We start from the raw sequence: 69274 nt of genomic DNA, 5'->3' as shown, positions 1-69274 counted from the left end.
TTTAATACATATTGCCAAAACTATATACATAATTGTGCTTACTTCTCATCCTCCAACGCAATACAAAATTGAACCCGTTTTGTTATAATATTTACTTGCTTCTGGTCTGCTGCCACTTAATTTCGGGTGAAAACTAGCAACACAATAAAAAATAGTCTAGATGAACAACGTTGAGTCAAATAAATGGTTACCTTCCAACATCGCGAAAAAGTTAAATATACTATCAACGTAATCCAATAATTTATTGTGACGATTCATTTTCAAATATTTCGATGAAATCAGGCATCCCTGCAAGCAGCTGATCGGTGTTGACAAACGAGGGGAAACCAACTAGTAAAAAAAACTAATACATACACTCAAAAAAATCCACACGTTAACCTTATGTGAAAAAACACATAGATTACAAAAATGGCTTTGTCATCGGAGTTTACGTGATCTTCTTAACAACCAGCGGATCATGATTGAATATGAAATGAACCATATGTCAGAATTATTGCTGTTGTCACATATATTTTATGTGTCACGCACATACTTGAATTCATTTTGTCATGTTCATTTTGTGCTCGCAATATGGCGTCAGTTGAAAAACCTAGAACAAACAACATAGGCCAAATTCCTTCTACCCTTCTACGGTATTTATCACAGTGATTTTAGGGTAAATAATTGCTCATTGATTTTATCGACAGTTATGAAGTCTAGCTAATTTTTATTATACTTTCAGATCTAATATTAGTACCAAGCAGAAGTATAATTTATAAGCGAATGTACTATTTAGTGAGTTTAGTACAACTTATTTGCATGACCAATTGGCATTACGCGAATTCTGTGCTCTAGAAATACGGAACTGAAATACAATTCAGTTTTGTTTTTTTTTCTACAGCGGAGTTCAAAAGGCAAAACCTCTAGATTATGTTCCAGCACATCAATCACATTTAGAACTACTAGTTCTAGCTGAATGCATTCCTCAAAGGGAACAATGTTCGCTTCAGTTTAGCTGCTCCGGAGAAAGGATTTATAACAATGCATTCTGTATTTTTGATATTTTTCGCAAGTGATTCAACAGAAACGAATTTAAAAGTAAAATTTTCAGAATATCTGCATGCGAACAAAATTTATCGCAATGTTATGTCCAACAGACTATGTAATCTATTAGTTTTTAATACCAATATACCAATATTAAGATTCAATATAGAACTTTATAGTAACAATTACATGAAAATAATGTGATTATTAAGTAAAATTCTGGTAAAAAGTAAGTTCAAATGAAATAAATTTTACAGCACAATTTAAATGAACTTTTTATAAATTTCACAAAAGTATTCTATAGAATCTACGAAAAAAGTGACGTAGATATTACGTGATACAAATGTGGACTAAGAGTTCATGAGTTCATTCTGTGCTATTTATACTTCACATAAGTATTACATGAAAAGTTCTATGGATAAAAATCACATACGTTTTCACGTAGCATTGAAGTGAGGATTTTTCTGAGTGTAACACAAGGGCTGTACAGATAGTAAATAGTTCGCGCAGTACAATTAAGGTGGAACTAGTGCATCACGAAAAAATATTTTTATAAGAATTTACTCATACTGTCATGTCTCTTGTTTTACATACTAATGTTTAATCATAATTTTTTTTAATTATTAATAAAATATCTATCTACTTAACCTAATACGTACAAATTTTGTATTATTTGTATTTCAGAGATTGAGCACCTCTCTTCAAATTTCGTGCAGTATTGTTCGAATTTTTGTTCTAGTATATCCAGGGAGGCCATCTCATGTACTTCACTAGTCCTTGTCCAAGGGGGTAGATTTAGAATCATCTTTAAGATCTTACTTTGAATGCGCTGAAGCCTAAGTTTGTGTGTTCGTGCACAACTCCGCCAAACAGGGACTGCGTATTCAAATGCGAGGTAGATGATTTGTTTATATTTATAGCCATCTGATTCTTCAGGTACAGTTTAGATGTTCTACAAATCAGCGGATACAGAGACCTAATGAGTATGCTGCATTTTTGAACGATTATAAGATACATGGGAAAATTATATCGATGCAGTTTAAACACCAGACCATCGTGCCACACATTATCGAATGCCCTTTCAACATCCAATATTGCCATGCAGTCGTTTTGGAGACTGATTTGTTTTGCTGGATGACGTTAACCCTTGTGAGTTGGTGGATGGTGGATCCAAATACAAATAATAATACCCCTCAGTCCCATACAAACGAACCGCCAATGTTTGGTTCACAGCCTGAACAAGTAAGCCTAGCAAATTACTCCCTTTCATTGCGATAGTTTGAAAATGTGGAAGGAGATAGTTTCTGGCAACGCTTTATGCTAGTTGCTACGGTGCAAAACAAACTTGTTTGTTTATGTTTATCGTTGCTGTATTAAACTGCAACAATCAGTCTAAATATCACCGGCACTAGCACAAAAGATGAAAAATGAACACAAACGCCCACGAAACTACAAATATCAATTACTAGCTGTATTGATATTTGTAGTTTCGTGGGCGTTTGTGTTCATTTTTCATATAGTATATTCGTATATTCATGGTGGCTTAACCATTCTAGATTATTGTTAACCTTACATTTCGCTTGTGATCTTGATTATCAGATAAAAACGGTTTGTTTATTTATTTTTCACTATTATAAACAGTAACTATGGTGAACTTGTTCTTACCCTTCAGTGTTGCTAGTTTTATAGAAAACTCGTTAAAGTACATTGTCACTCTGACAGTGTATCATGACAGTGTACCGCACGATGCAAAATGTGTCCTTGAAAATTTGTATTTGAAGTATTCCGTATTATAATTTGTATTTGGTGGATCTTCCTGTAATATATCCTGTTCATCTGCGAAAGCAAGTATTCGCCTTTGTAGTGACTTTTCAAACAGCTTGGATAGGGCAGAGAGTAAGCCGATGGGCCGATAGCTCTTGGAAAAGAAAGGATCTTTCCCCGGTTTCAAAACTGGGATACCTTTAGCTAACTTTTACTTTGAAGGGACTCACAAATAATAATACCCCAAAGTCCCATACAAACGAACCGCCAATGTTTGGTTCACAGGCTGAACAAATAAGCCTAGCAAATTACTCCCTTTCGTTGCGATAGTTTGAAAATGTGGAAGGAGATCGTTTCTGGCAACGCTTTATGCTAGTTGCTACGGTGCAAAACAAGTTTGTTGTTTATGTTTTCCGTTGCTGTATTGCAACTAGGGATGTCGGAAATTTCGAATTACTCGATTATTCAATAATCGAGTATAATTTTGAAACTAATCGATTGAAATTTATTCGATTATCTGGGTTATTAATCGATTACTTGATTATTCGTTCGATTATTACTATGGGATTTTTTTAATTATTCGATTAGCTCAATAATCGAATATTAGTTTTAAGCTATTCGATTAAATATTACTCGATTATCTGGGTTATTAATCGATTACTCGATTAATCGATCGATATTACGACATCCCTAATTGCAACAAATTCAAAGGTACACTCCAGCTAATCGATGGATGAAGAATTGCGATATATTTTGGCAGTGATGGGACTTTATTTCATAAACGGGTCTTGCGTGGAACATGGGTACGATTCGTATACGTACCACGGAAACAGCGATTAGCGCTCTACACGATAAAATAAAAGTTAAAAGAGAAACAAATGCAAGCTGTGTATGCGTTTTCCCAATAGTCACTCATCTATGCGTGACCCAGACAAGCTGATCATAGCCCGAACGGTGGCAGACACAGCAGTTTTTCTCACGATGGATAAACTTATTAATTGAATTATTTTCTATTAGTATTATGGCGTAAAGGTTCCCCGCATTTAGCAGATGTTGGAAAAATTCCTACTCTGACGGGAGTGATTTGCAATGAGAACAACGGATGGCTACCATAACGATTCGGTGAACAGTGCCGAAACATTCTAACATATAATACTGAGCAATTTCCGAAAAGCCAAGGAGCAAATTTCTGAAAAGCCAAGGAGGACAAAAAACAAAATCCGATATGGAATAACCATATCTCATACACAACAACATAGTTCAAGTTTATTTTTCACTACAATAAACAGTAACTATGGTGAATTTGTTCTTACCCTTCAGTGTTGCTAGTTTTATAGAAAACTCGTTAAAGTACATTGTCACTCTGACAGTGTATCATGACAGTGTACCGCACGATGCAAAATGTGTCCTTGAAAATTTGTATTTGAAGTATTCCGTATTATAATTTGTATTTGGTGGATCTTCCTGTAATATATCCTGTTCATCTGCGAAAGCAAGTATTCGCCTTTGTAGTGACTTTTCAAACAGCTTGGATAGGGCAGAGAGTAAGCCGATGGGCCGATAGCTCTTGGAAAAGAAAAGATCTTTCCCCGGTTTCAAAACTGGGATACCTTTAGCTAACTTTTACTTTGAAGGGACTCACAAATAATAATACCCCTAAGTCCCATACAAACGAACCGCCAATGTTTGGTTCACAGCCTGAACAAATAAGCCTAGTAAATTACTCCCTTTCGTTGCGATAGTTTGAAAATGTGGAAGGAGATCGTTTCTGGCAACGCTTTATGCTAGTTGCTACGGTGCAAAACAAGTTTGTTGTTTATGTTTTCCGTTGCTGTATTGCAACAAATTCAAAGGTACACTCCAGCTAATCGATGGATGAAGAATTGCGATATATTTTGGCAGTGATGGGACTTTATTTCATAAACGGGTCTTGCGTGGAACATGGGTACGATTCGTATACGTACCACGGAAACAGCGATTAGCGCTCTACACGATAAAATAAAAGTTAAAAGAGAAACAAATGCAAGCTGTGTATGCGTTTTCCCAATAGTCACTCATCTATGCGTGACCCAGACAAGCTGATTATAGCCCGAACGGTGGCAGACACAGCAGTTTTTCTCTCACGATGGATAAACTTATTAATTGAATTATTTTCTATTAGTATTATGGCGTAAAGGTTCCCCGCATTTAGCAGATGTTGGAAAAATTCCTACTCTGACGGGAGTGATTTGCAATGAGAACAACGGATGGCTACCATAACGATTCGGTGAACAGTGCCGAAACATTCTAACATATAATACTGAGCAATTTCCGAAAAGCCAAGGAGCAAATTTCTGAAAAGCCAAGGAGGACATAAAACAAAATCCGATATGGAATAACCATATCTCATACACAACAACATAGTTCAAGTTTATTTTTCACTACAATAAACAGTAACTATGGTGAATTTGTTCTTACCCTTCAGTGTTGCTAGTTTTATAGAAAACTCGTTAAAGTACATTGTCACTCTGACAGTGTATCATGACAGTGTACCGCACGATGCAAAATGTGTCCTTGAAAATTTGTCGAAGTATTCCGTATTATAATTTGTATTAGCTCATACTGTCATGTCTGTTAGCTCTCAGCACCTGTTGAAAATTTTAGCTAAGAAAACAAATGAGCGAATAGTTGTTATAAGAAGTCTTCTTATCTAGGATGCCAGTTCGTTGATACTGCCTCCGGTAGATATTTCGAAGTCGGATGAGTTTCTTGGTGATACTGTCAATTTGAAGAGAGGAACTCTGCATATGTTGTACTGGAACCGTCCTACCACAAGCGACTGTGATTGAATGCTGAATGGAAGATAGGGCCGCATCGATTTCCATCGGGGAATCTAGTGGCAAATCGATATTAATAAGTTGGTCGGCGATTTGTTGAAACTAGACCCAGTCGGTGCGATAATAGTTCCTCCGAGGTTGAATAGGCACTGTTTCTGGTGAAGATCCTAACGTCAATAATACTAGAAAGTGGTCGGAAGAGAGCTCGTTGAAGAAAACCGGAGAGCTGTCTATGGCAATGTTGCTGATGAATATATCCAAAATGGAATGAACTCCCGATCTGGAAAGTCGCGTTGGTTGATCCGGAGCGAGGATGTTGTACTGTCCAGCTTCGTAATCTTCGGCAAGTACGAATCCGTTTCGATTCTGTCTTTTGTTTCCCCACAGCTCATGCCGTGCGTTCAAGTCCCCAGCAATGATGAATTTGTTCTGTCGTCGAGTGAGCATAGCCAGATCTCGCTTTAACGATGCACACGTACCATCTCGAAGATTGGTTTGTTTGGGGCAGTACGCTGCAATGATGATGATGATGGGTCCCATCGTCGTTGTAATCTCAATTCCGATTCCTTCTATAAGTTGCAATTTAAAGGCTGACAGAAGCCTGTGCTGAATGGATCGTTTAATGGCAATGGCAACTCCCACTCCTCTGGTACACTGAGCTAAATTTTCTTTTTCACATTATATGATATTCTAATGATGTTGCACTATTAGCATTTCCAATAATAGTTACAAGATGTGTTCAACATCATGTCAAATATATGAGATAATCTTTTGAAACATAAAACTCTTCTTAACGTTATTTTTACAATATTTCCATATAACGAATGAAATTTCCAGTCTGAGTCAAATTGATTGGCGCGTCTTATAACCATTACTAGATATCCGCACAACATACATTGGAACAATTTATGAAGCGCATATAATATTCACTTCGATTTTATTTAGATAGGTTCATATATACCATATGACTAGTTTTAAAAAAATTTATATATATATATATATATATATATATATATATATATATATATATATATATATATATATATATATATATATATATATATATATATATATATATATATATATATATATATATATATATATAACTTTCAATAGAGCTCATACGACGACACGACCTGCCACTCGTCTATCGAAACTGTATCGAAAATTTAAGTACCCCTCAGTAACTGGTAATGTCAAAACGAAATCACCTGAAAAATTATTGAAACTGGCAACACAAGTTGATGAATTATTGATTTTAAATAACAATTAACGAAACCTTGGTAACCGCTTATTGAAGACTCGAGGAATGTAAACAAAACTAACTGCCTCGAGCGGAAAATCCTTATTTCGCGGCAAGTTGCAAGTTCTGCACCATCATTAGACGTCAGGGTAGTGGATCGATTAGTTCAGCTGGGGCTCGAACATATGAAAAATTTCCTGTAAGACTAGCCCAATCAGGTTGCTGTATGTGACCAAGATCTTTTGTATGGAGTACCTCTGTTCCGAAACTTTTTATCAGTCCAATCATCGAAATTCAGTATCGAAGTATGAACGATCAAACTGAGTCGATCCGGTATATTCGTACTATTCTACGAGATGCATGATATTCGAGTGCAGCAAATCAAAGATACTTTAATATTTGAGCTTTATTTTTTAATCCATTCCAGAATCGTACTTCGTTAACAGGTACGAATACACATATAAACCGAATTCATATTCGCTCTTTCTAACGACTTTTGAAGGTAAAACTGTTTCAATTGTTGCACAAATCTTTGTATATTTGCACTTTTGAGTTTGTTCCAAATCGTTCAACTCTCGTTGCTGATCAGCGTACATGTTGTAAAACAATACGCTGTCATATTTTAGACATTCGAGAAACTCCACTACTTCTGCTCTGTTATTTGGAGACCTTCGCAAAACATATGTAAAATTTGATGAACATGAAAGACACTTGAAAAGTGCGGGAATCAAGCTTCTTGGGATCTGATCAAAATTATAGGTTCTTAAGTGCACATTGTAAACCACCCATAAAGACAAGTTTCCTTCAAATAATTTGATAATTTATTCTCAAGCTGAAAATAGTCAGTAACTACGATTTCCCGCAAGGCGTCTGGAACCTGTTGAAGTAGTCAAACGTCATTTCAGATACATTCAAACAATAAATTTCTTCGTTTATTCCGTGCAGACTGGCACGAAATTTCTAGTTTGATGACAATATATTAAGCTATAGTGATGTTTCGGAAACTCGATTGGATATTCCTGAAAAGAATGACCAGCATCATAAATGAGTTTGATAACACTACATTACTGGATAGCAATGATGATGATATAAGATGACGCATGTTTGTCATGTCAGATTTGAATATTGGGCACCCAGTTCCAGTCCCAGTTCGGTTGGTGCAAATCCAAAAAGTTAAACTTGTAGAATGTGAGAGTTTCTGAATTAGTCACTAGTTACGTTGAACGTCCCAGAGGGACGAGTCCCCGGCCGATGGCTCGCGGCACCTTGTACATTGTCGATTTCTTTTGAATAATCTTTCTTTTTTATTAATTTGGCACTAATGGCACACAGTTTAAAATAGTATAACTTTATTAAATGGTTTGTTTATTTATTATGGGGCTTCTTGGTAACAAGTTCGTATCAACTTAAACAGTGTTGCTCAAGAAAATTATTTTTATCATTATCAAGGGGTCGCTATATTTTTGGTAACTGGCGGTAAATCGCTCACAAACACTTTTTATTCAGATTTTCCTTCGGAGTGCCTGGTCGTGTCGTCGGCTCATACGAATAGCAGATAATCGCCAACTACTACTTTTCTTTGAGGATTCAAGCTTTACTAGTATTCCGTTCGGTAAGGGAGCACCTCATGATATTTGCGAAAAAGAAGTGAGATCCCGAGACTGAAAATAAAAATGAATCTTACTAGACAGATAGAGTAATGAAATGTACCGGATATATATTTCATGGTCCGTTAACGCATATCCTTGAACGAAGTTGGATGAGCTGTCTTGTCAGCGATTTAAAATTACATTGAGATGCGGAACTTCCTGAAAAAAAAATGGTCTGGAGCAGTTGATGAATATCGGAGACACAACTATTTCTTCAGCTTCAAGCAGTACGATTCACGACTTCCATCGGATTTCCATATAAATTATATGGGATATTTTTATAACTTTCATTATGATAACGTCCATTTAGATTTGACGTACACATTAAATAAAGATTATAAGTTTCCATATAATTTCTATGAATTATATTCTGCATATGATTCATATGACAAATCTAATGAATATAAATAAGATTTTCATTTCAGTGTAGTTGTCCTGTCGAGCCTGTGAATCCTGAAATTCGAAATAAAAATAGAAATTTCAGGTTTAAGATGGGTTTCAGTTAAAATAGCAATATCGGCATTCTTCTCTTGAAGAAAGTCGGATAATTCAGCAGTTTTGCTCCTGAGTGAACTGACATTCCAATTGACTACAACCAACTCATTACATTGCATATTCGATGATGAATTTGCCTAAGGCGTTGATTTGATCTAACCGCGTTCTGCAGTTTCGTAGTTTTGTTGTCATTGTTTCAAAAATGACGATCAGTTGTTCAGCAGAGAATAAATCACCAGAGTCATCCTTTGCTTGTGATTGATTATTGCCCCATCCAGGAGGGATTTTGGAGGAAGAATCTTTTTGTGATCCAGCGGCTGAATCTTGTGGATTGCTGTGAGAAAATGTCGGCAAATTTGGAATATCCCTCTTTGGTGGGAGCCGTGGGAAATTAATTTCATCCTTCTGTGAAACATTCTTGTGCGTTGATTATTTACGGGACGCCTGTTGTCGAATTTTTGTGAACTTAGCACGTTTGGGATACGATTTGCTAGTAGATGGATAATCGCCATCACAGTTAAAACATTTTACAGCGATGTCATCTAGTAGCAATCGTTGGTATTGTGTCATTCGGCACATTTCCCGCACCGACTTTTCATGTGGCAATTCCTCGCTCCATTGCTGTACTTCAAACAGTTCGTGTACTGTGTGACATCCCGATGTACCCGTTTGTACTTTTGCCATTTGATGATTATATGGAATAACGATTTCATCGTTTTCAGGTGAATCATGGTGATGGAGCCCTTCTCCAGATGAACCAGGTACAGTTGATCTCGATACTTTTTGTCCTTGTTTGTCGTCTCATTTTAAACACCATCACAGGCTTTAGTCCAGCCTCCGACAGTGCCTGCTTTAGTTCGGTTTCCATCATGTCGGGTAGTCCTCGAAGTACAACCTTCATAGGTTTGTTGGCGGCAATATCGTGTGTGAAGTATTCCGCTTTTGTCTGCTTCAGGTACAATTCCACTGCTTTGTAGTGGTTCAAAGCCGGAACAGTTATTTTGTAGCCTTCAGTACATAAACGGATTGTTGCCTGTAGTCCTTTGTTGATCATCGTGTTGATATCCGAGCGTAGAGTTGGTGGGAAGCCCTTCAGGTAGAAATGCGGCATTTTTTCCTTCTTCTGCAGTTCCTCTTCGACATCAACTGGCAGATCAGCGTATTGGTTGTTACTCAGAAAACGGTCGTTTTCCTGTACATCACTTGGTTTCAGACGCTTAGCATCCTTTGGATCCTTCTCGGATCTATGGCGCGTTTTACCCATAGCTTGGGTAGGTAGACAGTTGCGAATAAAAGATAATACAAAATCGAAATTAGTCGTAGTAGGTCTAGTAGTTCGTCTATCCACATAGAGTGTAAGATGACGAATGACCAGAGAACCAAAGTTTTTATTTATATGACGGATGTATTGAAGCCGTCAAGTTGTCCACGTGTTGCATATCACCAGAGATGCCAGGTAATATAATAAGTTTAGTTAGAAAAAAGAAAAGTCTGTAATTTCTGACGAATTTCTGCAAACAATCGAATTTTTAAAAGTCTGTAAAAAGCCTTTGAACGAAAAAAGGTTCCCATGTTAACTAAGAAATTTGATTATTTACAGACAAATTTGCAGCCTTGGCATCACTGCATATCACTGACAGTTTTTCGCGACACCTTGGGGTGCCGGTAACAGAAATCGGCAGACATTTTGAAAGCGACTAAAAAAACTTTGGTTGCGAAAATTTTGATAGCATCTGGTATTAAATCACGAAATAGATCGATTTCACCTCATATTCAATCCACTCACCTTTTCGATTGATGCTTTTCAATTTATGATACTATAAAAAGTCATAAAAAACTTTTGTGCTGATTTTCACGCAATTAAAATTTATTTTAAGCGCAGCAAAAAGTACAAGCGTCTGTTTGCTTTGGTATTCGTCACGAAGAACGTGCTTCTATCACAGACTAACAGACAGGACACTCAAATTTGATTCTTCAATCATTTTAACGGTCATTTCGAATATTCCATTATTTGGGACAGTACTCACATGTGTCATGATGGCGCCACGTTACCCTATCAAAAACATCATGTCTGTCATCTAGACTGTCTTTATTTTTTTCATTTACCAACAGAGTTGCCATTCATACAGAATTACCTGTAATGTATTGTTTTGTATACGTCCATGCGAATTTCATGCAGGATACAGATTTAATACATATTGCCAAAGATAAACTGAAGATTACAATGTTCCATACGTTTCATTGAAAAATGTTGGGTCAGTAATCGTGAACCAGTTGGTTCAGTAATAATGTAATTTTATTGACCCTCCGTTAACAAGCGTCGACTAGTTCCGACAAAATGCCATGGAAACAATACAAGTTAGAAAGGAAGCACACATATGTTTACATTCAGCATATAATGATTTCTTGCCACAACTGATGCTTCATGGGATGAGGCTATAACAAACTAAATAAATTCTAGACAATGGTTCTAAGTAGTTTTCACTTTCTTATTCTAAGAATCACTGATATAAAGCGAAATTTCTCAATATCGTTCATACTGTAACTTGATATTTTTCCAAACATAAACAATCATTGTCATAGTTACGACGCATCTAGTGATCAGACACTTGTTGTTTTGCTTCAAAATACTCAAATTGACAGTGAACCGAGCTCATCGAGGGGTCCTATTCAAATGATACCTAAGAAATCGCAGACTACTCTATCTTGAGTTTATCTTTGATATTGCCTAAACTATATACATAATTGCGCCTACTTCTCATCCTCCAACTCAATAAAAAATCGAACCCGTTTTGTTACAATATTTACTTGCTTCTGGTCTGCCGCCACTTAATTTCGGGTGAAAACTACCAACACAATAAAAAATAGTCTAGATGAACAAATTTGAGTCGAATAAATGGTTACCCTCCAACATCAAGAAAAAGTTAAATATATTATCAACGTAATCCAATAAATCATTGTGACGATTCATTTTCAAATATTTTGATGAAATCAGGCATCCCTGCAAGCAGCTGATCGGTGTTGACAAACGAGGGGAAACCAACTAGTAAAAAAACTTTTACATAACACAAGGGGTGTACAGATAGTAAATAGTTCGCGCAGTACAATATAGGTGGAACTAGTGCATCACGAAAAATAATTTTTATTAGAATTTACTCATACTGTCATGTCTGTTAGTCTGTGCTTCTATTGCACACACACATGACATTTGTCGGAATGACCCTTTCTGCTTTCTGTCAAAAGTTACGGTGGGATGCCGGCAATGTTCGGTTCCCTTATTCATTAAGTTAACGGTGTCTGTTTGAAATACCATATCAACAATTGACAGACTCTTTTTGTTTATTTTCACCTCTTTCACCATGCATGAAACTAAACATGAAAACATAAACTATCAGTTAGTACTTGAACTTGAAGGAGAAAATAAACAAAGAAAAACTATCATTTACTGATGCACCTTTTGAAAGTTCACCACAAATTGTTTTACTTTTATTTGCATGACTCATGAAATGTTTGTATTTTCAGGTAATGAAATGGTGGATTGCTGAACAGAATCTTTCAATTTTTTCAAGCCAATCGTGTACGCCGGCTAAAACGAAAATTAGAAAATATAAAAATTTACAACATATATTATTATATAGTATAAACTGTAATCAGCTAATTATTAAGAACCTAATATCTAATTGGTGACATTTCAATTTCAAATTAATGTGCACCTTATATGAAAATGCATTCTACATGAGTCTTGGGTATACATCTGTTAAAAATTAAGCTTCTTCATGAGTTCATATGCATTTGTATGAAAATTCGACTGTAAGTGTTAAGCGAATCGAATACTAAATGTCTTACATTTGGAATTTATCTGCTGTTTTGTGGGTAGAATTGAAGTGTATTCAACATGATTTCATACGGCGAAATAAACATGTCGATTTTTACCAGTTTAGTATATGATATTTTAAAGCAACATGAAATAGCTTATTAACCACCCCTGGGATGTCAGGTTCACAGATTAACCTGTGTTTTAGAGGTGTGCAAAACAGCTCATTTTGGTGAACAGCTCCGAACCGATCAGCTCACCAAAGTGAATCGATTCGATGTATCAGCTCATCAGCTCTTTTAGTTTAAACTTAAGGTTCATTTTGTGTGCCGTTTTTCTTATGCACCGGTTTTCTTTCATATGCATGATCGAAATTGAATCATTGATTTGCAATGATGCAATGAATGCAATGCGAATTAACTTATCTTTAATTGATGTCGACTAAATTGAATCTCTTAAAGAACCGAAGATCCGATCAGCTCGTAGCGTGTTCCCTTCGTCATAATGCAGTGAACTGGGTAGCAAATGAGTGAGCTGGTGAGCTGCGGTTCTTTTGAAAAGAGCTGTGAGCTGTCAGCTCACTTCAATGATTCGATTCACTGGAACAGCTCAGGAGCGAATTGCCCATCTCTACTGTGTTTCACAGATTTTCAATTTTCTGCACAGATTTTCACAGATTTCTAAAAATGATCACAAAATTTTTGATTACCAAATAGATTCCGATCTGCTATTATGGTTCTGGAAACGTGCACAGATTTTCAGACAGGTTTTTTGCTTGATCACAGATTTTTGAAAAAAAGACCTGGTATCCCTGAACCGCCCGTGAGTTTGCTGTGATTGATCAGAAACCAGTTAAAATTGCATATTGAACCAAATGAACAATACTTGGGAGTAGTACATCATGCTCAACGTGCAACCTAAACTGACTTAGAGCATGAAATGATCAATAACGTAGATTGCCACGCCTCCGCAGGTCACTTTAGGAAGGGAAGGAATATTAGTTCAACACTTGTTGCTACTAGTAACCGAGAAATTCTCTGCATCACTACAAGGAAATGATCCGAATTTATCTTGGTAGATAATACGATCTAACCATATGCGATGTTCGGAAGCTGAACGCTTATGTGTAGCCGACCTAAAAACGAATAAAATCTATAAATTAGTTATGAAAATACCGATTCACGACTCCGCGCTTATTTAATGATGTAATATTTCCATTCAGTGACATGCAACAAACCGAACCGTACCTCGAAACGCGATATTAATTATTTTACAAGTTCAATCTACAAAAATGGATAAGACAACTTAGCCGAAATGTGTTGGTAAATTTCTAACAAAATGTTGGATTTTAAACTTATGTTTTACCTTTTGTTTCTTGATTGTTAGGAAGAGGTTTACCGAGAGAGAGAAATATGGAGTTAATTTACAGTCAATTGATTCTAAGCTGAAGTGCTATGATAATGATACAAGAAAACGATAGTTAACTTATTTGAATTTATATTCGAATGTTAATTTATTTTCGAATGAATCGAATGATGTTTTGTTGCTTCTCTCATCCTAACAATTCCAAGATCTTAGACAACCATAATGTCTGAACCAGAAAGAATTCAGACTACCCAGCCTATATACAGCTTATTTCTCCCGGGCAGATTTCTAATTGGTCATACAAACACTAAAGCATTAAAACAGCTTATTTAGTAGGAAAAAATGTGTGCTAGATCAATACAATTACGCAAATTATCCCAATGGAACAATCACTATATTCGAAATAGAGACACAGACAAATTGGGCTTACCACCGTCGTTTTAATATATGAATTAGAAAACTAATTTATTTTAAGTTAGTAAAAGAGGTGTGTGGAATAGAGAAAATTACAAATACTTCTTAAGCGGAGCAGTTCTAGTAACTGAAAGTAAGAAAAGTGGCATTTAACAACATGGAAACATGTTTGACATGTTTCATAAAACGTGACTTTTTGTGACAGGGGGAAGGGGGGAGGTTTTTGGAATGTGACGTCCAATATTTTCAATGAGCGCATTTTTGAAATACCTAATTATATTACTGCTTTGCCCTATTTCCTGTAAAAATCTCCACAATAAACGTTCACATTCTATAGGAAAATGTGTATTTGTTGATGTAAAAGCTTCTTCTTGTAAATTCGGAAATGAATAATGCAGGAAATCATTTCTGTTGTTATCAGCAAAAGTGCACGGAGGAGCGAATAAATTAGCGAAATTAATAAATTTGCCTAATATGAGTGTTGATAGCGCTACCTCGAGTTATATGCGTCTTGGAAAGCATACTTCGCGACAACACCGAGATTGTGGTCTAACTAGAGCAACGACTGGAAACAATGACATTAGAAGAATGCAAGGAACAAAAGTAGATGGTAGGAACGTTTACAGAACGCTCGTGTGAGCAAATTTGATTTAATTCAAATAATTGGTAGGTTGCCTAACCGGAAGAGTTACTAGAACGATATATTGTTATAGCTTATCGTCTACCTTTCGGTAAGAGTAAAATGCATTATTTAGCTTAATTATAACTGAATATTTCGAGGTTAGGTTGCTGACCACATTTTCGTGCTATTTCGAGAGCTTACTCCGCTCCAAATCCGTTTTCCCTCTGAATGGGAGCAAATATAGTGAATTATTGTTATTTGAAACGGAGATTACTAAACGTACGTATCATTAATAGAAACATAATTGAACTTTCCTTTAAGAGTTTGTACTTTCTAGGAGTTTTTTAATCTGCCGTAATAAAATCAGATTATTGAATTGGAAATCGCATTCTTCTTCGTTTACTCAAATAACAATTTAAAAAACTCGTTTACATATACGTTATCGTAATGCCTAGCACCAACTCTAAGAGGAAAAACCGGCATATTTCAAGCAGAACTCCCAAAGGAGACGTACTGACCGATCCCGAATACAGTAAGAAGGGTACGAAAAGGTCCGGACGTGTCAATGATTCTATGCGTTTAGAGAAAGATTCCGAAGTACTAATGGGAAGTAATTACGCCTTATGCGATGAGCCGGACAGCAGTAACATGGTCCAATGCGATCGTTGTGATTCCTGGTATCACTTCATTTGTGTGGATGTAACCGGAGGTATATCGGAAAAGGACTGGATTTGTGGGAAGTGCGAAGAAGCCGAACTTCTGGATAAAAAACGTGCCGTAGAAAACTCAGCTGAGCTGTCGCAACCGCAACGTGAAACAAATTCTAAATTATCTAAAAAATCTAATCGAAGACAACTGGAAATACAATTGCTGAGGTTAGAAGAAGATAGGAAGCTGAAAGAAAAGTTCGCCCTGCGCAAACTAGCAATTGAGGAGGAGCTAGAGCAACAGTTCCAAGACAAAAAATTCAATCTACTTCAGGGAGAAGCCAGTGATTCCTCTGAAGACAGTGAAGCAGGATTCGTCATGCCAAATTCCAGAATTGAGAAGTGGATCAATGATGTAGATACCTACCAAGAGCCTAGTTGTAGCAGCAAAGATGACCGCAACGTATCGAAACATGGAATGCAAAGTAATTCGAGGACGGTATTATCGGGGGCGGAACAAGCCAATGGCACAATACAAAGAATGGATCAATTTAATCCTGGTCAGCGTTCTACACCGAATGCAAAAGGAAAACCGGGGACGAATCAGCTCACGAGTGCCGTCGAGCCTAATTCGTTGTTTCTTCATCGTAGTCAACTAGCTGCGAGACAAGCCGTACCCAAAGAACTGCCAGACTTCAACGGCGATCCCGAGGATTGGCCATTATTTTTGTCCATGTTTAACTCCTCGACTCAAATGTGCGGATTCTCTAATGAAGAGAATATGCTACGCTTGAGGAAATGTTTGAAAGGGCAAGCCCTAGAAGCGGTGCGCTGTCGTTTGCTGCATCCCTCCAACGTGAACGGCGTCATGTCAACGTTGAGAATGTTATTTGGTAGACCCGAAGCATTAATTCACGCAATAACTCTCAAAATTCGCTCGTTGCCATCACCGGATATTGACAGACTAGAAACATTAATAAACTTTGCCTTGTCAGTAGAAAATCTCTGTGCCACAATAGAGGCCTGTGAATTGGAAGACTTCATGTACAACGCCGCATTACGCTACGAGCTGATAGCGAAGCTGCCTTCCCATCTTCGGCTTGACTGGGCCAAACACTCTAGACGAATGCCATCGCCTAAGTTATCAGACTACAGTTCATGGTTGTACTCGATGGCAGAAGATGCTAGTTCAGTTTTGGCCACAGCTCCTACTCAGCGTAAACCTCGTTTCGGTAGGAAAGAGGACCGATATCTTAACGTTCATGCTGACAACCAACCGCCTTCTGATATTTCGCCTACGCGCTCTCAGCAACAGCGATCGTACTCCAAACAATGGCAGAGTGACATCACAGGAGAATGCACTCTTTGCCATAACAATTGTTCATCTCTCGCGAATTGTGACACGTTTAAATGTCTCAATTACGAAACAAAATGGTCTATTCTAAAGGACAGAAGGCTGTGCAAAATGTGCTTGCATCGTCACGGTGGAACATGCCGTCAGCGAAAAGAATGCGGTACAGACGGGTGTCAGTACATGCATCATCCGTTCTTGCATAAACCTAATAAAGGCGTCACTCACAATTCAGAGCAAGCGACGACGAAGAAAATACAAATTGAACAAAACTGTCACTTACACCAGTCTCAGTCTAACGAGATACTTTTTCGAATAGTGCCGGTGACGCTGTATCCCAAGTAACAATTTTTGTTACGCTAGCTTGTTTGTGACTAGTTTGCAACCAGATATTTGAGTGATTGTTACTAACATCTAACCACTTGCATGACTCAAAAAGCGCAGTTTCTACTAGTTGTTAATTCAGCTAAAAATAAGTTGTCGTTACGTTGTAATGCCATACTAGAATAACTTATCTTTTCATAACTTGAAAATAACTTGTTTCCAAGTAAACTAGTTGAAACTTAGTCACCATCGACATTATAAACATTGAATGAATCCAGAATACTTTTCTATCTTCAATAAAAAAGCAGGAGAGTGCTTTAAATCACAAACTTGATACAAGGTACAAATTTCACAACGATTTTAAAACTGTCGAGCGGAATTCAATTTTACTTAACTGTTTTTCATGCGCCTTCAATCAGAATCTGTTTATAAAGATATGAAAAATAAACAACAAAATAACGCTATGTTCAGAATGCTCAAATTAGAGTGCTTTCTTATCATTTTAAATTCATATATCATGAGAGTTATAATATTATCACAATCGATGCTCAATCCCTATATTATTTTCTTCGTATTTATGACAGTGCATAGAACAAAAATGATTATTCTGCCTTTCACTATTTTCGGCAAAAAGTAGTTTGGAAAAAAGTAATCTCCTGGTTTTATTTACGTTTCATACACTTCTTGAGACTCCATATTGTATTCGCCATATTCAAGCCAACAAAGGTTGTTTTGTTTGCATTTTCGTTATCATAACGTTGGGAAAACCTACCGATAACTATCTGAATCAATGAAGAATTTTATGTTATAATCTCATAATCTCTAAGTTATTACTACATCAATTCACATAGTAACGATTTACATATACGCTTACGTATTTATAATGGTTTCGCAACCTTTTTTCAACTTGTAGCTAAAACTAAAATTGTGATTAAAGATATGTTAGAATCAAGTAACGATAACTTACTAATGATAGCTAGTTCAATGTTTATGTTATAAAGAAACACTGCCGTCACCTTGTTTTAACCATAACATAAAAAAACATGTTCGTGTTCTTGTTGCAACATAGTTGGGCTAAGTGGTATCAGAACTAGTTACGGGTTGCCAATATTGGAGTCTAATAAACTTATTTTAAACTAGTAGCTAGTAATAAAGTTGCGATTAAAGATATGTTTGGATTAAGTTACGATAGCTTATAATTTATTATTAATTCAATATGACAAAAAGATGTGGTGATTTGAAACCTAAATAACTATTTCGTAACTGGTTAGGTTATGAAGAAACATTGCTGTCACCTTGTTTTAGTCAGTATAACATAAAAAACATATTCGTGCTCTTGTTGCAACATAGTTTGGACTTAGTCGCATCAGAACTAGTTGCGGATTGCTACTTGGGATGGCCCAAGCGTTGAAATTCAGACGTATGCGTTTTTAGACGACGGGTCGGAGTTAACTCTTATAGAGGATAGTCTTGCACACCAGCTGCAGCTTACTGGACAACAAAAGCCGCTTTGCTTGAAATGGACGGGAGGCACACGGCGCGTTGAGGAAAGCTCGCGAATGGTCGATTTGAGCATAGCTGCTACAAACAATAATCAAAGGAAATATCGGCTTTCATGTGTTCGGACTGTCAAAGAGTTACAGCTACCACACCAAACGCTAATAATGGAGGAGTTGAATAAAAAATTTACGCATCTTCAAGGACTACCGATAGGCACCTATTACCATGCCGTTCCCCGCATACTAATTGGGCTTGATCACGCTAGCCTCGGATACGCCCTTAAGGGACGAGAAGGTGCCATAAATGAACCAGTAGCCGTTAAGACAAGGTTAGGGTGGACAGTTTACGGAAGCAGCAACCAAAATCCCTCGACGTATCAATTCGTTAATCACCACTCAACTCGAGTTCGTCAATGTGATTGTAAGACAGACGAAGACCTCCATAATTCTATGAAGGAGTACTTCTCCTTGGATAGTATGGGAGTGGTGAAACCTGCCACATGTTTGTTACCATCAGCAGAACGAAGGGCTCAAGACATCCTGAATAAAACAACGCGACGTATAGATGGACAATACGAAGTGGGGTTATTGTGGAAATACGATAACGTAAGACTCCCGGACAGTCAGGCGATGGCTATGAGACGGTGGAAATGTTTGCAACAACGTCTCACGAAAGATGAGGAGCTGGCATCCGTGCTAGATGAAAAATTTCAAGACTATCTACAAAAACAATACATTAGAAAGCTATCACCCGAAGAGCTTAGCGCGCATCGGCCCCGATCGTGGTATTTACCGATCTTCCCCGTGATGAATCCCAACAAACCAAATAAAGTTCGCCTCGTGTGGGACGCGGCTGCAAAGGCTCACGGAGTCTCCCTGAACTCAGTATTATTAACCGGACCGGATCTACTGACACCTCTTTTTACGGTTCTGAACAAGTTTCGCGAATTTCGAGTTGGCATTACCGGTGACATACGTGAGATGTATCACCAAGTTCTAATTCGCGATGTAGACCAGCACTGTCAGCGTTTCTTGTGGCGGGCCGATAAGAAAGATATCGAACCGAGTGTGTTTGTCTTGCGAGTCATGACATTCGGCGCATGCTGTTCGCCCAGCAGTGCGCAACATGTAAAAAATCTTAATGCGATGCAGTATGAACAGCAATACCCTGTAGCCGTTGACGCTATCGTCCGACGTCACTATGTAGATGACATGCTCACAAGTCTCGAGACAGAAGACGAAGCTATACAACTCGCGCGAGACGTGAAATGGATCCATGATAAAGGCGGTTTTGAGATAAGAAATTGGATCTCGAATTCATCACGAGTGCTTGATGCTCTGCGAGAAGGAGTTACCGAGCAGAAAAGCCTTCGATTAGGTTCCGAAACTGCAACTGAAAAGGTACTAGGAATGTACTGGTGCACCACATCAGACACCTTCACTTATCGGCTCTCGACCCAACACGATTCTGAGTTACTAATGGGCGTACGACCACCAACGAAACGTGAAGCTCTACGAACCTTAATGAGAGTATATGACCCCCTTGGTTTGATTGGACACGTTCTTATCTACTTGAAGGTACTGATGCAGGAGGTGTGGAGATCCCGCACCGGATGGGATGATCCAATCGACGAGAACTCGTACCGAAAGTGGCTTACATGGATAAAGATCTTACCTTTAGTACAGGAAGTCCAAGTCCCTCGATGTTTCAGATCACGTATAGTACTATCATCCTCAACGAATATTCAATTACACACATTCGTCGACGCCAGTGAGTCCGGGTTTGCGGCAACAGTTTTCCTGCGTTTTGAAGAAGCAGACATCGTGGAGTGCTCATTAATTGGTGCCAAAACAAGGGTAGCACCTTTGAAATTTTTATCGATCCCCAAATCAGAATTACAATCAGCGGTACTGGGAGTCAGATGGGCCGCAAGTATGCATAAATCGCTTACTATGAATATATCAAAAAGGTTTTTTTGGACTGACTCGCGAAACTTGCTATGCTGGCTTCACTCGGATCATCGTCGTTATAATCAGTTTGTCGCATTTCGTATCAGTGAGATCCTCGAGGCTACAGACGTTAATGAATGGCGGTGGGTGCCTACAAAACATAACGTGGCCGACGACGGAACTAAGTGTCATCGTGAACCAGACATTTCGACGAACAGCAGATGGTTCAAGGGTCCCAAATTTCTATATCGACCAGCTGCAGAGTGGCCGAAAATGCCCTTCGACCTAGGAACTACTAGTGAGGAACTACGTTTGCATCTCATGCTTCACTGTAAAACCCCAGAACCGATAATTATAATCGAAAATTTCTCCAGTTGGGTGCGTCTATACCGAACAACAGCATTTGTATTACGAGCAATCGATGTATTTAAGGCACTAGGAACCGGAAAGATGGTGTCCAGAAAACAGCGCTCGTATCAGCCACTGCAGCAAGCGGAACTGGAACGGGCACAAAACTATCTATATCGCCAAGCTCAGATGACTGCTTATCCGGATGAGTACACACTACTGAATACCTCTTTGAAACCGCAGATACAACTTCCTAAAACTAGTAAGCTATTTAGAGAGTCACCTTACATGGATGATAATAAGGTCATGAGAATTCACGGGCGCATAAACAGATGTTTACACACTGACTTGCAATCCAGAAATCCGATTATCCTACCACCTGATCACGTTATCACACGTATTATCGCGCAACATTACCATTGTAGTCTCCTTCACCGTAATCACGAAACAGCTCTGAATAAACTACGTCTCATTTATTATATTCCGCGACTACGCGCAATATATCGCAAATTACGTGGAAATTGTCAGCGCTGCAAAATTGATAGTGCCATTCCAAGACCCCCTTCAATGGGCGACCTACCGGAAGCCAGACTAGCAACCTTTACTAGACCGTTTTCTTATGTCGGCGTAGATTATTTTGGTCCAATGTTGACATCTGTCGGACGCCGAACTGAAAAAAGGTGGGGAGTGTTAATAACGTGCCTTACCGTTCGTGCTATCCATATAGAGCTGGCTCATTCTTTGAGCACAGATTCATGTATTATGGCACTGAGATGTTTTATGGCTAGACGAGGGGTGCCAATAACAATTTACAGTGACCAAGGGACTAACTTTCGAGGAGCCTCAAAGGAGCTCTCAAGTGAATTAGAGAAAATGGATCGAAATAAGCTTATTGAAGGAATTGTCTCCCCCCAAACGGCGTGGAAGTTTATCCCCCCCGCCAGTCCGCATATGGGAGGTGCGTGGGAGAGAATGATTTACACAGTAAAAAAAAATCTGCAGCAAATGAGACTCGCACGATTACCTAATGACGAAGTGTTAAGGAACGCTTTAGCGGAAATAGAGAACACCGTAAATTCGAGACCTCTTACACACGTTCCAGTGGACGACGAGATGGCATCCGTCCTAACACCAAATCATTTCTTGTTGGGGTCATCTGACGGAATGAAGCCCCTTGCCGACTTCAACGACAGCGGTCTGGTCTTGAGGAGGAACTGGCAAATGTCCCAGACGCTGGCCAACATATTTTGGCGTCGCTGGCTCAGTGACTATTTGCCCACTTTAACGAGACGAACTAAGTGGTTTAATCCGGTGAAGCCTATAGCAGTGGATGATCTAGTCGTGATTGTCGACCCTCAGGCTCCAAGAAATACATGGCCTAAAGGAAGAGTAGTCGATGTAAGTCATTCCAAAGACGGACAGGTAAGATGGGCATCGATTCAAACGACTGGCGGTATACTCGAACGACCAGCAGTTAAACTAGCTGTGCTCGATGTAGGCGTTCATAATAGTAAGGCTCCGGTTACCCTTCGCCCTACTCCGGGAGGGAGTGTTGATAGCGCTACCTCGAGTTATATGCGTCTTGGAAAGCATACTTCGCGACAACACCGAGATTGTGGTCTAACTAGAGCAACGACTGGAAACAATGACATTAGAAGAATGCAAGGAACAAAAGTAGATGGTAGGAACGTTTACAGAACGCTCGTGTGAGCAAATTTGATTTAATTCAAATAATTGGTAGGTTGCCTAACCGGAAGAGTTACTAGAACGATATATTGTTATAGCTGATCGTCTACCTTTCGGTAAGAGTAAAATGCATTATTTAGCTTAATTATAACTGAATATTTCGAGGTTAGGTTGCTGACCACATTTTCGTGCTATTTCGAGAGCTTACTCCGCTCCAAATCCGTTTTCCCTCTGAATGGGAGCAAATATAGTGAATTATTGTTATTTGAAACGGAGATTACTAAACGTACGTATCATTAATAGAAACATAATTGAACTTTCCTTTAAGAGTTTGTACTTTCTAGGAGTTTTTTAATCTGCCGTAATAAAATCAGATTATTGAATTGGAAATCGCATTCTTCTTCGTTTACTCAAATAACAATGAGTAAAAAAGAAAAAGATGCCTTCAAACGGTTTAACTTAAGTTATGCACTGACAATTTTTCAGTAATTTGTTTTTCTAGCATTGATAATAGTATATCATAAGAATTTCTCTTATCTGATTCTGATGCAGATTATTCAATTGTACTCCATTTGAAAAAGGGCGGGGGATCAACGATTTCAGACGTAGATCATGTCATGTCTTATCTCGATGATATGTGATTTTCCTCCACCAATATCAAAGCTTATCGAATCATCCAATAATTGAACTTACATAAATCAAGAATAATTTTAGCTCAAAATCACTACCCATTGTGTGACGGAAGATCAGTACCGATATTGATCGATGTGATTTAAAATTCACTGATCAACTGATCATGAAAAGATTCTCCGGCAGTGATCTCGTTTTGATGAGGTTTTGGTCTTTATTTTCTCAGCCCTGTATGCGCTACGCTAAGGAAATATTATTCTTTACCTAAAACAATAATATATCTGTGAACCCCTAGCAGGAATAAAACAGATGATTTAAATGTTAAATGGGGGGGTCTTTGCTTCTGTGACAATTTGTGACAAAGGGAGGACGGGGAGTCAAAGATCGTCAAAAAAAAGCGTGACGTCTTTTATGGACAGCCCCTTAGCAAGTGTGCTACTTCACAGCCAAACAAACGCGTCTATATATGTATGAAATCAAAGGAAGTCAGAGTGAAAGCAGATTTCGCGTTTGTATTCTGGCAGGGTTCCTTTGATTTGTTTATAGTATCATTCCCGTTTTTGACATATTCAGTTTGATCAGCACCAAGTTCGACTCAGCTTCTCGCGTCCACTCTGTTTGCAGTCTAATACGGTTTGGGCCTATAATCATACTGCAAGCGCTGTTCTCAATTCTCGGTTGATTTTTCATTAGGGCGTATGAGCAAGTGACGGTTTCTCTTCAATCACTCTCTCTTTCGATTATTGTGATGTAATTAAAAATATTTTCTTTGATATCACTATTCTGTTTGAAAGTCGAAAGTTTCGGGTATCATTTAATGCAAAGAGTTGAGTGATAAACGTGGTAACCGCTTGGTAATTAATAGAAGAGAAAGTAAACAAAGAGAAACTGTCACTTGCTTATACGCCCTTTTGAAAAAATAACCAAGAATTGGTGAAATGTGTCGACGGTGTGCAGTTCTAGTGCGTTATGAGTAGAATCACGGTAATTGAACTTTTTTGTTTCGTTCGTATGTATCGTTTTATTGACATTCGTCTTTATTTCATATTAGTACATTTTAGAAGTGCATTTTATACAGTCGAAAACTATATAACTTTTTATAATATCAGTGCTGTACAATTTCAGATAATATTATTTTTTATCTATTAGTTCTTCACTATCTCACTATTCATTAATATTATTTCACGAGTAGTTTTAACATTTATACTTTCGATTTATTGGTAACATGCTGCGATTATTTGCTACTGAATATAGCTAGTTCATGGTACTTAAAACCTCTCTTTTCGTCTCTATCAGTCAAATATGGTTACAACAAAAGATGACAACGGCACACATAATTCATTGGTGGTATTTTGAACATTCGAGACAACATCGACGGTCACATTGAATGAGTTAACAAGAGCATATTCAGATGGATAATTATAACTGTTAGGACTTATTCGAAATCTGGAACTCATGATTGTTCTGCATTTTATAATTTTATTCACAAGCATTGGCTCCGAAGGTAGAGAGGATTAGTATAGCTTCCGCTGTCTATAAATTCTCCTATTTGCGACCATGAAAAACGTGTTGTAAATATGGTAAATAGTAAATTCTATCATTCAATTTAAATACTTGAACGCTCTTATTTTAAAATTTGTAGTTGAAAACTGATATGCGATATGATTTTCAATAAAGCTATTACTTGCATTGCATTTTAACAAGGATGTTTATTAAAGAATACTCTGGCATCAACTTTTGGTGTTGCAGTAAAAGTTGTATAGAATTAATACCTGAATTAAACTTTCGCGGGGACGACAGACTTCGTTGTGCAAGTGAAAAGAATGTTCCGTGCATACAGACTTAATAAGAATTAGTAGTACTAAGAAATATAATCAACTTGATGACTGTTCTGTACAGTCTTTGACACCAACTTTTTATTGTTGCGAGAAAACAAAATAATAATTTAATGAATCGCGTAATAATAGAAACGTTTACCTGACTAGAAATCCAATGAGTTTTAGAGACGATTTACTAGAGAAACAGGATTGATATATATTAATATTCATAGAGTAACGATAACAGTTTTGCTAGATGGTCGCATTTCTTGGTGCTCAATTTATTTGTTTATTGACGTTTACAATCAAGGTTAAAAAATGATGCAATTAAGTTTAATTTAAAATAACCAGAGTAAACTCATTTTTAATTTTCTGTCTAGAAATTGAATTCAGCGATTTGCGAAATTTACGTCCGGGTTATCAGAAAGGATATTGCACCTTGGTGCAATATTCTGAAAGTGTTACATGAGTAGTGTAAACTTTGCGCCTGCTGAACGGTTTAAATTGAACTGCTAGATGACAATGGCAGTTCAGTTTGAATGAAACTGCCTTGAAAACGATTTGTAATGATCAAGTCGTACATATCGTATTTAAACACGTTTTTTTTAATTTTAGATATGAAATTATAAGCGTCACTATATAGATATTAAAGTACTTGTAAGATGGTTTATATAAATTGATATTTCACTCGATGAACGACCAATCGTAGTTCTCCAACAATTTATCGGAATACAGGTTTGTTCAGATTCCTGTATTTACTCGGTACATCATTACACACTTCAATTTAAATTATAATGAGGACACAGTAAAATCAATATTTATGTTAATATGGATTTTTGGTATGTATGTATGCGTGTTTGTTGCTGAAATGACGTGTTACATGTAGACCTATCCTACCAAGTGACTTAAACGATGTATTCATGTATCATTTAATACTGATTTCCACCTAGACTAACATTTTGGGGAGCAGCGAATGGATTATGTGGCACACCGCCAGGAACATCAAGAGCGCCACCTGTAGTTTGGTAAGTACCGTAGCCATTGTCGGCGTTTTGATTGCCGATTTCGTTTAACCGCGTACTAGATAATGCTCTGGGTATAGGGTTACTTGGAACACCGTGTGGAGCAAGATGAGCCGTTTCCTCAGCGACCTGAGAAGAAAAGTAAAAGTTAAAAGTACCTATATTCTGTTATCTCAATCGCAATTCTTTAGTACCTGATGTGGATCTTCTGTGGCTGGAATTTCTGAAATAAAACCTTGCTCTTTTCTATAGAAATTAATGAACACAAACGCGGCTAGAACTAGAATGCAAATGACTCCATAGCCGCGGAAGGTAGCGGTTGTTCCAAAGTAGTTGACAAACATTCCACCAATAACGGCACCACAACCCCTTCCAAGCCCGTGGTGCAGCCCTTGAAGGACACCTTCAAGAAGAATTTGAGGTAATAATATGATAGTGACACGATTTCAAGATTTACCCTGAGCTGATGATCTTAAATGTTGCGGAGTATTGTGGGCGATGTACGAGCAACAAGCAGCCCATACAGCAGCATGTGTTATTCCTACAAGAAATAAATAGTTAATGTGATGATACTATGAAATGTTTTAAAGTTTCACCTTGCATGAATTCGAATGGAAGGACCCACCATGGGTTTTTAAGATAAGAAATATATAAAAATCGTAAAATATTTCCCACAAGTCCTAGACACAGTACCTGTAAAAAATTATGCAATATATTTAATGTATATTGAATAAAATGAAAGTAATACTAAAATAATATCAAATACTTTCGTTTCGCTTTTTTCTAAAGAAATGGGAAAATTCGTTTTAATTAAGCATTAAAATAACTTTTCATAATTCACATAATGTAATTCCTATCGATTGGAAGTTGAATCTCGTATGTTCTTCGAAATTTGCCCAACCTAGCTGCGTTAATATACGGGTAAAAGCATTAAATTGATTTACGTAAAAATCACGCCTTTTTTATTTTTTGATGATCAATAAACCATCCTTCAACATTCACTTTGAAGAGTAATTTCGAATTACTCGGCACTCGCTGAGAGTAAGTCATAATATGTTAAACGGCAGAAAAAAGTTTTCTTTTTCGTCTGGTGTTAAATTTAATACTCTATCTTTCATAGCTCGCTTGCAATTTCTTTCGAAAGTGGAAGTTGACAGGTTGCTTATTGACCGTTCCCAAAAAAAACGCGTGAAATGCTCATTTACGGGGCTAAAAAATAGACCGAAAAGTTAAGAGATTACTGGGTGTCTGGAGGTGTACATACCGAGCAAAATAAATTGTAACATCCTTTATGTAACTTCCAACCGATTTGATGAAAATTTAGACGAATTGAGCACCCAACAAAATATTTGTTATCTTTTTTTTAGGCATATAGCTGACAAGCCATTTTTTCTAACTATGAAACAACGTATTATGTATTTTACGCAAGCTTGGCTGAATAATGTATACAAATCGGATAAATTATTCATCTTTTCGTACAATACAATGCTTAAAAAGGTATCAACAGTATTGTGTTATTACATAGAAATCGCTGCACATAATATTGAATGGCTAAAATTTTTGTCTTGAAAGTGGCTATACACGAAAATGTTTAAATTCAATGTAATAGTACAATATTATTTAGGAACATGGAGTGGAGTTGTGCGTGATGTTCAATACTTTGATCGACTTGGTGACATGATAGGCCTGTGATGAACAGGTCTGTGATTGACATTTTAATTTCAATAATAGTGAATGTGCAGTAAATAGTTACTTGATGTAATGTAGAGTGACTATAACCAGAGTGACGACAACTGTTCGTTTGGAATGCAGCTTGGTTCCAAACGAGCAAACGACCTGTCGAATACAATAGAAAGCTAACGAAACTGCCAACATTGCGGATTAAACTTTTTGGTTTGTTGCCAACATTACGGATGAGACATCGTCACTCTGGTTATAGGCACTCTAATGTAATGTAAGATAAGGTATTAAGTTCCCGCTTTCATGGTTCAGTTGTAGCAGAGGTTATTTGAACTAGAGTGGATGTAAGAAGAGTGACGACAGCTGTTTGTTTGAAATGAATATTCGCAATCAGTGTCATTCCAAACAAACAGACGACATGTCAAATTAAATATCAGGCATGAGAAAGTGTCTAATGAATGTATGTTATTATTAATATAACGGCTGAGATATCGTCAATCGTCTTACATCCACCCTTGTATAAACCACATCTAGTAAACAAATATTTACCTTGACGTGTCCAATTTGAGTAATCAATCGAAAACTGAAAAAGTAGGCGAATATCTCTGAAATATGATTGATGACCGATGCTACGCCAAACAATGTTGGAGATCCGCCATAGTCTTGAAGATGCCAGAAGAGAAAAGTAAAGATTAACCCGATGCCGAATCCCATGAACCATGCCACAAAAAGGAACGACGCACATTTCAGATCCTTGAATTGTTTTAATACTGTGACCCACTCAGGAATTTCTCGCGTGGTCTGTGCGAATATCTCTGTCTAAAATATTAAAAATTAGCAAAATTGATAAGGTATAATTTTTAGTAACAATTACCTTAGCTCCCAGAGCTTGTGGAACAGGAGCCGCACAACCCATGCCTCCAGCAGAAGCGGCCAATGCAGGAAGTTGAAGCTGTTCTGCTAGCTGGTGTTGCATTCTTTCCTCGTGAGTTGGTTCCTGGGAAACTTTTTGTTCCTGAGGTGCTTGAGGCTCCTGGAAGTTTACGTTATTCATATAGAAAATTATTGAGCATATGTGAACTTACTGAGTAGTCATATTTGAAAGTGATTTGAGTAGCTGAGATGAGTGCAGCCCCCATCAACACTGAAAATGTTGCGAAGCAGATCGAGTAATTTTTCTCCTGTTTCTCGGGTCCACATGGATGATCTGGGAAGGCTGTCGAATGATCCAATGCTATTCCTACGAAGAACATTGCTAATCCCCATCCAAGTGATCCAAACATTCGTTGATGGCCGTAACGATCGGCGTCCTCACCAAGAATGGTTATCACAGCAGAGTCAGCTAATGTAATCGCTGGAGCGCTGAAGAATTCACCGATTATGACAAGCAGCAAAAGCAGAAAAAATGCTTTTTGAATATCCTGAAAATATTAGTTTTTTAAATCATGTCCTTGTCATTAGAATAATAAGTCTTGGAATACCGCGGTTCTGTATACAATAGAGGAGAAAAGAGGCGAAACCCAATCGCTATGCAATCTCTCATTAAAGTTGTTAGCATAACTAACCCCAAGTGGGGATTGTCCAGCTGCTGCTAACGGTCTTGCCGCACGTTCAACTCTGCCAAAAATAAATGAGCTAGAAAAATCAATATCTTAATAATTATTTCATTTTAATACCTCTCGAACTGAGTACCGGATTCAGTATACTTGGCGAAAGATATTTCTTCGAGCATGCTCTGATCAATGGATCGTTTCAATATTCGGGGAACTTGTGGAGTGCGCAGCTCAAAATCAGTTGCATTTTTTCGCTCGATGCAACTGGTTGCCGGGGGCTGAATAAAACCTAGCGGCAAGGTGAAAATAATCCACGCAGCAAGTGAGGCTATTAGTAGCATTTTTCCTTTTTTGCACCTAAAAATTCACGAATTATAATGGTAAACAAATATTTAATTTTATGAACTGCCCTTTACATAGAATTACGTGTGAGGTGGAATAGTTTGGAAAAATCAATCATATTTATAAATTAGAATACCCGTGTTTTTTCATTTTGCCATTAGGGTGACAATTTCTATGTTAGTGTGGATAAAAAAATGTATATTTTTGATTTTTTGAAAAACTGTCTTTTTCAAAATTCGAGAAATTCTATCCACAACCGTGAAAACTGTAAAAAACTTATACAATTAGCGTTTTTAAACACAAAAATCAAACTTTGTTATATGTTTTTATTTTTTCTGAAAAATTTAAGCATTCTTGCAAAACATATCCAAAACATAAAGAAAATCGACTAAGTCGTTAAAAACTTCTGTTTTTTTTTAAATGGTCAAACCAACCCTTTATTGCTCGTCTTACACTTTTCTACCACACTCTCCATCTTTCCAATCCACCAATGAAAAGTATCCAGGAAATATTTTCAGATATTTGAACCTTCTTCATATAAAAATTAAAAAAATGGGAAGTGGGAACAACACAAAATACAAAAGAAATAAATCGTTCTGCATCCAAAAGGATGCTGAATGATCTGCAGGTGCCAAAATGCACATTTAATAAAGCCACGAAATATCGAGAGGATTCAGAAATTTTATAAAAGCGATACTCTTCTGAATTCCAGGAATAATGCAGAACGATGCGCAATATGTATGAACAGAAGTAAATTCGTCACTCCATAAGGGATTCTAATCAATCTGCTAAAACATTTTAGGGTAGAAACAGAAGGTAGTCATGTAATCCAGGAAGAACGATGAACTCCTCTGATTATTGCTCCTTACCACAATTGGTGAGAATCGATAGAATATCCTTAAATTTTAGCTCCACATACACAGCTTCAACCATGTATGAAGAACCAAAAACTCGTAGGATGAAGATGTAATATTTACATCATCCCTCATTTGTAACTCCGATACTTGAGTGGAATACGTAGCCATCTCAACAAGCCTTACCAAAAGTTTGTTTCTTTGCAGAACCAACAAACGATCCGTAATCATCAGTGATCAAGAGAGATAAGAAAGATGATTTAAGATATCACACTTCGCTTGGTAGCATGATGAAGGAACACTTTAAACAACTAAGTATTGTATGAGAGCAAATAAATATAAATGAATTTACTGTTAATGGTTTCAGCTGCACTGGAATTCATATAATATGAAGTCATCGCTCTGAGAAAACCAGTTATGTCTTCAATTAATCAGTCTAACTGTGACATGGAGTCCACAATTCTTCGGATATGTGCAGGGAGATCATGCACTATTCCTAATATCTCACAGAGTCAGTTGGTTAACATGGAAGGACATCCCAAGTATCACACGTATTACACCTCCATGACTGTAACCTATATGAAACAAATTCATAGAATAAGTTGAAGACGTAGCAACGTGCATGATAACTGCTATATAACCTGAAAAGCGTAAGAGGCGGAGCTTGTGCGACTCACCGAGGGTTCCCAAACAAATTGTCGGTAATGAATATTTGATTTGATACGTAGAGTACACATCAGTCACATAGAAACAAAAAATATACGTTTGTGCCAAGTTACAATTTGTTGATGATGTGATTATAATGGCTGCCATTTTCATAATTTTTTCTAACCATGCACTGTCGTGACAAAGCATCAAAATTCTCTCTGGTAGAGAGAAGATATTTTTCAAAAAACAAAATTTGTTTCGCGCAAATACCGTCAAAAATTCTTCAGAATTACTGGTGTTCTTTGTATTAGCACAGGCTCAACTATAAACAATGCTTTTAAATGAAGAAAATTTTCCCTACTTATTGATTTAATATTATTATCCGGAAAAACGTTTTCCTTTGTTGAATCACAACGAACACGTTAAACGATATGAAATCATCTTGTAGTGTGACACATTTTCACTGTCAAATTTTGTTGCGGTGACCAGTTGACGACCAAAAACAGTCAATGCTAACATGTCGTAAGAGTTAGGTTACCGAAAAGCTACGTCGGAACTTATTTTAGTATGATGAGATGTGAATTCGTAACATTATTTTAACTTCATTGCCACCATCATCACCCGACTTGTTTGATTGTGTCTATCATGCAACCATTATTAAGGCGTCATTTGAAATAGAAATGAAATTTGGTTCTTAGACGCTTCCAGCCGACCAGTTCTACACGGTCCATTTAGGAGAAAGTATTGAAGATACCGATAAGTTGATTTTAACAGAAAAATAGGTAAAATGTTAATGGATCAACCAATAATTTGTGAATGAGTTTTTGAACCCATTTGTGACAACAAATATGATGTCCGCAAATGTTTACGTCCGAGAATCCCAGCGAATTCCATTAGAACATTAAAAAAAAAACTGTCAAAAAGTATCCAAAACCGATAGCAAACAGACTGTGTTAAAGCTAATGAGCAGCGTAAGATCAATCGCTCATTGTCGTACAAATAAATGAATCTGAGAAATGTCACTTCTAACTGTAGTAGAGTTTAGTAGAGAATAGAATAATGAAATAAAAATTTAATTTCTCGAAACCAAGGCTCGTATTGCTACTTGCAAATTGCGCTTGGACTTACTGCAGCACCCTATAATTGAATAAATAGGGTTAGAGGACCATTAGTCATATCAGCTCCACCGTTCATCCCAAATTTGTACAGTTAATGCAAGTTAAAATTTGTACATTTGTACAGTTAATGCAAGTTAAAATGGAAAAGGTTCGTTCGTTTCGAATTTTCGCTTCGTTATTTCATAAATATTGTATATTGTTCACACGAATATGGTGACTCGTCTTATGAGATGACTATAGGTAAAATATCTCTATACACGCATTAATTAGCGAAAATCAAAAATAATGATTGGCTACTCAAAAAATTGCAGTGAAGAATTTTGATAGTATTTCTTACTAGTAGTTTTATGTCAAATTTGTAGGAAACCTACTACAATTCTGTGTCAACATATATTTACACTAGACTTCTGTTGTAAAGTGTTCGATATAAAGCGAGCAATGTATGGGATTTGTTAAATTTGTATCGAAGAAGGTTTCCAGACATTTAAAATTGGATTTTTAGTTTCGATTACTTGATATATACTTACCGATCAGCGTAGCTACCCCAGAATGGGGCAGATAAGAATTCCACAAACGGTCTGGTTCCAATAAGTAGACCACATTGACCTGGATTCATTCCCATTTGTTTGAAATAAACTCCCATTAGTGGAAAAAGTGAACCAAAGGCAGCATAGAAGAAGAAGTAGAAGGTTTTTACTGGTAACAATTCTTGGTCTACGGAACCACATAGCATTTCTAGAATATCTGATTTTCCTCTTATTTTATGTGTTGATTCCTTTGCCTGAGGGTAACTATTTGAAAGAACAGAACAGAGTGAGAAATTAATTGAATCAATATTCTTTTCTAACACTGTTGCGACGAATACGTACAGCGTGGGATCAACTTCCCCCATTGCCTCAGGGTCAACCATTGGCCTGGCGCCACCTTGCGGTTGCATCGGAATTTGCTGCTGTTCGTAATTTCCATAATCATTCCCACCGTAGTCATTATTAGAAAACGGCTGCATTTCTAATGGACTCAATCAATAATCACTTGCCACAGAATATTTTTAAACACGGTTTTGGGTTGGAAAATTTGATATCTCGTACTTTTCACTTCACCCACTATTTTTCACTACACTAGCATCATTGTCATTTGCACTACACAACAGCTACTGTAACTACAAATATGATCCTCAATGACATAACACAAGGTTGTAGGTATTTCACAGAAAAAAGCTGCTCGTGTTTTCTCAGTTAAATCTAATAATGTGATTTTGCTTCACTTGAGCGATTTTTGTATTACGGATTTGAAACGATTTTCTGCACGAACGGGGCTGTAGAGGTAAATAGTATTGAGAAAACCTATTTTATTTCACAGAGTGAAGAAGACTAACTTCATTGAAATCGCAAAGGATCAATAAGCACAATACATGAAAAAGCTTTTCGAAATCGATAAAATCCTTCCGAAGTTATCGTTTCTTGTGCGCAAGTTCGCAAGATGATACCATGACATCAACAGTTATCAATGAATGGCGGTATGTCTGGAGAAATCAGTTCTCCAGTCAACATAAATACACATAAATCTCTTCATAGAATTGATATTTAAGAACGCCATAGGACAAAGTTTTCAAATATTGATGCATATCAATTCGGGTAAATCACCTTTGTATTTTGATAAAACGGAATGATGATGCAATGAAATAATTCTGACGCATTTTACCGTGATGTAACAATGGTTCGTCTTGAGTTCGTTCAATTAGATTGTTCAAACTTCTTTCTCATATTTATGTGCATTAAATGTAGAACCAAAAAGTAGATCAATGAGATCTCAATGAATGTTTTCTATGAAGTAGTTAAATTTTCATAAAACTACACATCGGTGATTAACAATTATCCCAAACTCAGCAAATGCGTCTGCCGAAATTTCTAAATATGTGTAAGCTTTTACCAAATTCGGTTAGAGAACTATCATTTACATTTTAAATTTTCGTTTGTATTTCGGAGTATAATTTCCGATGGCCACTAGAAAAGATGGAATTAGTACAGAAAGGAGATGTGAGAATTTACGAACTATCCAGTAAGTTTAATAACCATAATTTTTTTTGAATATTTATAGAAAGCTCTGTCTAGATCCTGCTTTCACAGTAGGGAAGTCATTATAGGATATATCGAAGAACGGTATGTCAACCAACTTATTCGACAATCGGCTTTAAGGAGAGTAGGGTCTAAATGATGAAAAAACATCAGGTTTGCGATTTTTTTCAGAACTATCGTTCAACAAAATAAATTCAAACGTTTTGCATAATATTTTGAATTCTTTGTTTACTTTCACTTGTTGAAGTATTTTGCCAAACATTCGGTAAAGATTATGCCGAACAGACAGTAAACTTTTTGCTGAAAATTTCGGTAATAACTGACGTTTGTCAAATTTGAGACTGAGATTCGGCAATGTTATCTTTTGCCGAGACGATTACTGTGTACTCGGTAGTCCAAATCTCAGCAATTACTTACTTACTACGGCTTACTTCATTTCATCATATATTAAGTTTTTCGCCTTCCTCATTACTATATTACTATTTATATTTCGGGAATAGCGAATAAAAACAACTATTTTCAAATGAAAATTTCTTTATTGTTTTTCAAAGTATTCTCCATGATGATCGATACTCTTTTGCATGGGTTCGAACCAATCAGAAAAGCATCTTTGTCACTGTGAAGATGGTACTTAAAAACATGGTATAATAAACAGAATAAACAGAAATCATTGGGTGCCAAGTCAGGTCTGTACGATGGATGACCCATCAATTCGACGTTTTGGTCGAAAAGGCACTGGTTTAAGCTGATGTGTGAGAGCTCGCATTGTCATGATGGAGGATGATTCGTTTCGTTTTGCGAATTTCTTCAGGCAGAATTGACCGTCTTACGTTACTCCAGCGGCACAGTTTCCCCATGACCCGTTCTTCCGAAGAAACAGGCGACCATTTGCTTCGAAGTGCTTTGTGTGCGTTTGGATTTGGCTCGTCTTGGAACACCCACACAGTTAGTACAGAAAGGAGATGTGAGAATTTACTATTGCTGTTTTGTTTCCAGCTAATATATCCATGATTCGTCACCTGTTACGATCTTACATACGTCGGATGATGCACCGCGATCGTATTTTTTAACATTTTCTTGCACCAATCGACTCGAGCCTCTTTTTGAAGGATTGTCAAATTGTGCAGTGCTCATGCAATATTAAATGCACGCGTGTGGAACTAATCTCCAAGGATGCCTCTATCTCACGGTATGCCACATGACGATCTTGCATTATCAGTTCAAGCACAGCATCAATGGTTTCTGGCAAAACAACTGATTTTGGACGACCTTCACGAAATTCGTCGGCGACCGAACTACGACCACTATACCTGCGATATACAGTGGATTTTGATGGTGCTTCATCACTATACAAAGAACTAAGTTCATCGACACATTCTTGTTGAGATAATCCACGTCGAAGGTTGTGAAAAATAATCCAACGAAATCTTCCTCATCAAATTTCCATTTTTTAGCCAAATTGAAGCCAAACTCACTGTAAACAACACAAATAGCGCTTGCACATCAAAACGTTCTGAGTACGTTTATGTTAAAAAATGCCAAACTTTAGATTTTAGCTGTTGACATTAGTGTGACCAGTTCCCGAAATATAAGTAGCGGGCTACGTATGTAATCACTGTGAAAACCGACTCTTAAATTAAGGACCGGAGGGCCGAGTGTTATATACCATTCGACTCAGTTCGTCGAGTACGCAAAATGTCTGTGTATGTAAAAAAAATGTGCAAATATATTTTTCGTCCGAGACGTCAGTTTAGACATTACGCAAGTGTTTTGCAAGTAGCATGAACTTTATGTTTGTCTACTGGTTTATGTTGAGCCGTCAGGTCACACTAGCAGTTCAACACAAATCATCAGTGGGATTCAAAGACGAAAAAAAAAATCAAAATGAAAATTTCAAATTCAAGAGCGTGTTTTTATACTTGACACGGAAAAATTTAACCAAATACAACCAAATAGCCGTCAAATTCTTCAATCAGGCAGGTATGGTTAGTTGATGATCAAATATTGATTTTGATTTTAAATATACCCAATCATCGTTCCTGGTTCCAGAAGTACCAGGAAAGTGATCGTGTGCTCCAAACCGGAAATCACTTCAATTTCTCAGAAATGGCCATATCGATTTTTGAAAACTCAGATTTAAAAAGAAAGTATTTTTATGTAAGTTCATGTAGAATTTTATTTGGTAAACGACTGGACAATGCGCAATTCAGGCCCCAATGTGGTTCTTAGCCTCTTGTTCAGTAACTCCTATCCCTGACACGATGGCCCTCCGGCGAGACAGGAGGTTGGTGGAGGCCTAACAAGCCGCCCGGAAAAAGGAAGTTACGAACAATCAAGTAAGAAATACGACTCGGAATAATCGGCAAAGACCTACGCGACGAACTAAGGACTACGATTGTTGGACGGGACAGAAGGTGTGGAAAAGTGGGCATCGAGCGGCTACCTTCTACCAGAGCTGTGGCACAACCAACGTTCTAGGAACTGGATTTGTAGTGTTGGGCAAGATGCGCCAGCGCGTGATTGGGTGGCAGCCAAGCAATGATAGAATGTGCGTATTGAAGATCAAGGGCCGTTTCTTCAATTACAACATCATCAACGTGCACTGCCCACATGAGGCGAGACCCGATGACGAGAAGGAAGCATTCTAAGCGCAGCTATAACAAACCTACGACAGCTGTCCACGGCGGGATGTAAAACTCGTCATCGGCGACATGAATGCTCAGGTAGGCCGGGAGGCAATGTACGGGACCGTGATCGGGCTGGAGAGCCTGCACGCGGAAACAAACGACAACGATCAACGATGCGTAAACTTTGCAGCCTCCCGAGGAATGGTAGCTCGAAGCACCTTCTTCCCCCTCAAAGATATCCACAAAGCCACCTGGAGATCACCTGATCAACATACGGAAAATCAAATCGACCACGTTCTCATCGACGGGCGATTATTCTCCGACGTCATCAATGTCCGCACTTACCGCAGTGCCAATATTGATTCTGACCACTACCTTGTCGCGGTTTGTATGCGCTCAAAACTATCGACGGTGCACAATACTCGTCACACAGGAACGCCGGGACTCAATCGAGCAGCTACGTAGCATTCGTACTGCAGAGGAATACGCGCAACAACTGGAGCTATTCTACCAACGGAAGAGCAGCTTGGCGCGGCGACTCTTGAAGACGGCTGGAGGAACATAAGGTCCACCGTGAGTAGCACTGCTGCTACCATTCTAGGTACGAGGTTATCGAATCGAGGAAATGACTGGTTTGACGTCGAATGTCAGCAGTTGGTCGAAGAGAATAATGCAGCAAGGGCGAGGATGCTGCAACACCGCACTAGAGCGAACGAGGAACGTTACAGACAGGCGCGGAACAGACAGAACACGGTTTTCCGGAAGAAAAAGCGCCACCAGGAAGACCAAGATCGCGAAGCGATGGAACAGCTGTAACGCGCAAATAACAGACGGAAATTCTATGAGAAGGTGAACCGCTCACGTAGAGGCTACACGCCACAGGCCGAAATGTGCAGAGATACCAGTGGTAACCTTCTCACGAACGAACGTGAGGTGATCGACAGGTGGAAGCAGTATTACGACGAGCATCTGAATGGCGAAGCACAAGATACAGAGAACGGTATAGAAATCAATCTGGGTGCACGCTCAGCCGACGACAGATTCCCAGCCCCTGATCTGTCGGAGATAAGTGAGGAGATCGGCAAGCTGAGGAACAACAAAGCCCCGGGCAATGACCAGTTGCCAGGCGAGCTGCTCAAACATGAAGGAGAGGCACTGGCTAGAGCGCTGCACTGGATGATTTCTAGGATTTGGGAGGAGGAGATTCTACCGCAGGAATGGATGGATGGAGTGGTATGTCCCGTCTACAAAAAGGGCGATAAGCTCGACTGTTGCAATTACCGCGCAATCACATTGCTGAACGGCGCCTACAAGGTACTCTCCCAAATCCTTTGCCGTCGTCTATCACCAATAGCTAAGGAATTCGTAGGGCCGTACCAAGCGGGATTTACTGGAGCCCGCGCTACTACGGATCACATATTCGCGATAAGATTATAAGATATTCGCTGTACTCCAGAAGTGTCGTGAATACAACGTACCCACGCATCACCTATTCATTGACTTCAAAGCGGCATACGACACAATCGATCGAGAGCAGCTATGGCAGATAATGCACGAATACGGTTTCCCGGATAAACTGACGCGATTGGTCAAAGCAACGATGGATGTGCTACGTCCGAGTATCTGGGACGCTCTCGAGTCCCTTCGAATCTCGTAGAGGGCTACGTCAAGGTAATGGTCTTTCTTGTATCTTGTTCAATATTGCCCTGGAAGGTGTGATTCGAAGAGCGAGGATCGACACGAGTGGCACGATCTTCCGAAAGTCCGTACAACTTTTTGTCTTCGCTGACGATATTGATATTGTGACACGTAACTTTGAGAAGAAACCTACATCGGACTGAAACCTGAAGTTAGGCGTATCGGACTGGCCATAAATGCGTCAAAAACAAATAACATGAGAGGAAGAGGCTCTAGAGAAGAAACACTACGCCTCCCACCACGAATATTTAGAGACGGTGACGATATCGGTGCGGTTGACGAGTTCGTGTATTTGGGCTCACTGGTGACCGCCGATATTGACACCAGCAGAGAAATTCATAGACGTATTTTGGCAGGGAATCGTGCGTACTTTGGACTCAGAAAAACCCTCCGATTGAGAAAAGAACGCCAACGCACGAAATTGATCATCTACAAAACGCTCATTAGACCGGTTGTTCTCTATGGCCACGAGACCTGGACTATGTTGGCAGAGGACCAACACGCCCTCAGTGTTTTCGAAAGAAAGGTACTGAAGACCATCTATGGCGGAGTGCAGATGGAAGACGGAACGTGGAGACGACGTATGAATTACGAATTGCAACAGCTGCTAGGAGAACCACCTATCGTACGGACAACTAAAATCGGACGTCTACAATGGGCTGGGCATGTCATAAGGATGTCGGACGACAGCCCAGTGAAAATGGTTCTTGAATCTAATCCGACTGGTACAAGAAGAACAGGAGCACAGCGAGCAAGGTGGATCGATCAAGTGGAGGGTGATCTCAATGAGTCCGTGCCTTGAGTTGCTGGCGACGAGCAGCCATGGACCGAGTTATATGCAGACGTATGCTTGATACATCAAATGACACCCCAGGTCTATAGCTGTTAGGTAAGGTAAGTATGTAGAATTGGTTTCGGAAATGCAGGGTAGTGTGTATGAGATTTCAACCTGTCATATAGAGCTTTAAAACGTGAAAATTCTTCTAAGTTTGGTTCGAAACTGTTTTAATTTATAAGTTATGCTAGTTGCTGGCCAAACAAATCGATTTCAGCTATACCGGTTCTCAGCTCCTGGTTTCGTAATTACCGGAAATACCGGTCGAAAGCTCAAAACGGCACTTTTCGTTTGCTCTAAAAACAGTGATTCTACTCGTCGATTTCCTAAATAAAAGGGTCAATCTCTATAAAAATATATTGCTTTTGACCTTTGTTTGAATCTTACTTCCGGTTCCGGAACAACAGGATGAAATGCGTTTTAAATTTTATACCATTATTTAGAACGAAAATACAAAATAAGAAGAATTCCTACTGGATCAAAACTTGGAAATTGAAATGGTTATGCTAATGTATGCCCAAACACTCTTTTTTGTTCTTAGTCAACATTCAAAGAAAATTCTTTTGAAGAATCCCTTAGTAATATTAATAAAAACATGAGTTATATACGAAAATCATTATGGACCACTAGGTGGATTAAAGCAGGTTTTATTTGGGTATATTTCGTTTGATTGACAATATAAAGGGCAGCTATGCAGAAGGTATTTTACTAGAGTTTTTAAATTTGTTTTGTGTTCACAAGAGATCTGAATTAGTGTAGGAATATAACTATCGAGCCATAAAAAACCATGCTCTCGAGCAAGGTTATTTTTGTCAACGGATTGAATATTTAAAATTATTCACAATTGGTTCACAACTTGTTTATATATCAATTTGATATAAAAAAGTTATAATATGCGTAATGATAATATGATGCTATAACATATGTGAAGCATGTGCATCTTGATGCTTGCTAATTAATGTATGTAGTGTTTTCAATGTGTGTAAGAAATGTAACGGTTGTTTGACAAAGTGATCAATAAGTAGCAGTTTGCCTAAAGAGGCGCTTCGAGTAGACCAGCAATCGCTTATGGGCTGTTGCCATTGATCATGCATACAATAGTAATTCATGTATGCAAAATCGTACGCAACAGTAATTTTTAGCGTATTTTCACTTGTATGCTTTACACAGCTTTCCAAAAAAGTTTGTACTAGCTTGGATGTCTGTTTTGCCTTGGTAAGAGGTTGATTACGACGTTTTATTCCTTTTTTTATATGATGCACTTTCTAAGGAAATATTGCTATTTTTTAATTGAAGAAAAATAAATGTGAAAGTTTCATGCCTGATTAAGTTCAATCACGGTTATGTGCCCTAGCACAAAATTTGGCTAACCCCTAAATGACCATACCTGCATCGGCCAGAAATAGTCGAAAACACGTTTTCGTTCGGCACGTCAGAAAAGACATTGCACTCCGTTGCAAAACAAAAAGTGTTCTGTAAGTAGCAGAAACTTTACGTCTGCTTAGCGGTTCAAATTGAACTGCTGAGTTTAACACTAAGCAGTTCAATTTGAACTGCTCTGCACTGATGAGTCAAAGACGAAACGTAAAACTAATATTCAATCACAAATTTTTCACACAATTATGAACAAATTCTAGTAGAAAGTAGAATATGTAGTAAAACATAAAAAATCTCTTATTTTTCCCATAAACTTTGAAATATAAGCGGAGCAACACGCCCGATGGAAAAAATTGTGATAAATTTGAATGAATTGTTAGATTGTAAGTAGGTTACTACTGAATTTCATCTGGATCCGACTTCCAGTTCTTGAGCTACGAAGTAAAATGTGCAAAATTAACTAAAAACGTTCAATCAATTTTCTCAGAGACCGTTCATCCAATTTTCACAAACCTGGGAATGGAAAATGGAAGGTCATACAACCCCATACAATCCTATCAAATTTCATCCAGGTACGACTTCTGGTTCCGGAGCTATAGGGTTAAGTGTGTTAAATATTGTACACCATCACTTAAACCGGTGAAACAAACACCACAACAAATTTTCCAAACTGGTCTCAAAACTATACAAATCGATAGCCATTATCACTAGGCAAACCGATTTCGGCTATCCTGGTTCTCGATCTCCGGTTCCGGAATCCAAGAAATTTTCAAGGTTACCCTCCACATTTTTTTGGAGTTGGCATTCCATATACACCACACCGAGTGCAGTGGAATGGTGGGCCACCGGAAACCCGTTACCCCAGCAGATGTCATCTATTTGGCCGGGTAATAGCGTGTATGGGACCGGAATTCCGCATAGCCAGACACAAGAAGGTTACGTAGCCAACATTACGGGACCAGGCCAGAGTGTGGGCCAGAGGATTTGAGTATTTTTTTCAAAGCTATGAATCTTTTGAATATCATTTTCGAGACCAATACTGGGGATCAACAACACAACGTCAAGTTTCCGAAGATATTGTTCGGGGATCCTATATTCAGAAGAAAGGATCAAGGATGGCTTAAAATTTTTTTGGAATCGTTGCCAAAGCAAGATTTTTAACTCCCCCTCCAGCTGAGAGAGAACTGATTCAGCATCTATTCAAGCATTTCCCCCGAAACGTCCAGCATCTGATGGGATCTAGTATTGACATCGGAACAGCATTCAATATTCTACAATCGGAAGATCGATTCATAAATTCTTCAATGCGTTATAACAACTCAAACACTCTTGCAAAGATTTGATGGTTCAAGATAATTTTCATCCATAGACCTTACTTTATCTTATTGGCAAATCCCGGTAGCTCCAGAACACCGGAAGTATACCGGGTTCATGAACAATTCAAAGACGTATGTTTCCAACGTTACCATTTGGGCTGAACACAGCGGTAGCTAGCTTCTCGAGAGCAATGGATTTGATCCTAGGCCCGGAGATATAAGCATTCGTGAAAACGTATGTAGATGACTTATTAGGTCATTCGGACACCTTCAAACAACATCTAGTCCACCTAGGGTGTTTGTTCGTTAGATTGAGAGAGGCAGGTTTTAAAGTGAGTGTAACTAAGTCTCAATTTTTCCGTGAAACAGTACGATTTCTGGGGCACATGATTGGGGCTACCGGTATCACAATCGATCCAGACAAGACTGCGGCTATGAATAATTCTCCTGCTCCCAACTCATTACATGGCTTACGTAGTTTTCTAGGACTAGTAAGTTACGTGTCACGGTTTGTCTCAAGCTTTTCTATCATAGCGCGTCCGCTGTATCATCTCCTCCAGAAGGGAGAACCATGGAAGTGGTAGGAGGCACAAAACAGCTCCTTCTCAGATCTAAAGAAACTGTTCTTGAAACATACTATATTAAATTATCCCGATCCAAACCTGGTTCTCGAGACCCAGACAGATAGCTCTAACCAAGTTATAGCTGCAATACTATTCCAACGTTCCGACTCAAGTAATATCACGGTGATTTCATATTCCAGTCGGACTCTTAAACCAGCAGAAGCCAACAATACAGTAACGGAGTTAGAAGCCTTAGCAATTGTGTGGGCACTTGATAAGTGGAAGGATAGTAGGGAGACACATCGAAATAATCACGGATCATAAAACGTTGGTTTTTCTGAAACAGTGTAAACTACTTAAAGGACGACTCACTAGATGGATATTTTTCTCGCAACAGTATGACTATGACATTGTCCATTGCAAGGGAACCGAAAACACCATCGCAGACGTTTTATCAAGGTTTCCGGAAAACTCAAAAGGAGACAGTAGGTTAAATGATTCAACCTACAACATAGCTTTGACCAGTTATCGGGTGAGTTCAAACGATAACGATTTTCACAGTGTCATTCTAGACATACAAAAGCAACAAGCAACCCGACAATCAGGAAAATAAAACAAGTAATCCTGAATTCCGATGGGGATAAGGAACAGAATATAAACTATCAAGTTTCGGAACCGAAAATTGGCTCCGGAAAAAAGAGTTGAAAGTTGAAGCCTTGTAATTCCGGAACCGAAAATTGGAGCCGGAAAAAGAGTTTTGATTTGACAACAATCCATTGTATTTCAATCAAACTTTTGAATATCCGTTCAGCAATCTCTGAGAACATTAAGTTCACTAAAATGCTACATACATACATACACACATACACATACAAATAGTTGATGATCTCGATAAACGAATTCAAATGGTATATGACACTTGGTCCTCCGGACCTCAGCTCAAACATTGGTTTTCACAGTGATCGTTAGATATATAACGACATTGTTTTTGAGCAACAGTTCGAAAGAAATAAAAGTGATTTAATTCTATACGAAAATGTATGAATAACTGAATTTCTCGAAACGGACGTAGTAAATATTGTTTATATTTAGCGATCGCTGAATAAGTACAAGAAAGTGAACGATTGTTCTTTCTAAATACAGGCAAAAAGTCACTTTATTCACTATTAAAGAGTTCGTTATCAAAAAAATTATTTGCTCTCGTACGGTTTTTGTAGAAACATTCAAAATTTCGGAAGAACGAATGAACGATTCAGGAAAACTCGATCTTTTGGTAGAACTATCAAGTTCTGAATGGTTCTTTGAAATGAACTGTGTTTCTCATCTCTAGTTCACACTAATCCCGTTTTCGTTTAAAAACATAGAGCTGACTGAAGCGGTGCCGAAACCGTTTGCACCCTGAATCGAACACCCAAACGTTTCAAATCCAGACACACAAGCCATAGTTCGAACAAAACTATTCCGGAGTTAAACTGACTAGCCGTCCCAAGCATAATGTGACAATTCCTTGTAGTTCTGGCTGACGATTGTAAACGACTTTTATCTTATTTTTTCGGCAGTCCAAAGATTCGAACGATTTTCTGAAACAGAAACAATTACATTTTCGGTTGAATATTAAACAGGAAACTTTGTTATCTTAGGATTATCTTGACCTATTTGTAAATATGTTTATTAATTAATATTTTATTTTATAATATCATCAAATATATAAACCAATTATCTATGTACATATGCTGACATCACAGAAATGTGGTTCTAAATATGAAGCAGCAGAACGGAAAAATATGTATTTGAAAAGACCAGCTGTTGTGGTGAGAAGAACCGCGTTTTATGAACTGTACTAAAAACCTTATTCCAAAACTAGGAACTGTTCTTGAAAATTTTGAAGCAAAATATAATTGTAGTGCCATACGCATGGCACATTATTATTTATTCGTGAAGATTAGGGTTGACACAGATACTTCAGTATAAGAATACCTTTAGAAGGCAACAAAAGTATTTGTGTAAGCCCCAATGAAAACTATTATTATTAAAGCTATTAAATAAATAGTAAATCTCAAACAAAAATGTTTCAGCACCACAATTGCTGTATATCATCATTAGCTGTGACATATGTTTGAATTAACAATGTTTAGTTTCACTTAATGTAGCATTCGAATTACATATATTCTTGCTTACGTAACAGTCTATGAGTCTATGAAATTTAAAGCGATTTCTCTTAGCGTGTAAAAATAATTATTATAACAAAGCACTGTCAATCTTGTAATGTACGAAATTGTACGGATGTGTTCTGTGGATACAATAACTGGCATTCTTATTTCATTTGATAAGTACTTCGGACCCGATATTACTCCTAGGTACACATAAAAATGTAAAAATCATTGTTCAGTTGATTGAAGTGCAGATTAGAAATTCAGAATCATCACAAACTTTCTATGCGAATGCGTCTTCAGTTTGGCGAACTTGTTTTTTACACAGTTGCTAAAGATTTCTTTGCTGCTCGGTTTTTCTCCCATTTATTGACGTAGCTCAATGGATAGCAAAGAATTGCTGAAATCGTAATTAGAGCTCCACTAATATAGAATGATACATTATAACTTCCGGTAAGATCGGTGAAAAAACCTGTAATATACGAAAATAAGTCTATTTTAGGAAATTTTAAATGATTTTGTTCATATACCTGCAATAGGTGCACCAATTGCTGCTGCTAAGCCTTGGAATAAACATAAAATACCAAATGCATTGGTAAGTTTTTCTAAGCCCATCAAATCGACAACCAGGATTGAACGAAGCGCCGAAAAGCATGCTAGAGAGAAACATGGATAATCAGGAAAATTGATATAGCATTACACAATTTACAACTATCATGAAGGACTCAAATGACTCCAGTTAAAAGATTCTTTGAAAAAAATTAGAGGGTTGTATGCAAGACACGACCGATCACGATTACATTAAAAATGAAATGAAGATAATGATGGATTCACTAAACAGAGACAAATTACAAACTTACTCTACTTTTAGTGTTTAGATTTTTTTGCGAATGATCAAATTGACAATTAGATTCTTTCAGAACAATGGATTCTACTCTATTTTAATGCCTTCAACAAATTTTTACATTTGAAAATTTTTGTCAATTATGATGATTTCAAAGTTACTTAAAATATCAATTTTGGATACGAACAACCTCAAGATGTAAATCTGGACAAATGAAACGATTTTATATCATAAAATTTTTCAAGACAGAGAAGGTACAAACTTAATCATTTTTTAAACAGCGATTAGAGATTATATATTTCGATCGAAAAATGTGAATGTGAAAATGTGAATAACTGTCAACCAATAAACTCAGTAATAGTGTAATTTAAATTATTCTTCGTTGAAAAGCATCGATAATCTTCGAAAAGTGTCTGAAAATAGAATGACAGCAATACAAGGAAGAAAATATGTGACACAATCCGCAGAACATATTTTGTTACTTCAGATGTTGGCAGATCAGCTTATCTTGAGTTTATCTCTAATACTATATTTTATTGCATCTGGTAATTCTACTGCAACTTATTTGTACTAAGTTCCGAATCTTTTAAAGCGTTTCCTGGTGGGACAACAGCTTGTACAATTCGATACTGCATAACGATTTGCATTGCATTGCACTGTTTTTGCTACACTTAGTCTGGATCCCTTCTATAAGATTCTTGGAAGCAAGATTAGACCTAAATATTATGCTTTATAAGACTAAATCAATTTCTAACTATGCAATTAGGTTACACGATTATTATTTGGGCCTGAGGAATTATGCAGAGATAGATAGTTGTGTGTTTAGGAACATTTAATGATAAAGAAATACCTATGATTATCAGAACAAAACTGTATACTGAATCTATTTGCGCGTTACAGTGTTGTTAGTATGTAAATGGAGATTTCAGTGTGCCGTTGCCCGTTGACACATTAAAACATTTTAAACTTTTTCAAATCAAGTTAAATGAGGTAAATCCATTCGTGTAGGTATTCGGGCATATATTCATAGATTCCCTTTTGTGCTATGGATCATACTGCTCAAATCGGACGAGAGTTTGACATCATTCACTGCGACTGTCATTGGTTCGTGAAAACATAGGTCAATTCAAACCAAATTTTCAATGGTATGCAATTGAAATACTTAAATGACGTGACCGCATAAGTTTAAGTTAAATGTTTCCGAATCGATTGGTAGTTGAATTATATGAATTCATCAACAAATTACTGAATTATAAGCGTTCAAAAAAAGGTTACTCTGTTAATTTTGCATTTTTAAATTGACACCCAGCCTCGTATACTGAAGAGTAAGCAAAAGCGACAATCTAGCGAGCGAACGCATATACAAACCAGTCATCACCTCACTAGACGAGCTACTTGTTTCAACTAGGCAAAGACATGTTTTGCAGCATATATTTATAGATTTCTCTTCATACTACGCAGAACGATGCGGTCTTTTAATGCATGACGCAAAGTCTCCTATGCCGAACAAGAAATTGACGTCATTTTGTACAACTGAGATTGGTAGATGAAAACATAGGTCGATTCTAACCATTTTTTCAATAGTATGCTATTTAAACACTGAAACGACGTTGCACACATGTTTAAGTTAAAAGTTTCCGAATCGATTGGTTGCTAAATTATATCAATCCATCAACAAATGACTGAATTATTAACGTTCAAAATTATGACAGAAAACGGTTACGCGGCTATTTTTGAAACTTTTAATTGACACCCGGCCCCGTATAGCGAAGAGTAAGGCATTTTTAATGCCAAAACACCGGATGATTTGACGAGAACACGATTTATTTTAGATTCCTTATCCAAAATTTTCGTATGAGAGAGTGATAAAATTTTGAGTCCATTTTTTCGTAAAATAGCAAAAGCTTATGCCTATACTTATATCTACATACGAATCTGTTCTCAACGTTTAATTCAAAAAGTATTTCACTTGCTTATTGACTCGAAAGGGATCTGAAACGGCTCATCACTCCAAACCTAAAAGCTTACCATTTAGATTTTGTGGGGATAATGATTCTCTATTCACGCTTTCGTCTATTAGTTCGGCGTTGTTATTTACCGCGTACCAGGCATCATGAATGCAGTTGATTACGTGGGAATATTACAAAATGTTGTTGTATATTAAGAAGAGAAAGACATGCCCTTAAAATGGATATTTCAACAGGGCAATACGAAGACGAGTGAAAGATTAGTTTCAAGAAATTATCATCACTGGTTACCCGCATAGTTAATACACTAAAAAAGTGCTAACGTAAACAATTTGTTTCTAATAGCGATAGAAAGACTTCTTTCCATCATCAAATCATTTTAAATTTAGTATTATGCTGCTATTAACACTCCATTATTAGACCATATTTTATTGTTTGATAAAATATTTAAAAAATGGAAGCAATACGCATATTTGATTATAATAAGTGTTCTTTGTACTTGTATTTATCATGTGAGCAATTGCACCGCAAATGATAGATTTCATTGATCATTTTTTTCGTAAGCGTTATTTATGGCCAAACGAAACAATTCGCATCAAGTTCGAAGATCAATAACTCCGATCAACTGTTATATCAATTCGCTCTCCGCTCAATTTCCTCCGAGTTGGCTCAACCGATTTCTACAAGCTTGGGTTTGTTTGAAAGCTACTCTAAGGTTGTGAATGTAATTCGAAGATCAAGTGACTGTCACTTCACGCATTTTTCGCTATCCGCACTTTTTTTAGAATATAACCAATGATCAAGTTCAAATGTATTTTTGCTGATAATTTTAATCACGAAAATGTTGTCGAATATGCGACGTAAGCGTTGAATCATGCTTTTCTGAACTAACCAATACAATCTGAATGAATTTGTGTTGAAAATCAGCCAAAATTCGTGTCAGAAATTATCCTAATGAAAAAAATGTTTTCATGAAACTGTTTGAATGACCAGAGAAAGGCATGATTTTTGACGTGAATACGTCTGTATTGTGTTGTATTTAACGCTGCATCATAATTTTGTCTCCATACTCTCTGAAATATGGTTAGCAATTTATGATAAACTTTTCAGTGGTTTGGGATAACCACAAATAGATCAAAATTGAAGTTTTTTCAAATGTGTGGTATGAACGAGTATCAAAGTAATATTCAGTGCCAATATAAGGCAAGCAAAATTTCAATCGCAAGAGGGGAAGAGAGTTTAGAAGGGCAGTAGAACTTAAAAGGTACAAACAGTTCTAAGAAATGAAAAATAAACAATGAATCAAAAAAAAATATACCGAGAAAAACACTAATAAAAGATAACACATAGAAACGGTAGATCAGAAAAGCGATCGAGAGCAATTTGTAAAAGAAAATAGGGTAGTTAGAAACAGATAATAGACTTCTAGAAGGTAAATAAATATATCCAAGGTAGAAAGAAAATCACTGATATACAGAATAAACAGTGAGAATGTGGAATAGATATAATGGAATAAGGAAAATTGATGATAAACGTTTACGGAATGCTTCATTGTCTAAGTCTTGATCAAATGGTATAGCTAGAAATAATTGTCGTAGAGGCAAAAGTGATAGGGAAAAGTGATAGCAAGAGAATAGCAGAAGCAAAATGGATGCCATAATGCCACATAGGTCGTACAAGTTAAAGTGCTTGAAGTTGACTCAAATTATAAACATAATCATAATACATCAATTAAATAACAAAAAATACGAAAAACGGAAAGTCTGGAAGTCTAAAACTAAAAACAAAGAAAGAGATAAAAGTGAGTTCCAAGAATTAAAAGTTCTAACACGACAGAATTATCATATCTAAAATACTAAAAATCTAATCCTGAATTTCTAAAATTCCAAAATTTCAAAATTCCTAAATTCAGCCTGCTCAAATCACTTGAAGGAAACTTGTTTCCTTCTGAAGGTTTGACACGAGTCCTACGTGTCCTTCTCAAAAAACCATTAGGCGGCTTCAAGCATGTATAGCGAGATGCTTTATCCATGCACTGGATATTATGGTTGGAAAAGCATCTTTTTTCTCGCGAAATAGGTGTTAGGGTATCTGCTAACATATCCGCCCAACCCTTTTTGTTCGCTTTTCGGAAACAGCCATAGGAAGAAGGTAATTGGTTGCATCATATCGAGGTTTGGCAAGATATTAAATTGATGGTAGCTTCACTTCACATAGTAACAGTTCGGCTGAAAAGTTCGTATCGTTTAATAGAAACACACATATTTTTGCCAAAATTCGTTTTTATTATTCAACATAATTGCCATCAGAGGCGATACAGCGATTATAGCGATCTTCCAACTTTTCGATACCATTTTTGTAGCATTCCTTTGCCTCAAAATAGGCCTCAGTTTCAGCGATTACCTCTTCATTGCTTCTAAATTTTTTACCAGCGAGCATTCTCTTGAGGTCTGAAAACAGGAAAAAGTCACTGGGGGCCAAATCTGGAGAATACGGTGGATGAGGGAGCAATTCGAAGCCCAATTCGTTCAATTTCAGCATGGTTTTCATCGACTTGTGACACGGTGCATTGTCTTGATGAAACAAAACTTTTTTCTTCTTCAAATGAGGCCGTTTTTTTAAATTTCGTCCTTCAAACGCTCTAATAACGCTATATAATAGTCACTGTTGATGGTTTTTCCCTTTTCAAGGTAGTCGATGAAAATTATACCATGCGAATCCCAAAATACAGACGCCATAACCTTACCGGCCGATTGTTGAGTCTTTCCACGCTTTGGGTTCGATTCATCGCGTGCAGTCCACTCAGCTGACTGTCGATTGGACTCCGGAGTGAAGTGATGGAGCCATGTTTCGTCCATTGTTATATATCGACGAAAAAAATCGGTTTTATTTCGATATAACAGCTCCAAACACTACTCAGAATCATCAATTCGTTGTTATTTTTGATCGATTGTGAGCTCACGCGGCACCCATTTTGCACAAAGCTTTCTCATATCCAAATATTCGTGAATAATATGTCCAACATGTTCCTTTGATATCTTTAGGGTGTCAGCTATCTCGATCAACTTCACTTTACGGTCATTGAAAATCATTTTGTGGATTTTTTTCACGTTTTCATCGGTAACAGCCTCTTTTGGACGTCCACTGCGTTCATCGTCTTCGGTGCTCATATGACCAGTACGAAATTTTGCAAACCACTTACGAATTGTTGCTTCGCCCGATGCAGAGTCTGGATAACACTCATCAAGCCATTTTTTGGTATCGGCGGCACTTTTTTTCATCAAAAAGTAGTGTTTTATCAACACACGAAATTCCTTTTTTTCCATTTTTTCACAATAACAAAAGTAGCTTCACTCAAAATGCAATATCTCACAAACTAATAATCAGACAGCTGTCAAATTTATACACGTATCTTTTGAAGGTTGGTACTAACTGAAAATGGTATGGATTTAATTCTAGTGGCGCCCTCTCATAGAAACGATACGAACTTTTCAGCCGATCTGTTAAGTTCTAGTAGGTAAGTTCATTCTATAGATATTAGAAGAGGCGGATGATGACGAAAGATTTTGACAAGTGGTGGAGGTGCCGCACTTAAAAGCAGAAACACGAAAGCTCCTGACTGAGGAAGCAAAGATTCAGAAGGCGATTGTTGCTGTTGAAATGTTCGTTTAATTGGACTAGCCCAGCAACTTTGTAGTTATCTAGTAGCCTATGACAGAATGTATTGTTTAAGCTGAGGTGGCCCATTCGAAGAAATTTCATTCAGCAAAATAACCCCTTCGGTGAAATGGCTTTCTTTGAAATGGTTTTCGGCGAAATGACTGACTCCCTTTTAAAATAGCTCCGATTTAAAATGAGACTTTCCCTTCCGGAAGAAAAGTAGAAAGCTCAGAACGAAATGTATTGAAGTGCGAGGTCATCACTGTCACTTGAGGCATATATTGTTGTTTATTCCCAGAACGACATGCATCCATTTTGGGTATTTTGAAGAATGTTCTTCTATGTCGCTACAATCAGATTCAGGAAGAATATTGTAAATATTGTTAGACAACGGTTGCGGACTTTGCGGTTGGGCACAGGCATTTTTGAAGAATATAAATTAACTAGGCTAAATTAGTCTTAAAATAGACTCCTAGTTTAGATAGTTCTTGATAAAGACTGGTTTGGTGGTAGCCTTAAGAAAGACTGATTAGCTCGAAGAATAATTCTTTGGTCTAGGTTGATGCATTGATTAGTCTTGAAAACGACATTTTAGTACAGAATATTACAGCCTTAAAAAAGTTTAGCTAATTATTAGTTTTCAAAAAGACTTTTAGTGATTCAGGTAGCTTTGAAAAAGACTGAAGCCATAAGTCGATGCAACTCTAGGTAGCCAGAATTTTTTTCCAGGAGCCGAGGGCTATTCGTGTGTGGTGCGAATGACTGTTCAACACCGACTGATAGTGATAGTTATTCTTCCTTACCTATTGCAATTCCGAAAATACCAGCGTATGTGAATTGGAAAGCTTCATTGATATACATTCCACTTAGCATTGTAGCGATTCCTCCCATCGTGATTGCAACATTGTTAAGATGTAAAGCATTAACGCTTTTGAATGAGCTCAAAAATCCACACACAATCCTAGCAATTGTATTCGATATACCTGTAAAATGTATGAATTAGTTGATTATTTTATATACCATTGTTGTAACTGATATACCTATGGCTGAAACGATGAACAGAGCAATTTGAGGATCCATGCCACCCGAAACAGCTCTCTGGGTGATGTACATAAAAGGTACAAAGAATCCCATCATGGTGAAAAATCCACTAATGGCAAGCAGCATGAAAGAAGGAGATCTTAATAGTGTCATATCTAACATGGTGGCTAACGTACGTCTGACTGCTTCTGGACATACTTTACATGTCTGATCCTCATCCTCTTCGACATCATTTTGCGTTGGCAGACGTGTAACAGACATGTGATATCCTAGAGAAGTATGCGATTGATACTGCGGTATGCGTACAAGAGATCCAGTGAAAAAAATGTCGTCTCGATACATCGGACGGGTTCCGTCAGTCAAAGTTCCACGACGGCTACCTTGACGAGATCCTGGTCCCGAGTCGTTTGTCCTTCGACCAGATACAGTCTGACTTCGCTGACGAGTCGCCGTTGATGTAACAATAGGAACTGCCTTCTGTTCGCCAGGTAACAATGTACCATTTTCAATTTCTTCTTCCTCAGCGGCTTCTCCGACAGTATTTAGTTCATGGTGAGGAAGCGGGAATCTGGGAGCGTGTATTGTGTCTTCTGGTGTTAGTTGTCCTGAGAGTTTCTTTTGCATTTTCGAAAGTTGTTCAAGTTTCTTTGTTGTAGTTTGAAAATTTTCATTCGTCAATAAACCAGAATGATTCGATGGTCTTCGTTCCAAATTATGGCCACTACCTCGAAATACTTCAGCAGCAGTTGGATATTGAGTATTGGGACTCGCACCCATCCACGTACTGTGGGAACTATTCGGTACAGAATAAGCAAATCGGCCTTCTGGCAGTGATTTAGTATATACTACAGGCAATCCTTCGCCCAACAAAGTTCCCTTCTCTGCGGGAGTATGCTCATCCTTAGTGATAGTTACCTGTACTGGCTGCAGCGGCCTGAACATGCATCCAAACACAGCACATAACAGTATGATTCCGGATTGAGCCAAGAGAGCTCCTTTCCATCCAAACTGATTAATTAGCATTGAGCTGAGTGGAGCGAATACAAATGTACCCACTCCTGAACCACAAAGAGCGATTCCAGTTGCCAGTGCACGCCACTTCTCAAAATAATACCCAACGGTAATCACAGATGGCACATAAATAAAGCAGAATCCTATTCCTCCAATAACACCATAGGTAATGTACAAATATCCAAGACTGTTGCCAAAATAGGATAATGCAAAGCCGATAGATGCTATTACGGCACCAAGGATAGTAACAGGGCGAAATCCCCATCGATTAGCCAAAGCGCTGACAAATGGTCCAGTGATCAGATAGAATCCACTCAGCAGAGAGCTAACTAGGGCAACCTAAAATACATTAGTTTAAAAGATAATTATTAGTAAAGATAAATCAACTGAACCTACCTCAGCTTTTCCAACACCAAAATCAAGTCGAATTGGATCTTGGAACATACCAGCGCTAAACACAATACCATCAACGACAGTATTACACAGGAATGATGCTATCATCACTACCCACCCCCATCCACCGTCGGGGGGAACGATAACTGATGTCGTCGGAGGCTCCACATTCTTCGCAGTCGTGTTTGCATTACCATTTTGAATCTTCTTAGTGGTGTTCTCGGTGTCCGGCTTCGAATTCAGTTCGACTGAATTCTGAGGTGGCATCTGTGAAAAGTCAATATTGCACGCGTTAATTGAGTTTGGTGTGATCTAGAATTCATGCGATATTACGCGCGAATGTGTATGTCGATCAGATTAACATATTTTGAAACTAGCATTCTGAGTCGATCGTTCAATTGCTATGTAAACCAAAATGAATGGAATTATACTTTTGTCTCTGTTTTTCAATTGATTCTAGAAATAACTAATCAATCTTGTGAATTTTGCTACATTTTTAAAAATCAGTCAGGTGCACATTTTTCACAGTTGAGGGTGATCTCCTAAAATGCCAGTATAGCACATCGTACTAAATCGATGCTCCGTTCAGATTTAGTTAGCTGCCATCACCGCTTTATATGAACATTGCTTATGAAACCATGCTTATAAATCCTTTTTTTAAACATACTTTATGATGGTACTGGTAGAAACGAAAGTTTCAAACTTTCGACTTCAACTACATATGGCCTTTCAAATCAAATACTTTTTCGGGAATTCGGACACCTTCTTCATCTAGAAATGCTCATATTGCTTTATGAAAAGCCATACCCGGAAGCTGTTTAAAGTCACCGAACACGAAGTTTTCGTCGTCCATTATAGTATTTTTGCAAAAAACGGTGGCTCCTTAGCACAAATTTTTGCAGTGGAGTTTTTCCTTATCATCATACCTTTTCCATTTCATACGCCTTCAGTCCTTGCCTCTAATTTTCTGTTTTGTACGGATGATCCCAACTTTGTGAGTCACATTTCGCACAGGAAGTTTGGGATTTTTGTCCATGATGGCTTTCGATCCACAGCCAAACCCTGGTCGAATAATTTGCAAACATAAAATACGTTACTTTGCGGTGTTTTTAGTTTCTTGGCAAGATCGCGTACCGATAAATTCGTTTGGGCACTTTCACTTTGTTCGATGTCATTTTATTTCTTCTTCTTTTTGGTTTGCGTCACCTCAATTGAGATGACGCCGATTGATGGCATAGCAGCTTGGGGCTACCACGTTTGGCATAATGGTTATTTGGCATAGTGATCATTTGGCATAACAGATCTCGAACCGAATCATCTATGACAAACAGAATATTGTGCTAGCACTATGTGAGCTTCTTATATAAAATGATAGAGTGCTATTGACTACAGCAGTTGAAAAATAAAAAAATAATAGTGCTATTTCACCTAATATCATCGAAATATTTGAACCGAATAAAAAATTCACACATTTCGCTCGAGCTTTCCTTGCAAAACATCACTTGATCGAAACACGAACGAAATTTTACATTAGATTAAAACATTATCAGTCCAATTATTATAATAACAAATGGTATTATGCCAAATGACCTAATGGTCAAATGACTATTATGCCAAATAACCATTATGCCAACCGGCGTTATGCCAAATGATATTAATGACCGAATGCCGAACGGGACACCCCTAGCAGCTTAGGCTATATTGCCAGCTAAAGGAGTTAAGTTTCAGCTGTTATAGGTATAAGTGAAACATTTTAGCGATCTATGTAATAATTTAAACTCTACACTCAGGTCTTATTTCAAAGGATTGTATTCCACAATACCGTCCGATTGTGCCATATTGGATAGTTGTGGAAGGAAAGTATAGAACATTCCGTTGAAAAGAGTCGAACATTTCATTTTATCTAAATGACTTGCAACTAAAAATCAGTCTAACCAATATTCCGTGTAAAGGCTATTGACACAACATGACGTCTTATTTTCGACAATTGCAGGCTTAATAACATCTCTGTACGCCGAAAACGTTTCATATAGAACATCTTCTTGTATCATTGATTAGTACAACAGTTTCAATCGCAAGTGTGGAATTAACTAGTATAAGCTACTGAATGAAATAGTTCTCTGACCGGTTAGGCCATCCACGAAGTGACTTCCACTATTGTAGGAACTTACGGCACCGAATCCCGAGAACCGGTATAATCGAAGTCGGTTCGTATGGGCTAACTAACTAACAAGACGTACAAACTCTATTAGTTTTTATTCACATTTTGATGATTGTTTTTTGAGATTGGGAAAATAGGTTGTGCCATCTCTGAGGAAAGTAAGTGAAATCATTTTTTGAAATATGACTATTATCTACCGTCGTTAAACAAAAAGCGGGAATTAGTTTGTTTGGTTGCCTACTGATAATGACTTCAGTAGTTCAGAGGCCAATTAAAAAAATTATGTGTTTTGTTTCGCCGCTTTAGGTGAGAGTATGAAATCTTTAACACATTTTACCCAACAATTCCGGAGCCGGAATTCGGATCTGGATGAAATTTGAAAGTTTTGTATAGGACCAAGGGACTTTTCATTTCAATCCAAGTTTGTTCAAATCGGCAACGCCATCTTTGAGAAAAGTGAGTTCCATTTTGGAATATATAACCACTATTTCCGGTGCTTCAGGAACCAGAAGCCGGGAATCAAGATAGCCGGAATCGGTTTATTTGGTTGTCTTCTGGTAATGGCTACCGATTGGAATAGTTCGATGGCCAGTTTAGAATTTTTCTACGTGTTTTGTTTTTTTCCGCTTTAAGTGACGGTATCAAATTTTTAACACACTTTACCCTATAATTTCGGAACCAGAAGTCGGATCCAGATGAAATATTGAAGTTTTGTATGAGACCATGAGGCCTTTTGTTTAAATTTAAGTTTGTTGAAATCGGTAACGCCATCTCTGTGAAAAGTGGGGAACATATTTAATATTGTGATTTTTACACTTATCACCCTGTAATTCCGTAACCGGAAGTTGGATCAAAATAAAATTTGAATCGAAGTTTATGAGTTATAAAAAATAGGTTTACACAGTGATTGCATAACCTTTCTATATGAGAAAGGCAAAAATTACAATTTACAAAATATCAATGTTTTTAAAGAGCCACCAATGTTTTCTTGACGTATTAAAACTTTTAATTTACATAATAAAATAAAAATAGAGCGCCGCACATTCAAAAAGCCGCAGGCTTCCTGATATAGTGAATTAATCTATCAATAACACAGATTTAAAAAAATGGTAACATATAAATCAGCACTATCTCAGATGGTTATCGATAGATTGTCGCGCCCAGTGATAACGAAAAAGCAATGTACACAAATTTTTGTCATAAGCTAGTTATGAATAAGTGGCCTGAGTATTGCGAATGCAGAACGTATATGAAGCATGAATAAAACAAGAATATTTCATTTATTCTTACATATTATTTTACAAACATAATAAGTGGTTTAATAGCCATTTTTGCCTTTCTCATATAGAAAGGTTATGCAATCACTGTGAAAACCGACTTTTGAACCGAGGCCCGGAGGGCCGAGTTTCATATACCATTCGACTCAGTTCGTCGAGTACGCAAAATGCCTGTGTGTGTATGTGTGTGTATGTGTGTGTATGTGCGTATGTGTGTATGTATCGTTTTTTTGCACTAACTTTTCTCGGAGATGGCTGAACCGATTTTCACAAACTTAGATTCAAATGAAAGGTCTTGTGGTCCCATACAAAATTCCTGATTATCATTTAGATCCGGTTCGGGAGTTATGGGGTAAAATGTGCAAAAATAAGAAAATATATGTTCTAACTTTTCTCATAGATGGCGCGACCGATTTTCACAAACTTAGGTTCAAATGAAAGGTCCTGTGGTCCCATACGTAATTCCTGAATTTCATTCGGATCCGACTTCCGGATCCGGAAATATAGGGTAAATTGGGATAAAAATTGTATACCATTACTGAAAATGGGGAAAAAACTTAAAAAAATTTCTAAATCGACCTCAAATGTTTTCCAATTGATAGTTTTTATCAGTAGACGGTCAAACAAACCGATTTCGGTTATTCTTCTAAGAATCGAAGAAAATTATTTTGAAGAATACCACAGTATTATATATGATAGTATGATTGATATGAGAAAGGCATCATTACACCACTAGGTGGATTAAAACAGTTTTTTTCAATGTGCTACCACGAATTTAATGGCAGGCGCATTTGAAAATACCTCATTAAAATTGAATCGCTTGACAGTGAAATTCGTTTTTGAATTTGTGCTTCGCATCTAATGTGAAATTTCATGTATCATGCTGCTCTTTACTGTGGATGGAAACACTTTTCCAACGCATTTATTGTTTGCATTTTCGTTGGTTCCATTTTTTCTATTATGCTACAACGAAAAGACAATCGATTTTAAACAGACTATACAACTGTTCTGTCGCTAATCACGCAAGTGGTTAGGTGATAATAGCAATCACTGAATTTCTCGGTTACAAACTGATCAAAAATAAGTTACCGAAATAAAATTAAAACTTTGAAAATTCGCACAAAAAAAACACATAGCTTCGGAAATATGCTCAAAGCCCGTTGTTGTTTGAGAAACCAGAAATTAATCCAGGATTCTTCACACGAACCTTGCTGTTTCGTATCAAAGGAGAATATGTTATTGAGACTAGATAAAGTCGTATATGTTAATCGAAATAAAATTAAAATCGGGAATAGGTTTCGACAGTATCAATTCAAGCGCTTAACTCCATCAAACTTTATGTAATATTTCATAACTGAACCGGCTTCACACGATCGTTGATGTTGATTTTGCAGACATATGTATTGTTTGGGCGTTCAAACTTGATTTTACTCGATATTGCATGTTACTTGTTTTCTGTAGTAACTTATGTAGATGCTTACCGCTAGACTGCCGGACACGACTGAAAGTCAAGGTCGGCTTTATTGGAAGTGCTTTGACATTGCAGTGTGCGTGTTATGGTTAATTCCCCTTACTTTAAGCCGAATTTTGTTGAGGGTATTCAGCGAATTACTATTTTCAAATTGATTGTAGTTTAATCATGCGTCGGTCATATAAGTTTACTGTTAAATAGTAGTGTGAAATTGTTAAAGAAGATGGCAGAATCACTGTTCGCTATAATCATAGGTAGGATAAACCAAAATATTTTAGGCGTTGCGTAGATTATGTATAACACAATATAAGCAATTAAAGTAGTAGTTCTTATTTATATATATATATATATATATATATATATATATATATATATATATATATATATATATATATATATATATATATATATATATATATATATATATATATATATATATATATATATATATATATATATCTCAGGAACGGTTACGACTAGGAGAGGAAGAGTGCCAACAGAAAATGTATTGCTTTCAGTTTGCATATTCTATTGTTTAATTGGCTACTTTTCATCGAAAAATAGAAGTATTGTAAATACTTGTAACTTCTTCGTTGTTAAAAAGGGACTAATCAAATTTACGTCAAGCAGGGCAAGATAAAGGCATAGGCAAAGGAGGCGGTCGCCTAGGGTGCCAAGATCAAGAGAGCGCTGAAATTCAGAAATGTGGAAGACGTTTTGTTTCTTTCTCTTCAAATTTTTGAATGTAGAAAGTTAAATGTCAGATTTTGGCAAACGGAATTTCTAACGCGTGGGATTCATACCATAAAAGATCATTTTTATGATCCATTACCCTTCGCGGATTATCCATTAGGTATAGACAGCGGATGATCCATAACAGTTTTGAAAAAAATGGCGAAAAAAATAAAGAAGCATTTGATTTAAATTAATTTTTTTAGTTAGTTTTCTAGTTCTTGAAACTTCATCGTTTTCACAAGCCACAGTTTCCTAGTTACAACGATTTGTAGGAAGTACAGAGTTGCGCAAAGGAACCTGAAACATTTATTTTGTAAATTTACAAAAGCTCCGAAGTGCTAGATGAAAAAACTAACCAGCAATAAAAAGTAGTAAAAGTAAAGTCGTTTCGAGAAATTATTGGCTACTATTTTGAACGTGTCGGTATCAATCTCGGTAATTTCCAGACGAACATGTTGTCCCGCATGTCGTCCAAGGTCCTGGGCTAGTTGATGTAAAAGATTACTTTTTTAAATAGCTCCATAAATAAATGTCCACGATAAGTCAGGCGATCGTGCCGGTCACGGAAAATCAGTGCTTCTGGAAATGGTTCGCTTTCGGAAGTTTTTTTTCCGAAAAATTGCCAACGTTTTTTTAGGTATGGCACGTGGCTTCATCCTGCTGAAACCACGTACGACTGTGACGACGTTTCCGTTTCAATTTGGGTTAAAAAAATGTTTTCAACATGTAAGTATAGCGCGCTGAGTTAACCGTGCCGTCGAAGAAGTAGTGAGTGATAATTCCTCATATTATCTGATTTAAGGACAGACCGAACCTATTTTTACAAAAAGAATGTGCCAGGTTCCCTTGCGCAACCCTGTACATGCAAAAATGCTTTTGTACATTCCTTTTGAAAATCAGTCGTAAGTCAAATTTATCTATCTATATCCGCGCGGAATTAATGGTTTGCCATTTCGTTTAGAACTTTTTCGACTATTACATTTAGTACTTTCGGAAACATGTTGCAAGTGAATAAGAACAACGGGACTTCGATTGCCTAGTTATCGAGACCTGTAAATTTAAGTAATAGGGTAAGTATTGTTTTATATTTCAACTCTTGTTGAGTCGTGATATATTCTTCATTCAAACTACCAGCATAAATCGTTTTGTGATCTCGATGAACTGATTCGAATGGTATATGTTAAACGATCATCCGAGCCACTATTGAAAAGTTGGTTATTGCATAACCTTACTAGACATAAGGAAAATCCAATGGTATTTGCAGAACTGCTTGTTAGTGATCTCATCTTTGAACAGAAGGAAAATTTCATTGGTGAATACCGATAAATGCATTGAATTTTCTAATAATTAACCACTCTACTATAAACGTCGTGCAGCAACGTAGCAAAAGAGCGCCTGGCAGAAAAAAAAGTCCCCAGGTCTTTGAGGCAAATCAGTCACCTAAATTAAATGCAGGGAAAAAATGGTCGTAGTCATGCTGATGGACAGAATCAAAGAATAAACCAAAGCAAGATCGTATAAGATAATCGATTTCAGCTTGAACGGATTCATATTAGACGATTCGCATTAAGATTATTTGGCGATTTTTTTATATACGAATTTATGTTACCGCTTTATACATGAACACGGTTTATCAACAAACAACACAGTACTAACTGGAAATTTTTCGCATGGTTATTTCGTTACAAAATAATCTAGACAACAAAAAAATATTAACTTCACATATGGCTTACTTCTTTGTACGACGCAATTCTTGATGTACTTCTTTGTATGGCGCAATTCACCGACTGACTTGATTTTACTTAAATGACTCAAATCTGAAGCAATGAGAATAGTATTCAATCAATTGTAAACAGGATTATCCTTTTCACTCGTATATATCGAGTTCATTTACATGATTTTTAATCTACGTGTGTTGCACGTATCTTTTATTGCGTTACAAACAAAAGAAAAGTAGTTGTCATTTATAGTATAACTAGATTAGTAAAATTATACCAAATATATTATACATCAATATGGATCACTTTAACGAATCCGATACAAATCGAAAAAGACATCACAGTAACACCATCTCGTGACGAAAAAAGGCTATTAGTTCAGTCATGTTAAGCAGTTTGCGTTTAGCGTGCACCTAAAAGTGAAATGTCAAAAATAATTAAGCATGATGCCCCCATAGAGGTGTGAACTTTTTTATATTGAAGTGTGTTTTTTCTGACGAAGTAAATATCGCGTATGAATAATGTAGAATTACGCTCTTTCAGACCTGTCGTCTTCACTTTCAAGAGTTATAAAGCAGTATTCAACTTTGCTCGTGAATGTTATGAATAGTGCTGAAAAGACGAAACCTACAGCCTATGAGGGCGATCTTCTGATATATAGAATATATTTACCAAATTAAAATGAAATGAACGGTGTATTACAAGTTACTGTGATTGCGATATTTTTTTCATTGCGCTTATGACATTGAATTTAAATTAACTGCAGATTATATTTTCTTTCAGGGAAAGGTAGAATGTAAAAAAATTGTCATTTTTATAAATTGTCTATGAATTATAACTTCATATACAAAGCGATCTGACCTTTGATGTGAACTGTTTTACGAATAGTTTAACCTTTAAGTCAAATTTCAATTTTGACTTTTATTTTTTAAAAAGTAGTTGAGTTTCACTCAATAGACGAACCATTCCAAAATTCGACAAATAAAAAGTTTGTTTAGCACTGAAAAAATGTTATTAAATAGTATGATAAGTGCAATACAGTAACATAAGAAAAAGTCATACACTTTATATTACTTTTACTATAATTGATAGCTCTCGTTGAGACGAATCACAAGTTATGTTTTATTATACTAAATTATCTTGCTTTGAAGAATTTATTTATATATTAAACAACCTGATATTGTGTATTTCTTTCACTGGAACCGTAGTCATTATCACAGCAAACATAAATACAAATGGAATTATTTTTCAAATCAAGAATTTAATTCGAAAATGTTGGTAAAATTCTGGAATTAGCATAAATATTAATTTGTTTAGTTCTGCGTGCACATTTCACACACATTTATATAAATAGGGATTTTCATAAAACAATGTGTTCTCTTCCGAGTTAGTATCAGATTGCAATTCTAAACCGTATTTACAGCTTGTTTTTTCGTGCAGTGCATATCGAGCAATATTTGATATATTTGGAGTTGTTTAGTTCAATGTACGGATTGAGAAAGCTGTCATATGTGCATTAAAAAATTTGTAGTGTATTAGTAACCTTTTTTGCCACCGCACTTTACTGTGATGTCTCTCGTGAATCGCAAGAGTGATTCATATTGATATATAGTGTATTTGATTATACGCATATCGAATTTTAGTAAATACTAATTTTAAACATCGTTAAATAAGGGGCTGGAGTCCACTAAGAGATTAGTAGTACCTATTATTTTTCTTCGGACAGCACCAGCCTGGATGCCGTGTGGAATCCGGCGGAAAAAACTTCACCACGAATAGATCAACTGGGTTCCTGCTTCCATGTCGTAAAAGGCGACAATCGCAGGAGTTTCTTTTTCCTTTCAGTTCTCAGATTTTTTCAACGTTTCACAACTGATTACTCTATTTTACCAATTTAACTAACTAACTTTAACTTCATTCAACTTATCAATTTCCGGATAGCTTCGTAGAAAAGTTTTATTTGGTATTTTTTCTACTTCCATGTTATTGCATGTGAATTTCCTTCCCCCGTGAAACTTGTGTAGTGTGCAGTAGTATATAAGACGTCTAGTAACAACAAGTGTTGGACTAACATCTCTTCCCAGAAAATAGTCGATTTACATTTGGGCCTGCCCGGCGCTGATCAAAGAACTCTGGGATTACCAGAAGATGTACATTGAAGGATGATTTGCCAATCCCAGGTCTGTTTATCCAAGAATTATCTGAACAATTTTAACTAATCCCGATCAGTAACGGAGTAGCAACCAGTTGTGGTCGCTCAAGCTCAAAACTAATTTTAAGCATTGTTAGGTAGTAAGTGTATTGCACTGTATCATACGAGAAACGTCATGAACATTCTTAGATTTTTTTATATTGAATTCAAAAAAAGAAAAACATTAATTCATCAATCCAAAACAGCATAAATACTCAGTCAAAAGTGCTTTAATACTTTCTATAAGGATCTTTGGTAGACAGGGCGACTGGTGTTTAAGATATCGGTGTTGATTTCGATGAACTAACTGACATTCAAGTAACACATCACTCGCAAAAGCTTTACAAAACTAAGAATTTGAAACGAGAGTGGATAAGCACTCCACAGATGTACTATGTATAAAATCCCTTCACTGCTCACTAGTTCGTTACATTATCGAATATTACTCAGCAGTTGCTACCTAAAGAGCGAACATTAAAAATATATAAAAATTAATCACTCAAGGAATCTAATAAAAATCTAAAAAGATGTGACAGTTACACTATATCATGGCGGAAAAGGTTACTAATTCAATATTGATTAATAGTTAGCGTTTAGCATGCACTAGAATCAGAAATCTTAAAACTAAAGGAGGATGATGTCCATTGAGAAGTGGGAACTTTTCTATATTTTAAGTGTTGACTGTCTAAATTTTGTACTTCTGGTTTCAGAACTATCGGAAGTTGCCCATCGTCATTTAAAGCGACGATGCAAAACAGGCAAACATTCTTCTAGATTTGGTTCGAAATTATTTCAATTTGCAGGCTATATTTTTTTTTTACTAAATGAACTGTCCTCGGCTAAATCGGTTCCCAGTTCCCTGTTCCGGAAGCTCCGGATTCGTACTCATTGGATCCAAATTCGGGTTCCAGAAGTATTGGGGGAAATGTGTTTAAAATTGCACACTGTCATTTTTTAAAATTGCCCACAACACTCCCCCACACCAAAAAGTTTCACAAGGAGCCTCCTGGTAGTGGACGTAACTAATCTCAGTTGATTAACACTGGCTATATTAATACTAACAAAAAACAAGAAAAACTGAGAATAAAAAACAATTAATTCTAGGATGTGTAATCAACTAATTAACTATTAACTATTAACTATTAGTGAAACTGAATTTCCTTGTACGGGATGTTTGTTAAATATCTTAAATTATAAAATTGACGTTTAATTTATACATATATATATATATATATATATATATATATATATATATATATATATATATATATATATATATATATATATATATATATATATATATGTATATATATATATATATATATATATATATATATATATATATATATATATATATATATATATATATATATATATATATATATATATATATATATATATATATATATATATATATATATATATATATATATATATATATATGTATATATATATATTATTGTATAAAAATTCTATTCAATCTCTATCAGAAGTAGTTCTTCAGTCTAGATTTAAATATGGTACGTATATTGAAATGATGTATGTCAAAAGGAAGAGCATTAAATTTTGTAGGATCAACAAACAGAATTCGCTTTTGGCCCTGAGTAGTGGTTGTTCGAATGCAAGTTGCCATTACAACGCGTCACGTACAAATGGTTTAGAGTTGAAAACTGTATGTTACTATGAGTCGTGGCATGCGAAGTGCCATGAACGAACAATAAGATTTGCAGGTCACATAATTAAGTTATTGGTCGGAGTGCAACAAAAATGTCTAAAAGGTCATTGTTTAAACATTGTTTTAAGGCACATATTCTGAAGAGTTTGTAATTTTTTCAGAAAAGAGCTTGCTGCACGTCCCCAGAGCGGTACTAGATAACTAGGTTGTGAGTGAATATAAGCATAGGCCCTTATTACCGTTCTCACGTCCACTTTCACATTCACTTCACTTACATGTCAATTCACTTGATTTTCCCTATTACCAGTATCACGCGTAGTGAAGTGATCACTGTAGTGGAAAAAACTCATTTTTTCAACGAAATGTTGGTGGCGTGATGTTCATAATGACATCAAGTTCATCCAAATATTTACTTTTGCCTTTGAAGCGACTTCCGTACTGAGGACCTAAACTCACTTCACTCGGTTTTCACCGTTAAGTGATGCCGATAATAAGGGTCACAATCACTTCACTTGGTTTTCACCGTGTAGTGATACCGGTAATAAGGGCCATAGTAGTAGTTCAAAAGTGCACGCCGAGGAACATATGATAGCACTCTCTACATGATACCGCAGGAAAATGCGATGCGCTTTTCAATAAAACTTATATGATGAGTTTAAGATTACGAAGGGTTAAAATGCATGTACAGACATTTAAAGAATTGTACATGTTCAATTACGTAATCTGTTGGCATGTACATTTGACAGCAACTTGGCTCTGACTTGGTACAAGCAACGAAAAGTTTTAAAGTATCTGAAAAACATTCTCGTTCAGGGTCTCAAAAAGTTCCGTTTCTGTTACATGGGTACTTTCTTTCAGATTAAAAGTACACGGAAAATGTTTGATGCCTTTCAAGTGTAGATAGTTGCTTAATCTAAATCATTCCCTTTTTATCCGAACTTTTTGTAGGTTCGAGAGCTGTTCTAATGAAGAAAGCCATGCGCTCGATTACCGCTTTTCTTCTACAAGTTCACGTAACTACATGAAGTAACATTGATTTGAATTTAATTTGACAGTAATTTGAAGTAAAGATTTTGTTAATTTTTTTTCCTACGGTCACCGAAAACAAATGCTGCGTATAAAATAAGCTTACGACACATAAGTGACGAACCTCTATCTCACGTGCTTTGAATTGGTAAGTCCAAATCATACATCTACTTTCAAGATATGGGTACCTGTATGAATAAACTGGATAAAATGATTACTTATCATGAGTTTATCGTTCTGCACGACGGTAATAGTCTTATGGTATTTTATCCAATCTTATCAGGTCGCGGTTTGTAAGATTGCGGTAATGGAAAATTGTAAGGTATAGGATGTATGTATGTTATATTAGCTGATGCTGTCGTCACTAATAGTCAAACATTCAAAACGAAATCTGTACTCATGCGCTACTACACTCGTGTTATTTTTTAATTATCAGCACTAATGACGTCATTAGACACACCTTCACTGAATGAGAAGCTCACATAATTACACTACCAATTATTTCTATGAACTTTACGGAATTCAATGAATCAGTATATTCGCTTTCTTACTCAAAACTTTTCCGTCCAGTTTCTAGCCCTGTGATCGTTACATTTTTTCGTTATTTGAACAAATGAGCCGATGTGCCGTCAACTACTACGACAAAATGCTTACATTGACCCTTAAATGTATGAATTATGTTTCTGCTGCCGAACTATATCTCTCTATAGATAAGATCTACGTCTTAAGTTTAAGCTTTACATTACTGTTTGTAATATGTTGTCAAACAGTATGCAACAGTATGAATTTAAGGGTGAATCGAATTTCGACGAACGATCATTGCCTACGTACCATACCATAACAACAAAGCTTCAAAAATATGAAGATTGAATGTATGCAAAACTCTATTTGCTCAAACATATTGGCTCAACTAATGAATACAAAGAGTGATAAAGTTCGACAGAGTTTTGATATAGTGAGATTATCTTTAAGATGCTAAAAGTATGTATATATATACACATATATATATATATATATATATATATATATATATATATATATATATATATATATATATATATATATATATATATATATATATATATATATATATATATATATATATATATATATATATATATATATATATATATATATATATATATATATATACATACATATATATATATTTAAGATCAGAAGCGCTAAAAATAATTAAATCAGTTTCTATTCACTACAAGTTTCTATTGTAATGACCCATTCTGAGAATGCACAACAAAACAGGCCGAAAACGTACCGAAACTAGTTTCAAATTTTGGTTTATTATATACCTATGTTATTGCTTTCCAAAAGAGCCATTATTTGCAACTGCTGTGCCAAGTCCACTCAAGTGAGTCAAGTGTGGGCAAAAGAGAATGAAAATTGTGTTAGCAAATAACGATAAGTGTGAGTTCACGCTGGTTACCTTTTTGGAACTTTTCTCTGCGTAGAATACTTTCAACCAAGCAGTTCTTTTGATGTTTTGTAGTTCTCTTATCAATGAATATTTTTATTTGCGTGTAAGCACATGTGCGTAATTCGACGACACTGATGACGTTTTGTCATTCAAATTCACTTCTAAACTGCTCACACGTCACCCAGATGACACGTTTTTTTGTCGAAAGTGGTTTGGTTCGAATCGCCAAACTTATAAATGTGTAGGTTTAGGTTTTTGTAGGTTTTTGGTAAACTCCAGTTGCGCAAAATTGAACTAGATTTCACTTCTAAGCAAAGTTACACTTTTCACATTGAATAACAAAAAGTAGCATTGGTTACAGATTAACAGATATTTTTATACGCATCAATTATATTTATTTCATTCACTATCATCTTAAAACAAGTTTACTCTATATAAACATGCACACATTCGTCGTTTTCCTTATATAGGAGGATAGCACAGTACAGAAAATATCAAATATTTCATTAGATCCTAATTTCGTGATTTGATATTTCAACATAAACCGGCACCCGTAAGAAGTCGAAAGTCAATAAAAAGAAAAGCAAGAAATGCGCGCGCGAGGTTTGAATCAGGAGTGTCTTCCAAAGACAACTTCTCTGGGCGACTATCAAAGCATAACTGAGCGCCGAACTCGGGTCCGTACGAATGTTCTGAAAATAAAGTTTCGGAAAAATAAATATGTTCAACGCTACTCACCACATCCGCAGCACGACGAGACGTGGAATGTGCACAGCGAAAAAAAACTGTAGGCGTTGATTCGCGTTTGCCACTTTTACCTGTCGATCAGTGTTATGTTGCACAATGATCGAACGAACCGATGGACGAGTAGTACATAAGATGGATATTGAATCGCAGCGAAGAAGAGACTGAAAACATCGGAAGTTCATGCTGTGTTTGGGCTCAAGTTTGTTATCATACCAATTTTAAGCAGACAATGGACTTCATTATGTGATGTTTTTTTTGCAGTGCTCTGGACGTAAACCAAAGAGGAAGAAACTACTCACAAACTTTGTGAGCATGTGTCGTTATTTGTATCGCAAGATCAAGTTTTGATGAAACATTTGATACAAGTTTTTTTTATAGAGTAGCACTTTTAGTTTACAATATTGTTAAACGTTTCTGTCGCTATGTTCAACTCAATTTTCCTGAACATTCTTTGGCGAATACCTGATATAGAATTGTATATTGTATATCGTTAATTTTGACCCGTCTTTAACATAATGGTATATAATTGCTTTAATCCTATTCTCTCTTTAGGAAAGAGAACGCATAAGTTCTCAAAAGTATACATAACATTTTAAATGAGAGTAAA

The 69274-nt window shown here is 36.9% G+C and overlaps 3 protein-coding genes across 5 annotated transcripts; 1 reads left to right on the top strand and 2 right to left on the bottom strand.

Annotated features, from left to right (window-relative positions):
* Positions 1-19191: 19191 nt before the first annotated feature.
* On the top strand, positions 19192-23034 carry LOC131428812 (uncharacterized). The gene has a single exon (XM_058592852.1). The coding sequence runs from the start codon at positions 19192-19194 to the stop codon at positions 23032-23034; it is 3843 nt and encodes a 1280-aa protein (XP_058448835.1).
* A 1594-nt stretch (positions 23035-24628) lies between these two features.
* On the bottom strand, positions 24629-34088 carry LOC131428097 (major facilitator superfamily domain-containing protein 6). The gene is made up of 11 exons (XM_058591760.1): positions 33544-34088; positions 33202-33465; positions 29836-30069; positions 29641-29776; positions 29245-29580; positions 29034-29192; positions 28709-28978; positions 27076-27172; positions 26937-27020; positions 26674-26882; positions 24629-26608 (listed from the first exon to the last, which is right to left on the bottom strand). The coding sequence occupies exons 1-11, from the start codon at positions 33678-33680 to the stop codon at positions 26387-26389; spliced, it is 2148 nt and encodes a 715-aa protein (XP_058447743.1). The 5' UTR covers positions 33681-34088; the 3' UTR covers positions 24629-26386.
* A 10704-nt stretch (positions 34089-44792) lies between these two features.
* On the bottom strand, positions 44793-68564 carry LOC131430600 (monocarboxylate transporter 12). Of its 3 annotated transcripts, XM_058595687.1 has the most exons (7): positions 67930-68564; positions 67796-67832; positions 54235-54498; positions 52827-54177; positions 52590-52769; positions 45846-45971; positions 44793-45787 (listed from the first exon to the last, which is right to left on the bottom strand). In XM_058595687.1, exons 3-7 carry the CDS (start codon positions 54496-54498, stop codon positions 45636-45638), a joined length of 2073 nt encoding a protein of 690 aa, XP_058451670.1. In that variant the 5' UTR covers positions 67796-67832; positions 67930-68564; the 3' UTR covers positions 44793-45635. The 3 variants fall into 3 exon arrangements, with proteins under 3 accessions (XP_058451670.1, XP_058451669.1, XP_058451668.1); XM_058595686.1 differs by lacking the exon at positions 67796-67832; XM_058595685.1 differs by lacking the exons at positions 67796-67832; positions 67930-68564 and adding an exon at positions 55158-55327.
* Between the last annotated feature and the right edge of the window lie 710 nt (positions 68565-69274).

The sequence above is a fragment of the Malaya genurostris genome, chromosome 2 (assembly GCF_030247185.1).
Source record: "Malaya genurostris strain Urasoe2022 chromosome 2, Malgen_1.1, whole genome shotgun sequence".
In the NCBI taxonomy this organism is placed as follows: domain Eukaryota; kingdom Metazoa; phylum Arthropoda; class Insecta; order Diptera; family Culicidae; genus Malaya; species Malaya genurostris.
This window is presented reverse-complemented; position numbering and strand designations above follow the sequence as displayed.

Excerpts from the sequence above, each read along its gene's own strand:
- LOC131428812 (XM_058592852.1), top strand. The coding sequence starts at position 19,192 with ATGGAGGAGTTGAATAAAAAATTTACGCATCTTCAAGGACTACCGATA.
- LOC131428097 (XM_058591760.1), bottom strand. The coding sequence starts at position 33,680 with ATGCAGCCGTTTTCTAATAATGACTACGGTGGGAATGATTATGGAAAT. Across the intron at positions 29,581-29,640 it reads CTATTGTATACAGAACCGCG|GATATTCAAAAAGCATTTTT; the intron begins GTATTCCAAGAC and ends TAATATTTTCAG. Across the intron at positions 27,021-27,075 it reads TCCATTCGAATTCATGCAAG|GAATAACACATGCTGCTGTA; the intron begins GTGAAACTTTAA and ends TATTTCTTGTAG.
- LOC131430600 (XM_058595685.1), bottom strand. Across the intron at positions 54,178-54,234 it reads TTGGTGTTGGAAAAGCTGAG|GTTGCCCTAGTTAGCTCTCT; the intron begins GTAGGTTCAGTT and ends AATGTATTTTAG. Across the intron at positions 45,972-52,589 it reads TATTTTCGGAATTGCAATAG|CATGCTTTTCGGCGCTTCGT; the intron begins GTAAGGAAGAAT and ends GTTTCTCTCTAG.